Source organism: Drosophila ananassae, chromosome 3R (genome assembly GCF_017639315.1).
Source record: "Drosophila ananassae strain 14024-0371.13 chromosome 3R, ASM1763931v2, whole genome shotgun sequence".
NCBI lineage: Eukaryota > Metazoa > Arthropoda > Insecta > Diptera > Drosophilidae > Drosophila > Drosophila ananassae.
In genome coordinates, this window is record NC_057930.1 from 23587059 (window position 1) to 23638004 (window position 50946).

A 50946-nucleotide genomic window follows, 5' to 3' on the forward strand; every position below is an offset into this window, starting at 1 on the left:
GGTAATTTGAAACGTGAAACCGCAAAATCCAATTCCCAGACAAGAGTTCTTTGTTTTTTCGTGCTTTTATTTTTATTTTTTTAGTATCAGTCTTTTCCCCTTTTTATTGGCTCGTCTGGGACAAATCCCTTATGTTTCTCCGCCACGAAAATCCACGACACTCGACGAGCAGCTGAAGACTTCGGATTGCTTTCCACACTTCATTGATTTGCCGAGTTGCTTACAAGTGCATTTAGACAATCAATTAATCGACTGCATTGTCCCATGGTGCGATTGAGGAGCCCCTCCTGGCCCGCAGAGCTCTCGATGTCCGCCAGCTTGATTTATGATATCGAGTGTCGGTCGGACATGGTCCGCACATATTTGAAATGCCTGGGTCCCCCCCATGTAATATCATTAAATTGGTCTGGGGGAAGTCCTACAAGTGAGGGATCTACAAGCTCGCCCGTGTGTAAACTTTATTTGGATGTAATACGAATTTAACAGCCGATTACAGCTATATAATAGGAGACGTGGTCCTTTGCAGGGCTTCCTGGTAAATGGGATTCACTTGTTTGTTGCTGATGAAGGGCTAATGGTAGAGCTCATAATTCGATTAAATTAAACCCCACTCACTTATTGCCAGTACATTAAAATTTAATTAACTAACTCCCAGCTATGTACATCCCTGGCAACTATCATTGCCATTGCAGTTAAAACAATGCCATTCGTAAATCACTTTTATAGCATGCATAAAATCTGACTGTTTCGCTCTCATTTCCATCTCGAATTTCCAGATCCCTCCGACACCACAGCACCCCTAATACATTAAATGCAACATTTATTACTTCATCTGGCAAAGAGCTCATGGTGCTACAGCAAAAATTGCATATTACACCTGCCCTAGGTGTTTAAAGTTGGCAGATGAAACGAAATTATTCGAATGGGGGTTACCTGGGTGGTAGGGTTTTGGATTGTAAGTTCTTGAGTTTCTAACTCAAGATCGTACACTTGTAACTGTAGCTCCAGATAGTATAATTATTGTAACATATACATAGTATAGGTATTATTCCTACTAACCTTTTATCCTATATACCCCTAACAAAAACTCATACCTCTTGATAAAAACTTTTCATTTTATATGTTGTTTGTGTCAATGCAACTGGTGGCTCAGGTGAGTCGGTCGTTTGTGAGTTTCGAGTGGGTTTTGGGCGTCTGCCACCTGGTGGCCGCCCGGCCAAGCAAAACACCATAAAAGTTCGCAACGGTAAATTTCGTACCGTCAGCGGTTCACCCCAATACCCTCCTGGGTTTCTGGGGGAAGTCGCCTTTCCTACCCCTCGGGGGGAAAGTCGAGTCGCGTTGCCATTGAAACCGCAGAAACCATTTTTGCATTTGGTAACACATTTCATGGGGCCCATTGTATGGCCATTTTTGCTTTTGTTGCTTCCGGGGCATATTTACCTTTCGGCTGCCGGAGGATGAGGTCTGGGATGAGCTTGGAATGAGGTGATATGCTCCAGACAGCCCCTTTTTATTTTCTATATCTTCCCTTTTTTTTATCCTGCTCCGAAGAGGAGCGGGAGCTCTGAACAAATTTGCAGAAAGCGAAAAACTTTTGCACAATTCACTTAACTTTCTGGGCAGCCGCCGCAAGTTTCTCGCAACGGAATCAGGAGTCTTTGCCCAGGATAACTGCTGCCAGAGGAAGGCCGGGAAGGAGCTACACAATAGATCATTTTTCAGAGTGCAGGTGGAATCTACATAAAGTTCAGACAAAAGTTGGAATGAGACAGCGACGATGTGGAAGCGTGCAAATATTTTCAACTCGAATGCATTTTGGCAAAAACTCATTTCTCTTTTATTCCATTTGCACTTGTTTGGGCTTTAACCCATTAACATTCCGCCAGCAAATTCAATTCTGAACTCGGAATTTGATTCCGATCAAAGGCTAATAATTAAAATCGGAGTTTGCAATAAGCGGAGGCGAGGTCAGTAAGTCCCGAAAGGGAAAGTTTCTATTTTCGTAATTAATCAGGTTTTCTCAACCAATTGAGTAGAAATTTGGTATTTTTCAGGATTTGTTTGTGTTTTCATAGGCCACATTAAGCTCATTAGAGCCAAACTATTTTTCCGGAATAATTTAAAACTATTGATGTCAGTTTTAGGTCATCGTGGATATGCGGAATAACTAGTATGACTTTAGGAAAATATTGTAATTTCGTTTAATCCAGAAACATATGAGACCTAATGTTCTAAATAATGTGACTATTTATCAAACACTTGAACAAATCATGGACCGGAAAATGAAAATGTCAATCTCGAGGGCTTAAAATTGGAGCAGCTGCCCCTTGAGAACTTGCCACAAAAGACTTCTGCGACAAATCATGAGCTTCATTAGGCCCGAGGCAATTAAGCATTTTAAAATGCGACTTCTGCGGCAAGTCTTTTTCGTTTTTTTTTTGTGGGGGATTGAACTTCATTAGAGGACAAACCGAAAATAAAAGACAAAATTATTATTAATGCCTTTCCCACTTGTTCCCCCGCCAAGAGTGCATCGCATTATTACAATTAAACTCATCAACCGCGTCGGTCTCGACGGCAATTAACAGACCGGCGGTTGCACTTGACTCCGGAGTCCGGAGTGCAGAGCGGAGAATGTGATTCGGAGGACGGAGTCGCGCTATGGGAGGGTGTGGATATAAAAAATAATGCTGGTGGCTCTCCGCTAATGCTAAGTGCTGCTCGAAAGAAAGTTCCATCTATTTTCAAGTCGCTTATCAACGAAACTCTAAAAATAATTTCCCCACAATTTGGGGGGCGGACGGCCAACCGCCGTGCTAAAGTCTCATAAAGTAGCGGCTCAGGCGACAATTTATGGGAGGTCAGAGATCAGCCCCAAATAATTTATAAAGTATACCGCGAATAGCTTCCTAGCTGGCCAGCCCTTTGGAGGAGCCCTTGTGGTGGTGCTCGGTAGGTCGTTGCATGTTGCATGTTGCTGGCAGGACAGGATATTCAAGACATATGCATGGGGCGAGCACTGGGTAGCCAGTGTAGCCGTGTCAGCGGAAAACGCCGGCAAAGCTGAGCCGGAACTCAACGGTTCCGGTGGCATAAGATTAGCCAGTAAAATATTGTATATTTTGCATGCTCCACAGCAGAAGGGCGAGTCCAGCTGAGTGCCATATCCAAAAAACGAGTTTAAAATTTCAACCAGACAGTGAGGATTGTAATTGGTATTTTTAAATATTTCTAAAATATAGAAAATTTAAAAAAAAAAAGTAGTTTAAAATGTAGGTGTATCTAAATTCTTAAAAACTTTGATGCATAAACTATAAAGCCTCTTTAAAGTTTTTACAAATGAAGGTCTCCTTTTCAGTCGACAATTCCATTCAGTTTAATTTCCCTTTGCTCTTGCACTTCATTGGCAGCCACTCGACAATCTTTGTTAACGAATCTCAACTGTGGCACTCCTTTTGGCAACTGCGAGTGGCAGTGGCAGCAGTGGCTGCGCCACTGGATGTGGCAAATATACGGGGCGACAATACAGTCAACAATTACGAATATGAATTTTTGAAAGCGACAGCAGCAGCGCGACTTTCATCTCTTTGGGAGAAAAGAGAATAAGGATTCCTAGCTTCATGGCAAGGGGTAAGGCTAACAGGTGGGAGGAGGTGGCCCACTGGTCAGCACAGCTGCTACTTCTGGCTATCTGTGTCTGTCCCTCTGCCGTCGCCATCGCCATCGCCATTGCCACTGCGACTTCCGTTTCCGTGCAGTTTCCGGACTCTTCATTTTTTTTTTGCCTGTGTCGGGGCAGCAGCTGCGTTGACTTTGAAGTGCAGGAAACTGAGAACTAACGGGGGGAAACTGCACTCCCCAGGGAGAAGTTCGGGTCAGGGTTGGGGGGTAAACCCTGACCAATGTCAATTGAGTGAAATTTACATACACACAGAGAAAAAAAGAGAGCAAACCCGGAGGGGGAAAAACGTGGAAATTCCTTGCTGTTTGTGCGTGTGGCGCTTGAAAATTTATGGCAAGTTTACGGCCTACATTCCCTCGCCTTGCCGCATAAAATGTGGCACATTCCCAGACGGGCAACACGGAAAAGGGACAGGGCTACAGGGATAGTGAAATAGATAGAGATGGAGGGAGAGTGCTGCTGGGAAGGTCATTCAACTGGATGGCCGGCGGCAACCTACTTCCGGCTTGCCGGACGCCATTTTGTTGCTGACGCGAATTTAAACAATAAATTTTATAATTAAATTGGCGCAAAAACAGGAATTACAAACGGCTATGGAATGCAGGGCGATGGCGGTTCAGCAAAGCCGAAAGTTAATTGAAACGTTGTGTAAATAAATATTTAATCTTTATTATGCAATAAATTTAAATACATTTATGGCTCCTCCAACGCCGCTCGTGTGGACGAGCGCCGAACGTCGTAACTTTTATTTATATTTACATTAAATAATTAATAATTACATCAACTTTTATGTAATTGCTTATTACGAACGGCCATTGTTTTAATGTAAATAATGAGCAAATAATGAGTTCGGCACAAGTGCCGGCCACTCTGGAGATGGAAACCGATTAAGCTGGTTTTCGAATCATTTTAAATAGCCATCTAATATCGCATCGGAAAAATATAATAGTTTCCCCGGAATAGTCAGAAAAATTGTATATTTTTCACTTAAATGGCCTCGAATATGCTTAATTTAATACGCTTTAAATTAAATCGATTTCCTGCCATTTGATTTTACTCTTCAGCCATATTTACTGGAATGGGTTTTATTTTTAATCTTTCTGATGCGTGAGTCATGATTCGAACAGTTTAAAGCAAATCCGAGAGACAGCACTGCAAATTGGATTAATCATATGGGATTTTTGAATCGCAGACACCCTCTTCACATGCAGCACACTGGCGGCACCTCCATAAGTTTTCGACTTGCTTCCCAGCCAGTTGCTTTTAACTAACTGGAGGCGAGTGGCGCCACTTGAGTGTTTAATATGCAACGTCTGCCGCTTCGGTTTCGACTTTGGCGCGTTTCTCGCTGTCAGAGATGTCGGGACGTCACCGTCCTCCATCCCTCCATCCCATCTCAAGGCTCATCCTGCTCCGTTCGCTGTTCTCCACATCGTAATCATCGCCAGAGCCGGCTGCATCGTTACTTTGAGCTGCCTTTTGAGTGTCGGGAGCGCGTGTCAAAGCACAAACAAAGCGCCAAGCGTCCAAGTCACACCCATCGCTCAGAATCTTGAAAAAAATCCTCCAACGCCCCACTGCCACTCCACACTCCTCACTTCTCACTCTGTAAATATGCAAATATAGTTATGAAAAGAATAATCAAAAAATGCTACACATAGAGAAAACGATTGTGTGATTTTATAAACAATATGTTAAGGTCACTGAATTCTCACCACAATCAAGAATTCATGGATACTTTCTTTGTTTAATTTATATAAACATTAAAAGTAAGCTCCCTATTTTTTTTAAATTTTTCTTGATTCTTGATCTTATATATTTTATTTTTCAACTGCAAAATACAGCCAATTCGTAGTCTATCTTTAATACCCTTTAAAGACCATTAATTCCTTAAATTATTCTTAATATTCTTGCATAATTATATCATTATAATAGTCCAACAGAAAGGAAAAATTTGTTCTTAGTAATCTTTATTAATATTTAAAAAAAATCTTTTAAATTACCTAAAATTTTCTATTTAAGACTTAAGAAATATTTTAAAAAATAGTAAGGAAGTACCCTCTAAAAATATGTTAAATATACCCAGTTTCTCGCAAGATCCTCGGGAACTAAGGCTTGGATTAAGAAAAAGGGAGAGCCTGGAGAAGTGGCATACTTATCAGCCATGCAGCCATCCAGTTCTGGTAATCCTTTGATGCCTCTGCCGGCTGAGATACTTGACATAATTCCAAAGTGTTTGCCGCTTTAATGCGTTATGTTAATTAGTTTGTGGATTGTTTGCCGACGCCTTCTGCTTGCCATTGCTGTTGCTGTTGCTGCTGCTGTTGCTACTGCACTCCAGTGTCATTCACACTCACTCTCAACATTCCCGACCCGTTAATGGGTCAATAGTTTCTGATAACCAACAGGCAACCCGGCTCCTGGCAAGAGTCCTTTTGCATAATTCATGGCTCCACCTAAAACGAGAACCGAACTCTGGGCTGAACCGAAAACACAAAAACAAAAACTTTTTGTTTTGGCCCAAAAGTCATTTCAGTGGAAATTTGATTTCACGCGCGGCACTAACAGCACCAGTTGGCACACACCAAACAATGAGACACCCGAATAGGTTGCTGGTCCTACGAGCACGGGCCAGAAGGGTAAGTGGGGGCACGAAAGTGAAGCTTACAGGCCAGGGCCCCAAAACTCCGAGGCAGGCACATAAAAACGTATTAAGCATATTATCTAGGCAGGCACAGACGCCTGCCAGACGACAATCGAGCGCACGGTCGCATTGGTTTTGCCGGTTCTTGACATCATCCGAAATCTGAAATGGAAGCTCCAAAAACAGGTTGGCAGGAGATACTCCCAGGAGCAGGGACAGGAGCAGGACCAGGATCAGGGGCTAGGCGGCAGGTTGCAGTTGGCAGGGCAGGAGCCAACCTCGTCTAATGAAACTTCAGATTTTTGGCTTTGTTTTCGTTATGGAAATGAGGTAGTCAGACCAGCCAGACACTGCACTAGGATAAAGCACTGAAAGAAAAGTTTTATCATATTTTAAGGACTTAAAACTTGTATAGATTTAAAAGAAATTATGGTAAAAATCTGTCTAAAAGTGTAAAGTATATAATACAACCTCATATCAATTTTGAATAACTTTTCTATTTCAATATTTTTTCTCAGTCTGTCAACCAAGACACAGTTATGGCCATATGCCAGCAACACACACGTGAGCATAGATTTCCTTTGGTCTCTGGGTTGGGGCCTTGAAACAATGTTGTCAACAACAGAGGACCGAAAAACGCAGACAGAAATGAAAGGGCAACAGTGCGTATGAGTGTCATCATCGGTAATGATTTTGGCCAAATCTGGAATGGAGCCAGTTTGTTTAAGCCGATTTAAGCTTTATCGAGGTAATTATTTATGTAAATTTTACTTATGATTTTGTTATCACATGAATCACCGTAATTATCTGCTATAAGCCAGTTAACATAATCTTACTCAAATGGCATTACAATTACTGGGCTTTAACGAATTTCGGAAGTATGTATACGAAATAAATTGCTTAATTAAATAAATATTTCAGACAGGAAATCGTACTGCCTGGCCGAATAATAAATCAAGTTTTTTGTTTTATTTTATACGGCCCAGCAATTAATCTATTTCGTCGTTTGCAAATTACGGATTGGATTCCGAGCTGCGCTTGGATCATTAATTGATTTCGAATACAATACGTATAGTATGTCCTGTGTAGTCGACGTAAGTGGATATTGAAATCGAATATCCTGGCTTCGATGAGAGGTGCGAAACAAACCCAAAGTAAACCTAATTAGCGACAGATTAAATCGGATTAATTTTCATTTAACGCATGAATCAAAAACAGGCTGACAGCCACTGCCAGAAGCACGAATGTCCTTTCTCTTCCTACTTTTTTTGCTGGTGCCCTTCCACCCCCAAACTCCCCGCCCTCTGCCTCTTTCTGGCGTGCTCCCCTGGGTCGCTTTTTGTTTACGCATCTCATTTTTTCCACTGCTTTCAAGAAGGGTATATCGGTTTTGTGGATATCCTTGTGACATAATTTTGTTATCTGATTATACTGGGTATCCTGTAGTCCGGGAATCATATTTTTCCAATTTTTTTTTTTGCCATTGCACAGCTATGTTTTCTCCCGTTTTGAACTCCGCACTACCCAGCCCACAATAATGGGTGGGAAAAACCTGTTGGCCCAGCTGACGAGGGTGTTTCTGTATGGTATTGGTAGTCGGCTTCCTACGGGTTTGGGGCTTGTTTCAAGGGGCCATCGAGTGCGGCTTTAAACACGCCGAAAAACACACAAACATATGAAATATGCATGGAAAATTGAATTTCTCTCGACCCCATCGTATGCCACCCACCACCCGCTTGAATTTTTTGGTATATGGCGCGAAAAAGCAAACATTGAACGGTGCGAACAATTTGATTTATGCGCATTTGCCGCAATTTGTTGTGTAAATAGAAAAGAAGTCAGCATTTTAATTAATTTTCTGGGCATCCTTCGCAGCACTCACCCCCAATGATTCTGCTGTTGTTGTTTCTTTCCTTTCTTGGTATCGTCGTTTCCTTTTTCTGACTGCCCCAATTAGATGGCAAAAAATTGCAGCAATTTTCCACATTTGAGGCAAAGCCTGGACCAGGCACTTTTTCCATCTCAGCTCCTCGACTTCACTTCGGGCTGAGAACTCAGTTCAGTTCAGTTGGCTCACCCGGCCCTCGCTCCATCTCCACCCACTTTATTGACCAAACTAATTGCTAACAAAGTGTCAACAGTTTGTGGGCGCCTTGGCCAGGGCAGAGCTTTTGGGAAAGGAGAACGAAGTAAACTGACGCTGCCTTAATTGCAAACGTTTATGATTTAGTTAAATAACAATTAGATGCAGTTGCTCATGCTGGAGGACCGGACAGCAATCGACACTAAGGACTCTGGGAGACAAAAAATGGAGAAACGGATGCGGAAGTGCAGTGTCATCGAAAGAAGCTTCCTCTTGGAAGTCAGTTGCACAACAAAATGTTTTAAATTTTTTTCCCTCTGACTTGTTTAAGGCTAAGATTTAAGGCTATGAAACATCATAAAAAAGAGTAGCTGTGAAGTCCTTTATCCTATAATATTCAATATCTAACAACTGCCTTTCATAAATGTGGATATCTACTTGGTTCGTTGACTTGTTCTCCAGACAGAAATATATTTGCCAGCATTCCGGTTTACCTTTTTGTGGAGCACTCACTCCCCTCCTCACAGCCATTAGAGACTTTTGATTTCCAATCATTGCTGAATCCCTTTGCTTGTCCCCCCCCCTGAAAGTCCTTACCTGATGCCTAATCCGCTGCCTCATGTTTATGCATGGGAACTACTCGGAAAATGCATATACCAGATGCCTGGCCAGGAGAAGGCCTGGGCCACACAGCTCAGACAGCTTCAATTTGCCACAAAAACACATTGGCAACATTTTAATGAATGTTGCAGCCGCTGCACTGCCGCAGACAAACAATGGGAAAAGGGCTCCGAGTCGGCTTTCAAAATGCTCGACAAACATTGGCCCGAGCGATAAAAGTAAGTAGAAAGGATGTGGAAAAGGCGCCCGCCACCGCTGCTTCTCGCTCGCTTGCTCGGTGGATGCAATTTGTGCAAATATTGTGGTAAGAGCCGGGACGGGTGGGACAGGGAAACAGGGTTAAAACAGATCCAACTGCAGGACTCGGTATGGAGAATACACTGAGGACTTTCACTTGCGTCTTGGGGTTAAGTTTCTTAGAAGGTAGTATATAAAGTTTTTAAGATATGCCTTCAAACCATGTCTATATCTTTATCAATTTGTATTTGATTCTTTAGGGGTACACCTTAAAAGATTTTTATTTTAATTCACTATAGATCTGAATCATTATCTTATAGCAAACCTTTTTATATATATTTAATATTTTTTCTATGGAACCTCTTGTAAAAATCTATTGAAAAACAATATCCAAATCTTTGTAAATAAGTAGCAGATTTTATTGTGAAATATCTTAAAGGTTTTTCCATTTTTATTCTTTGTGAATATTTATAAAACCCAAAATATATAAGTATGATATTTATCTTTCAGTGTCCTCCTAGGCATAGGCATTTTTGCATGCGGCGCATGGCTGCATTTTTTGGGCTTACCAGCTGGAATAAGAGTTTGTAGCTGAAAGTTTGTGGGGCGCTCGGGGGAAGGAAGGTAAGGATAAAAGGTGGTACTGCACTCCATGTAGGCGAGACCACGGGGTCTCAGGGGTCTGAGGAGAAGACTGAGGCCGAGTCAACGGCATGATAAACGTGCTGCCAATAAATTACACTGCGTCAAGGCAACGAATCCTGGCTCCTAGCTCCTGGCTTCTGGTTCCAGCATACGAGGCGCATCGCCGGAACATCCTGGGCGCATTGGAGCTGCTGCACATTTTTGCTGCCGTACCATTTAAAATTTAGTACAATTTTCTTTTGGCTTTCACGTGCGCACTCCGTTCATACGGTAAACAATTTGAATGCTTTGGCAGGCAGGACACGTAGGAGAGGAGCAGCCAGGACATTGCCAGCCAGGAGCCAGGAGGAAACGCTTTACGAGGGTAAGCCAGTAACTATGGGATGTCTCTCTTTTCCTTCACTATTTCTCAAGCAAACAATGATAGTTGGCGATGGCTGAGTGACACGAATACTTTTTGGAAATAATTTTAATCAAAAGATATAAGTAAGATTTCCATTGAATATATTTCAAAGACTAACTAAAAGTAAGTAACTAAACAAAGAACAAAAATATATAAATACCAATATACCTTTGATTTTAACGCTTCTCTAAATCGCATTCAATATTTATGCATCTATAACCAGCCAGAAATAAAAAATTATCAAAATAAATATTGGAGTTCCGTCCTTTGGCCGGTGGGCGGTGATTGATTGCCGAGTTGGATTAATCAAGGGCGAATGAATATTTTAAAAATCCCTTCACGTACTTTTTTAATATTGATAGCTCAACAGTTTGCCACGCTGTCTGGATATAGAATGGCTAAAACCGGGCACTCATCTCTGCCCGTAAGCGGGTTTCCTGCCACATCCTTGCCCTGTTCAAGTGCAGCAACAGGACAATCGTGGCGTAAAAAGTTTGCTCTCTGTTCCTGTGACCCTAACTATGCTTACTCAATCCGCTGCCCCGCCCTCGTGCCAGCCATTTGCAATGCAAACACTGCCGGATAAAAAAGGGGAGCTGCTTCGTCTCACTCACCCACGTCGCAGGACCCCAAGGACTTGGCGCCCCCTCGATGTGAGCCGAGCACGCATCTTGCATTGTGTAATATGCTCTGCGATTTATGTTTGTCCTAAGCCGGAGGAAGCCCCGAAGAGGGGGCAGCTGCTCGCATATTGAGCACCCAGACCATATCCAAAAGGAACATAAATTGAAATGTTCTTGGCAAACAGCAAAAAAAATATTGAAATCATATTTGGGGCAAGTGCATGAGCTTGGAACAGACACACTTGACTTTCGGCAACGAATGCCTTGTCGGGGGAATTCAGGATTCAAGTGCTTCTGCCTTTCGCACACAAATCACACAACTCCGAAAGGACTAACAAACGTGAGAAGTTGAACAAAAAAGTGGGAAGAAAGTTTGAGCGACTACAAGACACCTACTATATGCCATTGTTATGCTAATCTTACAATTAAAACTTGGTCAAGAAACTTTTTAATAATAGTCCCTGAAACTTTAAGGATCTCTTACACTCTCTCCTTAACTAATTTATTTGGCTATACAAAATAACTAGAATTATATTAGTGAACAAAGAAATAGTGAATATACCCTTGAAACTATACCAACACGAACTAAAAAAACAAACATCGAACAAATCGAAGGAATATGAAGAACACAAACTTTCTTTTGTGTTTACCCTTATGGAAGTACTCATAAGGATTGAAAGCTCCAGCATTCAGATCCAATCGCGTTTTGACTGCCAGAACAATAGAGCTTAATAGATGAATCAAGACTCGCATTTTCGGGGAGTACATGAAGCCAATTCAATTGTCAGGCAACCGCAAATAAAATGGTTTTATGTGCATTTTAGCTGCTTTTATTTCACTTCCCAACTCCCCTGCTACTGCCTCTGCTCCAGCTCCTGCTCCCTCTTCACTTTATGGCTTAATACAATTTTTATGTTTTGGCCATTTTGAAGAGTCAACTGTGGCGTCTAAAGACCACACCACGAATTTTTTGGGGAAAACGCGCCCAATAAAAAGCCAAAACATTTGCGCAAAATTCGGGGCATTATTTTTTTGGAGGGGTGGTGGCGGAAAAACTGGATGCCTGAGAATTGGCTGCGTCACCTGCCGACTTGCCCCACAACTCCTCTCTCCACCTGTTTATGCGAGGACATAAAACGGTTTTATGTTCGGGTCCTGGCCAAGTTTAATGCTAATCGTCATCGTCATATGTCGTAAGTGGTCGTAAAGGCACATCAACTTCATTCTTATGATTAGCGCTATTTAAGAGAGGTAACGATACAGTCCTCGGGCCTGAAGGAAAGTTTCCGGAAGCATACAATTTCCATAAAAAAAAATTAGTTGTAAGCGATTTTCGATTAGGCTGCCATTCAAGATAAGCGGTCGTAACACTTTAAGGGTTAGGAAATTAAGAAAACATGGCTTAAATGTAAACTCCATCTAATTGAAGTTAGTAATCAGTGATTACTAATCACAATCTTGAATTGCCAATAAACAAGATTCGAAATTAGTAAATGCCGTAACAATAATTTGCAGTTCGCTGCAAAATAATACAAGTCATAGTCATCCGAGCATCTTGGTTAACTAACTGAAACTCGCTCAGGGCCTGTGGCAACAGGAAATTAGTAAAGCCAGGATTTGCAAGGAGCCAGGTTGCCTGGGAGTTCGGGGTGAGAGGCTGAGGTCGGTAAACAAGGGCATTAGTGTTCATTAATTGTGCAAACATAAATTTATATATATCTGTGCATAAATATAATATAGTATGGTATGGTATGGGGGTGTACGAATATTTTGGACTGTATGTATAATTAGAGTTGTGAGGGCGACCACCTGGCGTATACGTAATCTTGTTTATTGCATCAGCCGACCCGACCCGACCCGACCATTGCACATTGGATTTTGAATGTTGGATGTTGGATTTTCGGCATTCAAACAGCACAAACTATTTTCCAATGCCAAACATAAATTAGGCTTTAACAACCTATTAACTGATTTGGTTTGGGGCTTCGAGGGTATAATGAGACTTTGCTCCTGTCCGTTCCAGCCGCAAATCCTATTCGCAACGCCGGCTGACATCCAAGGAAACGTTGAGATAGCCTAATGCTGTGCATATTTATACGAAAATTATTGATGATTGTGTATTGGACTCTTGAATTTATGGTTCAATTTGAGCTTCAAGTTTCTAATCGCCAGCTTGATTGGAGTTTGTATAATGAAGGTATTTGCCGGATTGGCATTAATATGGGCTATGAATTTAAACAATGATTGGTAGGGTTTTTGTAAATTGGTTTTCCAGGCAGCCTCAAGGAATAATACGTCCTATGCTCCGACTTACAGGCTGTTTCAGAACTGATGACAGTCCCCTCCTTCTGTCTTGCCCAAGTCAAATGAATTAATGACCTCACATGTTGGCATATGGCTCCTGCTCACCTTCATTACTCCTTGAACTTATCAATATGCATGACGAAGATTTTGACAAGATTTTTAGGGGTCGTCATTTGCATTTTACATACTTAATTGTTTTCCCATTACGGCCTGCTGACTGGCTGCCAGAGCTTCATTAGCACCAGGGCCAGGACACACACATGCCCGTCCGCCTGCCTGCCTGCCTGCCCCGCCGAGGAAGTCACAACGATTAATGTCAACTTGCTTAATAGCATTCCTTTTGCCTCATCACGGAAAGCGGCTCAACCGAACTTAAAGCCTCCCCCGGCCCGCCTGGCCCCCCTTTTGGCCGCAAAACAGGCGGCAGTAATTTCCTGATCCCGCCCCTCTTCCAACGTTTTGGTCCAAAATGCAGGCTCAACATGTCATGTCACTTTTGCTCGCCCCGGCTCGGAAGGGGAGTGGAAGCTGCGGTTGTTCGCGTGATGAATTACACACTCGCCGAAGGACACGATGATGAAGTGCCTGTCATTCGAAGCCTGAAAGAATGCCCAGCAGCCGGCTGTCCTTCTGTCCGCCTGTCCGCTAGTCCGACGGTCTGTCAGCTTGTCAGTTCGTCAAGCTACGCTTGGCAGCTTGGCTCGAATTGTTGTAAGCCATTTGCATAGAGCATCTTCCGCATAATTTATCGACACTTGAGCAAAACTTTAATTACTCCCCAGCTCGGGGGCCCAAACATTTTTCGTCTAGTAATGTGCCCGAGGGGGCAACGCAAAGGCGAGGAAGTTGGGGCTCTTCCACTATGTGAATTTCTGCATATGGAAATGGGGAAATGGAATATGGACTGATGTGGTATGAGGAAAATTCTCCAAAAAGCTCGAGTCCTTTGTCTGCGTAATTCAATGCGTGTTTCGAGCATATCCTTTGGCCATAGCGTACATATTGCAACGGATTTGAGGATGAGGTTCCTTGGGGTAGTTATCCTTTTATACTATCTCTCTCTGTCACTGCCTCTATCTCTATCTCTTTCTATATCCTTCTCGCTCTCGGCTAATGGCCTTTAATTGAGCGCTGGGAAATCTTTCAAGTGTTTGCGGCTGTTTGAGAATTTTTGGGAAATTCGATATTGTAAATAAAGTGGCCCTAAATGCTCAACTTGGCCATTTTCACACAATCCTGGTTGTGCCTGGGGATTTTATGTTCCAATGTTGGGATTCATGGCTCACAGTATGTTTGCTGAGTGGCAGGATGCACGTGGCAAGTGTTCGATTCTCTGGGACATCCATATTATTATAGCTAAGTGGGAGAAAGTCTCGGTTTTCCAAACGGCCTAATCACTTAAGCTCTTCAACACATTATCGAATGAGTCCTTTTTCTTTCTTAAATCTTGTCCCATAATAGACCCTAATTAATAACTCATTGAAATAGTTGCTGAAATACAATTTACTTTTAAAATAAAACCACAAAACAACGTAAAACATAGACTAGGTGAGGATGCAATCGCACATCCGCTGGCAGATCCTTTGGCAGAGATTATCAACGTACTCGAGGAGCTGTTTATTTGAGGTTCCTTTGAGAAGTTTCTGGAGCTCCTGGACGGCACCCAGGCACTCGCAGTGCTCGTAGAGGCGGGTGTTCCCGCAGAAGAAGTCCTCGCACTGAATGGGGTCACATTTGCGAAGCGGCGCGCGATACTTCTCGTCAATGCGGCATGCCATGTAGTTCCTGTGGCACATTTGACGATAGTAGTTGCGTAGTTGGCGCCTTTTCTCCGCTCGCCGCATTTCCCGGATGAAGGGCGCCTCGGGTTCCTTGCGGCGGCGCTCCATGAAGGTGCAGATCTCGCACTTGCACTCTGGAGGTGGACATGGTGGACATGATTTCTTGTCTTTTTCCCGGCAGGGAGAATCCGACTTCTTTTCCTTGGAATGGCCCCTCTTCTTGTGCGGTTTTTTGGTGGGCTGATCCTTTGTTATCTGTGGTTCATCTTCTGGCGGCGGCTGTTCCATTTGGACTTTAGAAGGTGTCCTAGAAGCCCGGTGCGAAGGAAGTCTGACCGGTTTATAATCTTCAACCTCTTCATCTAAAGGTGGTGCATCCACTATTGTGTCTTCTTCCTTATATCCTTTTTTGGGGGGCTCATCCCTTGGGGTCTTGTATTTCTTATCCCTTCTCACATATTCAAATTTCGATTTTATGCTTTCGCCGTCTTTATCCTTTTTCGGATCTTTCTCTTTATTTATCTCAATGAGGATTCCATCACCTTTATTCTTGATTGCGTCGTTTGGCACCTTTGAATCACCTTCCTCTTTACGCTTTTTGGCATCCTTCTTGCCTCTGTCGCCTTTATCACCTTTATCGTCTTTATCACTTTTATCTGTTTTATCGCCTGTATCGCCTTTATCACCTTTATCGCGTTTGTGGCCTCTATCGCCTCTATCCTTTTCTTGTCCTCCGTCTCCTTCTCCATGACTACTGATGTAGCTGTTGCTATGTCGTAGTACGGATCCTCTTCCTGGTCCGCTGGCACGTCCTACTTTGTAGTCACTTTCCTCGCCATCTCCATCTCCGCCTCCGGCACCTCCGGTACCACCAGCTCCGCCTCCAGTGCCACCTGCACCTCCATCTTTCCCCCGCTGCTTCTTCGGCTTGCAGCAAGCCTCGTAGACCTTGCAGAGCGGATCCCCTTTTGGCTCAAAGCAGCCCACGAGCCGACTGTACAGCTCATCGTAGTTCTTGGGCTCGGCTGGGTCGGGCTGGTCGAAGGCCTCTGCATCCCGCACATCAGTCTTAGCACTCGGCACACAACAAGGAGGACAGTACCAGAATTTGGTCCGTCGTCGAGCGATCGGCGCCACAGGACGTTGCCGATTGAGGTTGTGGAGTGGCTTCTGTTGGGAACCAAAAGGATTCTTGCGATCCGGATTAACCCAGCAGTACATGCTGTTGATCGCCTTTTGTGGAGATAGTTGCTGCTGGACATGCGGCATCCGTTGCAATTCCAGTTGCAACGCCCAGCGATTGAGGATCAGGGCTGGGCACGGTTGCGACGGAAAAGGTTTAGTGGACTGGACGCGACGCAGTTGGGGTGGGAGATGGGGCTTGGTTGGACGCTGTCTGGGTATCCCGCTCACCTTTTCCAGGGCCTGTGCCAGCACCTGGTTGAACTTCAACGATTCGGGCTGTTGGGTGGGCGAACCGACGCCATAGAAGCCCAGCGTGTCCTTATGCGGGCTCTGCTGCCAGACTTGCAGGACGTCGTCGTGCTCCATGTCGAAGGGTCGCCCGCGGCCATCAGTCGAACGGTTGTTGGTCAACCTTCTGGGTGCCATACTTTCTTGGCATCTGGACTCAGGAGTTCGGATCAAAGGGTATGTCTCGGAGCGCCGAACCTGAAAGGTGTCACCATTCCCATTCCTTTGCACCACACAGGGGTAGGGGGCAGGTGGCAAGGGGAGTCTTTGGGCGGCAGGTGGAGGATAGCCGGTGCCCAGGCACTCGGGACTCCGCCACTGCCGCGACCGTCTGCCACCCGCGTTCATGTACGATTGTCTCCGACTGCACCACGCAGAATTTACCTTTATTCATAAAGTTTTTTTTTATTGCCAAAAAAAAATTTTGTTAGCCTAGATGGGGCCCGAACTAGTAGTCGTTGAAAACTCTGTAGAAGTGAGGGTAATCCAACTGACGAATCAAGTAGAGGCTCCATGATAAACAATCCTTTGAAATCTATTCTTCAGGACAAGAAACTAATACGTCCCATAACAAAAAAGCATAAATTCTGGAAAATATATTTTTCCTTTATGATGAAGTTAAAAGATTGAGCAAATTGAAACATAAATTCCTTAAGCCTCTTATTTTGAGAAATACTATGTTTGAAGCTTCTGCTGTCTGACTTGTGGAGCTCAATTAGTTTCCCAACCATATAATCTGATTTATTTGGGTCATTCGGTCGGTCCGGTTAAAATGGAGTTACTGCAATGGATTAGCATGTCACTCTCAGAATTTGCTTAGCCATGGGATCAAAAATGTTTTCGCATCCATCAAAATGAACTCCAATTAAAGTTTGCACACTTTAATTTGCTGGCCCAGTTTCCAGTCATCCGCAGTGTTTTCCCCAATCGAGCTGGAGTCTTTTCCCCTTACAATTTCCTGCCCATTGCCACATAAATTCGCACACGAAAGAGCCTGACATGGCTGTGCTATTTATGGAGCAGTTCCTGTTCAACCAAAAAAGGGCAAAAATACGAGAAGCACAGAAAAAGCCAAAGTCAGCTGCTTTTAGTGTTAGCATCCTAGAATACTAGAATGCTGGTTTCTGGTTGCTGGTTACTGGTAACTGGTCTGGTTTTGGGGTCGTGGGGATACATTACATATGTGGGGATGAACATACACACTCACAGCTTATATAGAGAAACATAAATCCTAAATTGTCTTTTGTCGCATAAATATTTTACTTGAGAGAATCAGGGAGAGAGAGTGCGAGGCAACGGCCTACCAGGACGAGCAAGGACATAGACAATGGCCTAGCTGGAATAGGACATGAAATGACATTATTTCTTATTATTAGAACAGCGCAAATAAATGAGTCTCGGAAGGCGGAGAGGAAGTGCAAATAGGCGACTACCACTCCGATGACGGCGGACTGGGGCATTTTGTTTGTCCTGGCAGGACCGCAATTCCCACATGTCTGTCTTCATAAATGCTTTATCTCCGGCCAACACTCACGGCTGTGGCGGAGACGGGGGCTCTGTCTGTGGCTGTGTGTTGGCTTTTGTAATTATGTGCATATAATAAAGTTGACCCAAATATAAATAAGCTACGACTTTAGCGCTGTTAAATAAAATCCAATGCCTGGGAAAATAAATGAGGGAATGGAGAATGGGGCTATGACGCTATGTGGGGGGTTCTGGCCATAAGCACAATAGTCATATTGTGTTGATGTTGTTCCTGGACGGGCAGTTCATTAAATGATAAGCCATCGACATCTGGCCGAACAATTGGGGATCAGGCGATGCAATCCCAATTCCAAAAACAATCACTGGTAATTGGGCCACAACTGGATGGAGTGGGGCGCGGGGATTAAATGAAATTTAAATTTAAACTGTTGAAGGACATGCGTCTGCATGCCCACACATATGTGCGTAATCATAATTGATGGCGGAGTTGAGTGAGTTGCCCAAAGGAATGTTGCCCAGAAATATCTGCATAGAGACGTGTCCCTCTTTGCAAATTTATTGCCCAATATATTAGACAACCCTTCGCACATTTGCCAGAGCTTCAGCCTGTGCAGCTGAAATAAATTCATAAATTCAGGACGAATATGGCAGACAACGAATATGCTCACACTCCATCTTTCTGGCTGATTCTTTTCTGCTGAATGTGCTTGAGCGTTATCCATTAAATGCGATGAATCAACTCTTGGCCACCATAAACAATCTTTGACTCACTTGCTCCTCGCCGGTGCTCATAAAACGTCATACGGCTGAAGGCGGATGGCGGATGGCAGAGCGGAAATTTATGTTCGCCATTTTACCGCGGACTTGTTTGTATTTGTCTCGCAATGAGCGCTCTGCACACACATGTGTGTGTCTGTGTGTGCCCCCTTCTGCTAGTTGGTGTGCGTGTGCATATATTTGGCTTCCTGTTGACGTGCAAGATGGCCGACAAAAGAGCAAAGAGCCGCTAAAAGTCACTACAAAATTTGTCTTCTGAAAGATTAATTGCTTAGACAAATAATGCAATTGGAATTTTGCGTTTTTCTACCTCTACACTTTCTATAATACTTTTGGATTTCTATATCTGTTATATCTAAGCTATAGGAACATTCCCATATGTTTTAGATTGGAGGACCTCCATGATCAGTCATCCAGTGGAGAGGCTTCCGAACTGGCCAGAAATAAAGGCCAAATCGAAGGACAGTGTGCAAAATAAATGTTAGCCGGCATGTTATAAATGTAAGGTTGAAATAATGGGCAAAGTGATCGATTCGATACGTTAACTTTATTATTCGATATTGCCAAATGATATTTTCCAGATATTTTTTTTTTAATTTTACTTATTTCATTAATTTGTAAAATAGAGATTTTCGAAAACTTTTTTGGCTCATGCTAGTTACTTATACAGGATTTAAATATTCCTGGATCATGCATTTTTTGTGTACTTTCGTATATTGGATTACTAATATTTTATTTTTTCTGGAGGTGGAATCGTCCTGACATGTGACGTTGGGTTGCACCTATTTCCCATAGGATTTCGGCCTAAATTAAACTAAATTTCTTATGAGGTCTTCGTAAACTTCATAGCTTAACTTACAGATTGTATCTGCCTCGCATATTAGGAATAGGGCTAACATCAATATTGTACATAAAAGACTTCGTGGCCCGTCCATAATAAATTATGGGAAAATCGAAACTAAAACTGAATTTAACAACTTAACATTTTTCCTTTATATATTGTTAATTCGCCTTTACTAATCTTGCCTATTGTGGAACTAATATGCATTTAATATAGTTTCATAATGTGGGTTTCTAAGGCCAGATGACAGTTCTAAAAGAGGCAAGATCTGTTACTGCCACAATTCGTTAATCTGATACGAATCGACGGAGATATGGACCTGGCAAATTATCATTTAATTCAGTTTCTCGACTTCCAGAGTCTTTATACATAAAATATTTTCAAATACAAGTTTTCTGGGAAAAAAATAATATTAAATATCCATATCCATTAAAATTATTAATATTTAATTTATAATACGTTATTCTTATATTTTCTTAAGCTTCATAATTCCTCCTATGAAAAATGTATAAAGGCTTTTCGAATAACTAACATACTTGTAGAAGAATATGCGATGCATAATCCTTTTTAATCCTTATAAAGCTTCATTCTGCAATCTTGGCAAACTAAAAATCGCAAAGTTATTTGAATTTTAGCCGGATTCTTTCACTGATTTCAAGTGTCCTTGTCTTTAGCCTTTGTCATTGCTCGATTTGACAAAAATGTGGCCAATAAAAATTTCAAACCGAAAGTAAAAAGCACAAAAAATAAAAGTGCCAAAAGAAAAAATTCTGGCTCAGCAAGATGACGAAAATATCGGAAAGAAAAAAAGTAAAGAAGACAAGATAATTGATTGTTTGATTCAATTGCAAAGTCAATTGCCTTTTTTTACTTTGGATCTGGAACAAAATGGTCTTTGGATGATTGCGTGAGGATAACGTCAAAGGAAACGCACCGAGCACTGAAAATTGGTTACAAATTCTGATTAGAAGCGCCAGTAAAACAGCCAGAGGTAAAACATGGCTAAAAAACAAAAAACCCCAAAAAGAGACAAATTCAGTCAAAAGACAAATTGGGCTCTGGCTTCCGGATGGGTGTGGCAGTTGAACAAATTGAATTGTTTTCGGTTTGAGGGCATTGATAAGACAAAGCAATCAGTCAGCCAGTCAGCCAGTCAGCTTCAAAACTGGCCAGAAGTGAAGGCAAAAGCGAAGGGCAATGTGCAAAATAAATGTTGGCAGGCATCGAAGGTTGAAATAATTGGCAAAGTGATCGATTCGATGCGTAAGATTAATTATACACTACTGTCAAAATACAGCATTCCAGATATATTGTTCAGTTTTTATTATATCATTGTCGCTTATGGTAATTATATAGTTTTCTTTGATTAAGTATTTGCCATACTTTGGTATTTTATAGAATCTCCTTAATCTGCCTAAGTGCAAAAAAGTTCTCTCATTTTCTTACAGTCAGGAGACCCATATGCAAATGCTGGATCATCAGCATTGCTGGATCATTGCAGTCAGGGGCACCGTATGCCAACCAGGGAAATCCTTTTTGGTCCTCACATTTTGACTTTGGGTAGCAACATATGGTTGTTCTCCCCTAGGATTTTTGCCAAATTTTTAAAAAAATTATCAATAATTTATTACAAAATAAAGATAATTTAACTTACAAAGGGTTGCCTCGCATGTTAGGATAAATGCAAACATAGAAAAGATTAAAAATATGGTTGGTTTGAGGGCCATGACTTTTTTATTCAGGAACTAAAAGAAAACGGAACATAACAAGTCTTTATTATTTATATATTTTATTTATTTATATATATAGTTTATTTATATATATTATTTTTAAGTCTCCTTTAAGTAATATTCATATGATGGAACTAATTTGACCCCTATGCATTGTCATACTCGTAATCATAATCGTAATCAGTTTTCGAAGCTGCCTCATCGACTTCCTTTTTAACAAGTCTGATGCAACACCATTGGTTCTTCTTACAGTCAGGTGACTTGAAGTGTAGTCCTTTAAGACTCCATGGTCCAGAACAAAGACCTACTCTTGACAGGCAAGAGTCGCCAAAGATATCGTCTTCAATTGGGTGCCTACCTAGAATTTTTATTTAAATTATAGTTAAAAGAAATTCGAAATATGTCAACTAACAGAGTGCCCTGCAGACTATATGTACGGTGAAAATTAAAGCCGCCGAAAAAAATAAAACGGAAAGATGCATAGTTAATTTTCTGAGATTTGAAACAAGACTAATTTAAGTATGTTCATAAAAGGTTCTTCTTCACATCAAAATATAGGTTTGTATTATTTGGCTCATTGGTACAGTCAAGGGACTCAAATATGAGGCTCGGAAATTGCAAGGGTCGGTGGAAGATTCTTTTGGACGACAAGCATCGCAAACCAATTGAGAAATAGTGGAATGCAGACCTAAAAGTTATTGAAAATGCCTTTTACAATTTTTTTAAAAGCTTAATCTTTACTACCTTTTTTCAATTATATTCTTTAATTTTTTTATTTAGCCATAAGGAGTAAAACGCGATCCAGTATCATCACGATAAAATATTGATGCTATGCATGGGCATTTTAATATATTATAAAGTCGTATCTAATAGATTATCGATGCTTTTTTTCCTTTTAAGATGGTTAATACAACATTATTTGCCCCTTTTTGAATGTGGCTGTTGGATAAGAAGATGATATTCTTCACATTAACTAATGTAAAAAGTTGCAGTAATAGAAATAGTCTTTACAGTCTGGAGACTTAAATGTAAGGCTTGGAAATTTTAAAGGATCTGCGCAGGATTTAATTTTGGTTTAAGGTTCATGTCTCACTGCATGAGATGATAAAATACAAAAAAATATAACAAAATCTCAAAATGGGCTTTTTCCTAGGTTTTTATGACGTTTCTAATGGATTATCGATGTCATATTCTTTCCTTCTAAGAAGGTTAATACAACAAATTTTCTCTTCTGATTTTCTATAAGAGTTTATTTTTATAAAGACTCAAAAATTTTTATTTATGTTTTTATTAAAGTAAACGAGGTTCGCTAATTTTTAAACTGGGTTGGATAAAGTTTGGTCTTTATATATGTCTCTACAAAAAAACACAAACTTTAAAAGAGTTCAGATTCATTCTAGGTATTCTAGTTCATTCTAGGTCTTCTAGGTGGTGGTCTAGGTATTCTAGGTATATGAGGTACATGAGGGCGTTGTTTTATAACGCATTTGAAATGAATAGAAATATGGCCTGAAAATCAGTGAATTTTAAATAAAAAACTTCAATTTTTATAGTAATAAAATACTCACAATTGAAGAGGCAGTCTATGTCGTTAAACATCAATAAGAACAATAAGAATATTGTTTTGAGGTCCATGTCTTATTAAGGAGTGAGCAAAACTTCAACTGTATTTAAATAAAAGTGAACTTGGCCATTTAACTAGATTTTTAAGACGTTTCTAATGGATTATCGATGCCCCTTTCTATTCTTTTAAGAAGTTGTGTTTTCTATAAGAATGAATTTTTAAAAAAAGAAATAAAAAGAAATAGTTACTTAATTTTTTTTTTTTATGGTTTCTCATAATGATAAGTATATATTATCATTATTTTGTAAGACGCCATTAATAATATTTAATTTTGTGAAACTAAAATAGTTAGATATGCATTAAATTAAACTGCTCAATGTGGTAAGAAAGTGGCATAACTGGGTTATGTTTGATAACAAGACAACAAAGTTCGCCATCTTTACAGTCAGGGGAATCGTATGCGTCCAGACATTTTGACTGTGGTATTAATTCCGCCTAAATTTTCAAAATATTCTTAATAATTCATTACAAAATAAAGAAAATTCGTTTTACTCTGGTTTGCGTCGCATGTTAGGATAAATTCAAACATAAAAAAGATAAAATAAATGGTTGGTTTGAGGGCCATGACTTTTTTATTCAGGAACTAAAAGAAAACGGAACGTAACAAGTCTTTGTTATTTATATATATTATTTATTTATATATATAGTTTATTTATATATATTATTTTTAAGTCTTTATGTTTTATTATGTTCCTATTAAAGTAAGCGAGGTTCGCTAAATTTTAAACTGGGTTGGATAAAGTTTGGTCTTTATTATATGTCTCTACAAAAAACACAAACTTTAAAAGTGCTAAGATTCATTAAGGTCTTCTAGGTATTCTAGGTATTTTAGGTATTTGAGGGCGTTTTATAACGCATTTGAAATTAAAGTAAATATCGCCTGAAAATCAGTGAATTTTAAATAAAAAAATTCAATTTTTATAGTAATAAAATACTTACAATTGAAGAGGCAGTCTATGTCTTTAAACATCAATAAGAACAATAAGAATATTGTTTTGAGGTCCATGTCTTATTAAGGAGTGAGAAAAACTTCAACTGCATTTAAATAAAAGTCAACTTGACCATTTAACTAGATTTTTAAGACGTTTCTAATGGATTATCGATGCTGTTTTCTATTCTTTTAAGACCTTGGGTTTTCTATAAGAATGAATTTTTAAAAAGAAATCGAAACAAATAGTTATTTAATTGTTATTTTTTCTGTGGTTTCTCATAATACTAAGTATATTTTCATTATTTTTTTATGTCGCCATTAATAATATTTTATTTTGCGAAACTAAAATAGTTAGATATGCATTAAATTAAACTGCTCAACTGATCTTAAACTGATCTTTACAGTCAGGGGAATCGTATGCCCATAAGGGAAATTGTTTTGGGTCCAGACATTTTGACTGCGGGTAGCAAGCCAAGGGTTCTGGTTTTCCATTGGCATTGTCATACTCGTAATCATGATCGTAATCAGTTTTCGAAGCTGCCTCAACGACTTCCTTTTTAAGAAGTCTGATGCAACACCAATGGTCCTTACAGTCAGGTTACTTGAAGTATAGTCCTTTAAGCTAATATAGAAAGTTTCAGCAATAGAGATTGTCTTTACAGTCTGGGGACTTAAATGTAAGGCTTGAATATTCTAAAGGATCTGCGCAGGCTGCGCAGAGACAAGAAAAATAATTTTGGTTTAAGGGGCATGTCTCACTGTCTGAGATGATAAAATACAAAGCAATATAACAAAAAGTTAAAATGGGCTTTTTTACTAGGTTTTTATGACGTTTCTAATGGATTATCGATGAATTATTCTTTCCTTTTAAGAAGGTTAATACAACATAATTTGCCCTTTTTCTACTCTGTTTTTCGCGAATTGCATTTGAAATGAAAAGGGGAATAGCCTGAAAATCAGGGAATTTTAAATAAAAACTTTAATTTTTATAGTAATGAAATACTTACATTTGAAGCTGCAGTCTATGACTTTAAACATCAATAAGAACAAAAAGAATATTGTTTTGAGGCTCATGTCTTATTAAGGAGTGAGCAAAACTTCAACTGTATTTAAATAAAAGTCAACTTGGCCATTTAACTAGATTTTTAAGACGTTTCTAATGGATTAGCGATGCTGTTTTCTATTCTTTTAAGAATTTGGGTTTTCTATAAGAATGAATTTATTAAAAAAAATCGAAACAAATTGTTATTTAATTGTTTTTTTCTATGGTTTCTCATAATACTAAGTATATTTTTTCATTATTTTTTTAAGTCGCCATTAATAATATTTAATTTTGTGAAACTAAAATTGTTAGATATGCATTAAATTAAACTGCTCAATGTGGTAAGAAAGTGGCATAACAGGGTTATGTTTGATAACAAGACAACAAAGTTCGCCATGTTTACAGTCAGGGGAATCGTATAAAAAAGATAAAATAAATGGTTGGTTTGAGGGCCATGACATTTTTATTCAGGAACTAAAAGAAAACTGAATATAACAAGTCGCAGTTTATTTATATATATTATTTTTAAGTCTCCCTTAAGTAATATTCATATGATGGAACTAATTTGACCCCTATGCATTGTCATACTCGTAATCATAATCGTAATCAGTTTTCGAAGCATCCTCATCGACTTCCTTTTTAACAAGTCTGATGAAACACCTTTGGTTCTTCTTACAGTCAGGTGACTTGAAGTGTAGTCCTTTAAGATTCCATGGTCCAGAACAAAGACTTACTCTTGACAGGCAAGAGTCGCCAAAGATATCGTCTTCAGTTGGGTGCCTACCTAGAATTTTTATTTAAATTATAGTTAAAAGAAATTCGAAATATGTCAACTAACAGAGTGCACTGCAGAGTATTAGTACGGAGAAAAATAAAGCCGCCGATAAAAATAAAACGGAAAGATGCATAGTTAATTTTCTGAGATTTGAAACAAGACTAATTTAAATATGCTCATAAAAGGTTCTTCTTCACATCAAAATATAGGTTTGTATTATTTGGCTCATCGGTACAGTCAAGGGACTGAAATATGAGGATCGGAAATTGCAAGGGTCGGCGAAAGATTCTTTTGGACGACATGCATCGCAAATCAATTGAGAAATAGTGGGATGCAGACCTAAAAGTTATTGAAATTGCCTTTCTATTAAAGTAAGTAAGCGAGGTTCGCTAATTTTTAAACTAGGTTGGATAAAGTTTAGTCTTTATTATATCTCTCTAAAAAAAACACAAACTTTAAGAGTATTAAGATTCATTGTCTTTTAGGTATTTTAGGTATTTTGAGGCGTTTTCGCGAAATGCATTTGAAATGAAAAGGAGAATAGCCTGAAAATCAGTGAATTTTAAATAAAAAACTTTAATTTTTATAGTAATAAAATACTTACAATTGAAACCGCAGTCTATGACTTTAAACATCAATAAGAACAATAAAACTATTGTTTTGAGGCCCATATCTTATTAAGGAGTGAGAAAAACTTCAACTGCATTTAAATAAAAGTGAACTTGGCCATTTAACTATATTTTTAAGACGTTTCTAATGGATTATCGATGCCTTTTTCTATTCTTTTAAGAAGTTGAGTACAGAATTGTTCTCCGTTGTCAAATCGGGGTTTCTATAAGATTGAATTTTTAAAATGAAATGAAAACAAATTGTTTTTTAAATGTTTTATTTTTCTATGGTTTCTCATAATACTAAGTATATTTTTTCATTATACCAAAGTATATTATTAAAATATGAGGTACGTTAGCTTACTTCGAAAGTAGTTGGACTAGAACATCTCTGTTCTATTATTTGTGTCTCTATATAAACCCCAAACCATAAGGAAATGCGGTGTTTAGGGAAGTGCCTTTGTTTTGCTTGCATTTGAAAAAATAACCTGAGATTCAGTGAATTATTGAACAAATTCCATTTTTATAGTAATAAAAACTTACAATTGAAGCTGCAGTTTATGACATTAATCGTCAATGACAAGAATAAGAAAATTGTTCTAAGGTCCATGTCTTATTGAGGAGGTATAAAAATTCTTCTAAATAAAGCTAAATATCAATTTATGCTTTTAATAAGATTTTTATAATGTTTCGAATCGATTAGCAAGTCGAATTGATTCCCATTATATTAAGAAGGTAAATACAATCTTATTTTTACGTGTAAACTTACATCTTTTACGAAACCAAACTGAAAACAAAACCAACAGCTGTATTGATGTTTTATTTGTAGTTTCCCATAGGGCAAATATGATTACTTATAAGAGTGCCATGACGCCAGAAAAAATTGTCGAGTTACAGAACATGTTAGCTAGTTTGAGTTTGAGTTAGTGTTTAGTGTTTATGGGCTCGCATTTGACATGAAAGAACGTAACGGCATAGCCTACAAAATATTTAATTAAAAATAAAACAAATCTTATTTTTAGAAATACTTACAAAGCTTTTTGCAGTGGATGACTTTAAGCATCAATGAAAAAAATAATAATATAGTTTTAAGGTCCATATCTCGTTGACTAAGATACAAACAAAAACTGAATATACAACTGAAACTGAATAACAAAAAGACGTAGTGATTATGAACACTTTTAAAATGGATTATATATGCTTTTATATAATTTCATACTGATTTAAATTTGTGGCTTTATTCTCATTCAAGTTTCCATGGGATAGAAAGTGTATTTAAGGGTTTTGCAGGAATTCTCAAAAATAAAAACATCAAAAACTTAGTTTATAATGAGATTTTGTCTACGATTTTTTTATTATATGAGCTTGAAAGTTACAAGTGTTAGAACGAGATTCCAAGATTTCTATTTATTCTCAAAATTAAAAATATAACAGACTAGACAGATTTTTTGAACTTTAAATAACTACATGTATCAGACTCTCTCTTGGCAATCAATCCAACATTTACCTTGTGAACGAAACCAAACTGAAACCGCATTTGCATTACATTTCATCATTTTGCCAATTTTCGGTTTTCAATCAATTTGCCGCAAAAAGTATTCGTTCATTCGCAATTTTGCATTTGCCAATTACAGTATAGCTGATTGGATTGTTGCCAATATTTTTGTGATTGTTTTTCGCCTCATTTTTTGCGTCCTCGCTATCAGTACTCGTTGTAGAACTCATCCTGATCGCATGTATGTAAAAATGTCTGCCCATTCCTGCCCCCGGAATTCCAGAGCAACTCAATTAAATCGAGCTCCAATCATATTCACCTGCATCCGTTTCCGTTTCATGCTTCACGTTGTTGCATCCACCCCACGGCTGTATGGATTCCAGGATGCCAGCATTCCTGGACTCCTGGATTGTTGCATGGGAATGTATCTTTAAAATTCGAATTCATATTACGGATTACAAATTCGCAGCATGTTTGTCATTCCACATGCCACAGTGTGGTTGTTGCAGTAACATTTTCGGTTTGCATTTGTTGTTTTTCGATTGCTTGGACATTCATCCCTCCCAGGGTTTTTGTTTTTTTTTGTTTATTTGCTGTTCCCAGCCATTTTTAATTGCATGGCTTTGTTGTTGGTTTTGGTGGTATTATATATATATATATATCCTTTCGCTCGACGTCCTGCTGACTGATGTTTGTGTGCGCGGCAATGTCCTTTATTTGATTTCAGTTTCATTTCGAAAATTTGTAATGCGCCTCATGTAGCGACAGGACCTGTTCCGTGCCTGTTCCGCTGTCTGACTGCCGAAGGATAATGAAACTATGCGCTGTCGCCATTTCGTTTGTTTTACACACCCACCCTCCCCCGACAGTCGCCCAGTCTCCCAGTTCTCCCACGGTCGCTCAAAGTATATCCTCGCTTTAAACAACCCAACAAGTCCCCCCAATGGCACTATCCACTTTACGTGGTTTTTCAGTTTTTCCAGTTTTGGCCACGTTGTCATCGTCATGGGGCGAAGAAAGTTCCTGGGTCGGGCTTAGCCGGGTCCCACTGCTGCGGTCCGTCTGTGGCATTTCAATTTCAATTTTAATGCTAGCTACGGAAAGTCGCAAATAAAACGAACGAAATCATTATTCCTCACTATTTACTCAAGGTGTACTCCCCAGGGTAGGATTCTACGGTGAGACGATGGTCGACGGCGGTCAAAAAAGGAGTGGGGTGGTAAGAGCATCAAGGGATTATCGGAGCATTGAGAGATTTTTCATGTCTAATTCGGTTTAGCAATTTGTTTGCCGAAGCACTGGCAACAGTGGCATCAAATTCTAAATTAAGTTACACAAACCGAGATTTTAAACAGAATTTAGAGGAAACTTTTTATTACCAGTGTTCGAAGTACTTAAGGGCCTTAATGGAGCTTCCGATTCTTAACCAATCTATGCCGTATTATTACTAAATACCAAAAACTAATTTAGCTTTCATCAAACTAAATTATTCGACACGCCTTTTGGAATAAAGCCAGGCCTCATTTATAAAAATGTCACAACAAAATATGCTATTATTGCCGAGGCGGTACATTGATGACAACCATAGGGGGCTTTACCAGGCATTTTTGGGAAAATAAAGGGTAATGATCCATGGGACAGTGATCGAGCGTTGCGAGCGACCTCAAGCTGCGATCGAAATTGAAGAGAAAATATTTTTCTATTTAATGAGGCGTTGAGCGATGAATATCGATGAACAAAGAAGTTATATGGAATTAATTTTTATATCGTATTAATTTAGGCAAGTGTCAGAGGTTATTTGGAAATATTGCGCATACACTTGAAATTTTCGCCGTTCTGGGAATTGACAATTCGATTAAGTTTGTCACAATTGGCGAAGTGAGTGGGGCAATTATCAGAATATTAAATCGGGTTTTATCATTCGCCAACTATCAGCGTATTAAAATGTCAATTATGTCTGACATTTCTTCCTGTTCCTGCACCACCCATCCTGCTGTCCTGTTCAAAAATATTGCCTTCAGGTGGATTTGAATTAATGCTCGGCATTCGGTTTCTGATTTATTTGTTTGATTTTATTTTTATTTATTTTTGTGAATCACGCTGTTTGCTCCGTATTGGTTTTGTTTAGTAGTGGAAAACAAACACAAAATTAATGACATTTTCCACCGTAGAATATCTCTCCGAAAAATCAAATATTATTTGCTACTTTGAAACTGATTTAACATTTGCCATGCAACCTGTGATTATATCTCCGTGATGCGAATACAAAAAAAAAGTTGAAAAAAATAATTTTGTGCGAAAATCAACAGCCATTGTGAGTGACCGCAAAATCAATTTCAATTGTCAACAAAGTCAAAACAGGATGAAAATAATACAAAAAGCAAAGCCAGCCTCGGCACAAAAAATAGAACAGAAAAACAGAAACCAAACCGAGCAGGAAAAATCATAATATAACTTTTAGCAACATGCCAGGACAACAATAAGAACAGAACTTTGCCGTCGGCAGTCGAACGGCCAAGGAAGTTGGCCAAAAGAAAAAATAAACAAGAAAGGAAAGCTAACTTCGGGCGGAGCCGAAGTTTATATACCCTTGCAGCTGAGTCGCAGTCCGCTAGGTGGCGCCACCCATCTTATATTATTAGATATATAGCGGATCGTATATAGTTGGCCGATCCTTATGAAACTTGGAAAATCGAATTTTTTTGCCAAAAGAGGAATCCATTGAAACTCCCATCCTTCTAACTTGAAAAACAACGAAGTTATAGCATTTCCGATCAATCAGTTATATGACAGCTATAGGATATAGACGGCCGATCCTGATGACATTTAGCAGATCATATAAGTTGGCCCAAATTAGAATGCACAGAAAGTCCCATCCTTCTAACTTGAAAAACAACGAAGTTATAGCATTTCCGATCAATCAGTTATATGGCAGCTATAGGATATAGTTGGCCGATCCTTATGAAATTCGACAAATCAGATTGTTTTTCCCAAAATAGAATCTCTACCAAATCCCATCTTTCTAACTTAAAAAACACCAAAGTTATGCCAATTTCGATCGTTCTATGACAGCTATAGGATATAGTCGGCCGATCCTTACGAAATTTTGTACATAAGATATTCTGGTCAAATATAATATGTGTAGAAACTCCCAACTCTCTAACTTAAAAAACACCAAAGTTATGGCATTTCCGATCAATCAGTTATATGGCAGCTATAGGATATAGTCGACCGATCCCGGCCGTTCCGACTTATATACTGCCTGCAAAGGAAAGAAGGGTGTGTGTAAAGTTTCAACTCGATAGCTTTAAAACTGAGAGACTAGTTTGCGTAGAAACAGACAGACGGACAGACGGACAGACGGACCGACGGACAGACGGACAGACGGACAGACGGACAGACGGACAGACGGACATGCTCATATCGACTCAGGAGGTGATCCTGATCAGGAATATATATACTTTATAGGGTCGGAGATGTCTCCTTCACTGCGTTGCACACTTTTGACCAAAATTATAATACCCTCTGCAAGGGTATAATAAATTCGAGAAAAACTTTGCCACTCTTTTTTGCGACTTAAGAATCGGCTAGCTGAGCTCTGGCCAAGGACTCTCCGGAGCTGAAATGAGTATTGGATGGCGGTGGCCACCGGCAAGGACAGGTTGGGCAGGTCCTGGGCGGGGGCAGTGCGTGCCTTAAAGTTTTTGCGGTTTTTTTTTAGACCAGACAGGAACGCAGACGGAAACGGAGATGGAGCTGTAGACCGAGTCGTGCTGGGCAACTAATGAAGCTGTTCTGGCCAAAGTTTAAGGCCAACCGAGGAACTGCCACCTGAATCTTAAGGAATCCCCATTTCAAATACTTTAAGCAGCCAGATTTTATCAAATTGTTTTAGTTTTTTTTTAATTAATTGGTATTTGTTTAAGCTGAAAATGTTTTTGACTGCAACCAGATTGTTTTATTTAATTATTCCGGCGCTTGATATCTAATTAAAAATTAAATAAATAGCAAACATTTGGGAGTTTTGTATTAAATGTTTTGCAAATAAATGTAAATGTTTTCATTGCAATTTTAAAACTAAAAATATCACCTGAATAAGACATTTGAAAAGTAATTGTTTCGCATATTTTTCCGTAATAATATTTTATATAATAAACGGAGTACTCTGAATGGAATGAAAATTGTGACCCAAACATCCGGTGCAAAATATTTATTTGTGCAACAGGAAGAAAGTTTCGTGAAGTAGGGAAAGGAGGAGGAGGGGCCGGCTCTAGCGGAGTTTTAGTCTAGTTTTCTCTAGCGGAAATTGATTTCGCTTTGAGCGGAGCATAAGGAGCAACAAAGGCATTCTGGCAGCACTGGTGGCACCTACCCAAAAAAGGGCCAAAGGACACAACGCACATTTCCTGCGACAAATTTGCCAGGCGATGGCAGGATGCGGACAAAGTGGATACGGAATGGAGTGGAGTTCGGGAGGCAAAGAGGCACAGAGGCAAGTGCTCCTCTTAAACGAACTTTGACTTCTTGTTTGGCACTCAATTTATGGGTCTATCGAGTTTGCTTACTTCTATTTTGTGTGCTGCCTCTGTGTTGTGTGTTGTGCCTTTCGGAAAGTTAACTAAAAGCCAACATAAACAAGGCTTTCATTTCGATTTTTAATAGCGGCACATTGTATTTATTTTCCGATCAATATATCGAGCGGTTGTATAAAATTTTGGTAAAAATGGTAAATGGAAAATAAATAGCAAAAAATATTGGACAGAACGTACATTTCACGTACATTTTCGCAATCGTCGGACAGCCTTTCATTCTGTATTAAAATTTATGCGCAGGTCAAGTCCACACATTCCCGCATACGTTCATATCTGAAGCTCATGTCCTGCAGCCAGGACATGCTACTGCTGTTGCTGCTGCTGCTGCTGTTGCTGTTTTTGCTGTCCAAATATTTATATTCATTGTGTCAGAGTGTTAAAGCGATAAAATGCAGTGTAAATACAAAGCAGCTAACCCAATTTCCCCCCACTAGCCACCACACCACCACCGTCCCAAAAATCCCACATCCTTTGAGCTCCTTTTTGTATGATTAGTTGGGGACGATGGCTAGGGGGTATTAGGGGGTTAGAGGGCCAATGCCACGCCCCCGGGTTTCGGGCTGTTGACCACAGCAACCATTCGAATTATTCATGCATTTAATTTTTGTGTAATTTGCAGCAGGATTTCGTGTAACTAGCAGAGCAAAACCAACGAAACCAAAACGTTTCGTCCTTACAAGGATTTCTTCCTCAATCTGGCAAAATTTGTTCCATTTTGGGTGGTCGCTTGTGTTCTCGGGAATTGCGAGGAGCAGTGAGGTGCCAGGGAAGTGAAAGTGTTTGTGGGCCTGGCCAAAAAGGCAGAAGGAAATGGTTTGCCTTTTGTATCAACTGTTCGGTTTGGCTCCCAAGGAGCATAAGGATATCTGTGAGAATTTAAACCAATATTGATAGGAATTTCGTTACATGTGGTTATGCTGGTATTCGCTAAGTGAAATATTATGTCAGGTTGACAACGTATTCTCTCATCCGAACACATTTTCAAAGTTTGGTCAATTATAGTGTTTTTGGAGAACAACTCTGGCAAAAAAAGGGCCAAACGGTAAGCTTCAATATCAATAAAAACTAAAGCGCTAAGCCTGCCCTATTACTTTAAAGGACCCACCTACCACTTCCAAAACCCTTGGAAATTAGCCCTAAGTCGTCTTAATTTGTTTTGCATTTCGTGACTCTTACCGAGCATCTGCCATGCCATCCCCATGCCAGAGTTAATCAAGAACACTGCTACAGCAAATAGCTTAATTTGTAAGCCTTTCGATGGCACGACAGCTACGTGGAGGTGAAGTTAATTAAACCAACCACGATTAAAGCAGCAAAAGTCACACAGCTATAATGAGAGCTGAAGGACGGGGCTTCCAAACTGGGGCTTCCAAATCCGAATCAGGGTGAGAATCAGAAACCAGAACCAAAATCTGCCAAAGCTCTTCTCACATTAATTATTTTTGCATCACAAATATTGAGAACGCTCTGCTCGTCCCGAGAAGAGTTGGCCGCAGTTATAAAATTTTCCATGGTTTTCCGCAGATTACACACTGGAAAAAAGGGACTTTACTTGGGATATTAACTATATATGGTGACAATAAGATCATAGACCTCTGTACAAAACCATATTTTGTTGGACTAATTTTCCAATAGCTTTCCTTTCCTCTAAATTACACCCTTTTTTTCTCCAGTGTACTATGCAAGCAAGAACTGGGTAACTAACAGCAGTAAGTACCTGCTGCCTGTATTACAAGTAATTTCCTTAATGATGTTGCACCGCTGTGGCATTATCTTGTTTGTTGCTCTGCCCGCCCAGTCCCGTATGATAATTTATGCAAAATATATATGGGTAGATAGACCGAAATATCGTCCCCCTCGACATCCACCGCATATGCATGATATGCATAAAGTTCTACCCGTTCCATCTTCGTCTCCCAGTTGCATGCCAAACTTTCCCAGCCCACTCGACTCCGTTCACCTCAGTTGGTTGGTGCTTTTGGCCTGGCCAGAACGGTGCTCCCTGCTCTGGTTTGGTTTGGCTTCAACCTGGTCCCGGCCTGGTCGGGCTTGTTTCTGGTGTCTGTGTGGTCCAATTTACACGATTTCACTTCGGCAACTCCCAGTTGGAGTTGATTCTAATGCCACGGACATCGGACCCCTCCCATGTTTATGGTTAGCTAGTTGGTAACTTCTCGGCACAGTGAATTAACTAATGGCCAAGTTCGCAGCCTGGACTGGCAAGCTGAGAAGGCATCCATAGCCGGCTATTCTGCAGTCAGACATCCACCTCACAGCTCTGGTAATTAATTTGCTAAGCACACAGTTGATGTTTGAAAAATTAGCACATTCGCCAGGGGGATAGTTATCGAGATGGAGCGTTTTCGAACCAATTAGGCCATCGGTTTTTATGGCTAATACTCAAGAAACTAGTTAACTCTAAAATGTTTATTTTTTAGATATATATTAAATAAAAACTATACTAAAATTGGGCCGGGGAATATATGAAAAGATTTCAGATTTGATTCGCCACTATGGATTGGCTCCAATCATATAAATTATAATATTCATATAAAGATTATTGTATAGTGGCCAAATTATATCCGATCCTTATGCGGAATACTTTAAACGATTTGTAGATCGATTTCCTTTCAATCTGCATCAAAATCTAGGAACGAATTATTTTTCAGATTTTTCATCAAAATTTCTGGAGCATCCCCATCAAGATGCACAAAATCGCATGGAGCCACAATATGGCCCACAGCGATGGCTATATCTTTGCCAATACTCATTCGATTCTTGATCGGAATATCTTAAACGATTTGAACAGCGATTCCCTTTCAATTTTCATCAAAATCTTGGAACGAAATATTTTGTAGATTTTTCATCAAAATTTTTGGAGCATCTCCATCAAGATGCACAAAAACGCATGGAGCCCCAATATGGTCCACAGCGATGGCTATATGTTTACCAATACTGATCCGATTCTTAAGCGGAATACCTTAAAAAATGTGTACATCGATTCTCAAACACTCTTCATCAAAATCTAAGAAAAAAATATTTTGTACATTTTTGTTTAATTTTCTCAACCCCTTTAAAATGCATGGAAGGAGAATATGCCTTCCCAGTGATGGCCATATCTTGGATAATTGGAACGGAATACCTCAAAGGATCTGACGTTGTTTTAATGGACTTCCCCTTTGTGTTGAAATAAAATTAATTTGCATTAAGAAATATTATGATTCCTTGCCACAAATTAACCGACCACGAAAGTCTCAGTCTTTTCTTAGTTTTCTTATCCCTTCCCGGGCGAATTACTCAAGTTCCTGGCCCTCGAGGACTCGGCGCTCTCACGCATCCATTATCGCTGAGCGTTTACAAGTGTTTAACGTCTAATTAAGTGGCTGCCGTGGCAGTGGATGTGCTCACTGTAGCTGTAGTTGGCCCAGAAGTGCGAGTAGTTGTAGTTGGCGCCGCCGAAGTTTGTTTGCCTTGGCACTTTGGCCGAGCAGCCGAGGAGCAGCTCGAGCAACGCGTTTTTAATTAGGTTTTTGACACTTGCATTTGGCGGCCAGAGGAGGAAAGGGGAGTGGCAGCATTCGATGGATAAGATGCTCTGGATTTGAAGTGCTATTATTGCTAATGCAGTTTGAAGAGATTGAGAGCCGAAGCTGGAAATGTTATCATTAGTCGAATGATTCGCAATTGAAAAATATTTTCCCAAGAGTCTGGCTGATTCTGACAGATTCGAATGGGGAATAACTTTTAACTTAAATCTATTAACTCTCAAAAACCAGCTAATTAACAACTCCCTCCTTCAAATATCTCCTGGAACTCTAGAGGCTTTTATTTAGATCAAAAATCACTGAACCACATGATTTTGATATTCAGCTTTTGTAAGAACACCTTTGACTTTGTGGCCAAACTCTTCAGATCTCTGGATGGGCACTTCATCTCGAAACTCTTAACCCAAATCGACCCCCTACCCTCACAAGGATTCACAAAGACCAGAGCAAACTTTTCTGAATTTTATCCTTTGTGTTTTGGCTCATGGCCTTTGACAATTTTTGCTTTTGGTGTTTGCCGGCAAGTTGCATAAAATAAATTAAAAACTGCTTTTGGCTGCGTTTACACGCTTGCCCTTGCCCGCTTTGCAAAAGCTTCGCAAATGAGCGGGAGTCAGCCGAAAACTCTCCAGAAGCTCCTTTTGGGAATTGCCTTTGATGTGCAGTTGGCAGGATAACCCCGGGAGCAGGACTCTTTGGCATATTTCATAAATATAAACACGGTCGACAGGTGAAAGGAGCCGTCTTCTCGCCTCCGACATCAGAGGCGTCAAAGTGAAGTGCCACGGTGGCTATGGACTGGGGCTAGACGGGGTTAGACTTCTGGTTGTGTCAACAAAGGGTTAAAATATGCGGTTGCCTGTCATTGCATTTAATTTCCGGCAGCCGGATGATGGTAATGGCATCGCCATCGACACATCCCGAACAGAAACATTCGCAGGCGGCTAAAATTGAAATTCCTTCGGCCTTAAAAACTGGGTCACACAGAACTGTCGAAAACCGAAAATTGAGCCGAAAAAAAACTACCAGCCAAGAAAGCTCCATCTTTGGCTTGGTATTTATGTGACATTTTTATAGCGAACATTTGCTCCTCAGTCGGACCCCGACTGCTCTGGAACAGTGCCCCGAGAACCCCCTATAGAATATCAATAGACGACTGGGGAATAGGAATTCGTTTCTTTTTTTTCCGGAGTCGCCCCCCACTTCACCGGCTTCCTGTCGGGGGGCCTCGACATCTCCCTGACATTTTTATGTTTTATTGTTTGGAGTTTGTCTTTCATTCTTTCGTTTTTCGGATCCCGGCGGCTCTCGAAATATTTGAATATTAAAGTGATTTAGTGGCAAGCTGAAAAATGGTGAAAAATCATTGGAAAGGTGAAAATACAAGCCCGGGCACCCTCCAGATAATAACACGCTCCTCCACGCTCCACCTCGCTCCATGTAATCCATAAAACGTTTTAATTAATGACAACAATATGTGGCGTTGCAGCGGCAACGTTTAAAGAACCGACCCCTGACAGGGCTGGTTGGGGTAAGAGATTGACTTTTGTCTGCGATTTAGATGGTGTCTCCCCGGCATATTGTGTGTTTTTTCTCCAAAATTATTCGAACGGAACATGGAACAGGCGTTCGAATGCTTGTCGGTGTCGTTTTCGGGGCTGTCGTCGTCGTCGTCGGCGTTTATAATATCTATGAGTTATGTACGACATTGCGGGGGCGTTGAAATGGTAAACCGAATTGAGCATAAACTGGAAGACTTCTTGATGGGGCGCGACACTTCCGAGAGCCGGGCAATTAAGTTGTAGAGTCAGACTAAGGTAGAATAATTAAGAGCCGGCAAAAGATAATTGAAAAGTGTAAATTCTGTAAGCAAACAAATACATGAAGATATTTTACAATTATTTGTTAGCAAACACAACCAAGTTGACAACTTTAATTTTGATTTTTCACCTCCTGAAGCCTGGAGACACAGCAGCTCAACGTCAAATGACAAGAAATTCTCAATTTATTTAAGCATATAATTCCTTTTAAATTTAAAAGTTTCCTGCATATTTCATTTTCCTCTGGCTCGGCTCGAATAACAGACAATCTTGTTGTTTATTTCAATTTTGAGCTATTTGCCCGGCATCCGAATGAAAAGCGTGACAAATTGACATATCGATTTGCATGTTTCGCATACCTAACCATCCCTGACCCAAGGAATCGCCCCCAGGACGAAGACTGAATTCAATGTCCTGGTGACATGACAGGCCTGAGAAGGGTTGCATTCAGTTTCTTTTTCAGTTGGAAGCCGATCAATTTCAATCAATCAACTTCTGCAGAGCAGTCCCTCCCCTTTGAACGAAAAAAAAATATAAAAATCCTTTGGAAGGAGAGTGGCCACTTAGGCGGCACAATCCCCAATTCATATTCTGGAAAGTGTAGACGCGAAAGTAAAGGATCTCGGCAAAGTTTACACAAATAATTTGTGTGTTTATTTTAACGGCTATAGGAGGACGCTTTCAGGACAAAAAGCCCTTATGCCTGGATATCCTTGGACTTCGTTGGCTCCTATTTCAGCAGAGGGCAGCTGCGCTGGTTCTCACGCGGCACTTAACGGAGGGGCTGCCGAATCGAGGAACCGAGGGACTCGAGAACACCCCGTCAGGGACTCCTGATTATGCAAAGGAGCGTGGCGCGCATCAGGCAATAGAGTGCTCAGAGAGCAGCTCTTGTAATGCGGCCATCCGGCGTATGCGTAATGCCCATGTTAAAGCCTCCAATTCGAACGCCCCTTTCTGGGGCTCTACTTAAATGGGCAGCCAATTAGCAGCATTCGGGCATGGCCAAGTGGCAAACATAATTTTGCGTCTAACCGCAGGCGAATCGTACCGAATGTATGGAATGGAATGGAATGGAATGGATATCTGCTGTCCCAGAAATGTATCCCGCCATCGGCTTGTGGTTGCCACCCACCCATCTATCCTCTTATCCGCCCACTACTTCAGCCATGCCAACCACTTGGCCCCCCCAGGCTCTGCGTGACCTCGCTCCACTCATCGATATCAAGTTATTAATGGTTAATGAAAAGATAGCGAGTATGGACGAGCGTAGGAAAAAGTTATCAGTGGCTCAAGTGGCAGCTTAATTTGCTAAACAATTTCTGTTTGCATGGATGAACTCTAAAAAGTGAGGTCGCTACTTCAAGTACCCTATAGATTCCCTTTATTAGCTTTTAATAACAAGCTTACTTAATCATGGCATGACTAGTCCACAAATAAGTCAAGTATTTATTGCTAGATGACAGACATTACCTCGTGAATTATGAGTCCAACCACTAAGAAGATTTTCCATCTTAGAGTATTTTCAAGCAAGTTACAAGTCAGTGACATAAGTTGCTTGGCAGCCGCTGAAATCAGCTTCCGGCCACCCAGCCATTCCGCTTCCAACCATTAAATTCCCATGACCCCCGACCCACGGAGCCCCTCAGGAAGAAACTCCAGTAGTTCTTAGCCTGGGATCCCAGCCGTCTTTCAACCGCTTTTCTGCTCGTTTTGCCACGGGATTTAAATGCAAATTTTCTGTCGACATCGACGCACTAAATGCGACTTGCAAATTAATGAAATGAACCTTTAACTTGAGTTTAACTTGGCGCCTTTTTAGCGCCGGCGAGATAAGGCGCCGCCACCAGTGGCAGTGGAAGTGGCAGATGGGCCGAGAGGAGTGAAAGAGGGCCAACAGCAATTGGGGCATAAACAGGCAACAGCCAACACCAACTAGGCGCCCAAGTTTAAACAAAGTTGATTATGCATGCATTAGGTTTCCACAACAGTACAGAATTTTTGGCAACGCTCATTTCACAGCCACGCCCACAACCCGCCTGAAATCCTGCAGGGGGTGTCGCCTCCATCTCCCCCCAACCCGCCTCAAAGGACCGCAGAATTTTGACTTTTGCATTTTGTTGCGCAATTTCAGGGCGAAAGTTCAAGTTGTCTGTTCTGGTCTTTTCAGTACCAGTTCTGGGGTTTTGTTGCTGGCTTGTTTCTGTGGCAGTGGCAAGTTGAGTTAAGAGTGGAAAGCGGTAAGGGGGAGGTGCCGGAGTGGGTCCGGGGCCGGGCCAAAGGGCAGGGTGCAAGAGGCACCCGGATAAGTTTCCGGTCTAATATGCGTTAGTCCCTGATAATATAAGGAGGAGAAAATGCTTTATGGTCATGAAGTGCGAAAGTGGAAAATATGAAAAACATTTTGTACCCTTGAATGGCACAAGTTATGGCCAATGGCCATTGGTTATGGCCATTTGCTTAAAATGTTTAGTATACAACGAATTATAGTCGGGGCCGGCCTGTCGCCGGGAGGCGGAGGAATAACTTATCGCAGTAGAGCTTTTCGGGGGCGGATTTATGAAAGAGGATTGCATAATATACATCTAATTGGAACGGAAGCCCCAGAAAGATAAAGAGTCAGGAAAATGTGTATATTTTAAGGGCATTAGGAAAGGATAAGAGGTAGGGACTCCTTGTGGCTGAAAAAACCAAGAAGGTGGGATATTAAAACCCAGAATTAAAGTAAGATAAAACTCCCACTTATGAGCTAATGGAACAAAATTTTAAAGCCCATCCTTTAATCCAAACTAAGCCGCAAGAGTTAATTGTATTGTCCTTGCGGGAGGAACTCTACTTAATCGAGGTCATAGCTAACGGCAACTGTCCTGGCAACTGAGCTTGGGTCCTCGGGCTTTTCGGGCTCTATTAGCAGCTTCAATTTAGAATGCTGCCAGCGAGAAATAATTGCTTTGGCACACGCGCCTCAACCACCCACGCCGGCCCCTCCAAAATCCATCCATCCACTCCAACACCCCACCCATTGTGACCTCAAACACTGGGGGGTGTGACCCGAAAAAAAGTTGCTCCGCTGCCAAATGTATAAATGGCGAAGCATTTAAAATTTGCGCAACTTTTGCGCTCCGATGCTTTAACTTTTGACACCTACGAGGGGCAAATAACCCGACCCAAAATACAGAATCCCAGACCGGAACTGATGGCAGCCCTCCGGCTGGAGGTCGTCCCATCCCAGCCGCTGGTCCTTCGTCCCTACGCCCTCACCCTCTCCTACGCCCGTGGCCCCGCAGTCCGCAGGAAGCAATGAATTCATTCATTTGTTTACTCGTTCAAGTGGCAACTTCATTTTGTAAACACTTTCGTTTACATACAACTTTTTGCTGTGTAAAAAACAAAAAAAAGGCGATGAAATAAAACCTGCAATCGGGAAAAAGGATGGGTCCTAGAAGAGAAGCCCCAGGACGAAAGGGGGGACCGTGTAAGGCAGACCACAAGTTACATATCCCTTAACACACAAAGTCGACCGTCGGACACTAGAAAAACCGAGGGGGTACCGGGGGATTAGAAGGACCCACAACTCACAGCGAAGGCAACGCCATTGATGCTCCACAGTGTCCTCAAGGATAAAGAAAAGGGTTAGGTCTATTTTTTTTATGAATAAAAAACTAAAAAACTATAGAATGCTAGGATATCAAAGATTAAAATAGAAAATATTAAGTTTTTATCCATTATCTCATACAATAAAAAGGATTAATTTCATGACACTGTATCCTGTCGAGATTCGTTGCCTTTTGCGGTTCCCCTGTCTGCTTTAGAATGCCGCTCCCTTTTCGCAACCACACCCATGGCCTTGCCGGCCCCACCCCTTTGGCGAGGACCCCCCTTGTAGTTGCGTGGCGTTTCACAGCTTCGCTCGGCAGCTTTTGGGGCAAAGTTTCGTGTTTTACTTTTAGTTTGTGGCTTCTCTGGTTTTATCTTCAACTTAATAAAATGCCGTCAACAGTTTTAAATGCAAATTTTGCATTTGCAACGCGTGCGCACGCAGTCCCCCCGGCCCAGAGTGCCCTATCTGCTCCATAGAATACATATATATGGTATATAGGATTCCCTACTTAGTGCAAATGAGACTGGCAAATGATTATGCGCTTTACTGGCGTATCCTTAAAGGCCACAGGAGCGGGTGCTTTGCTTGCATCACTGCTCGTGACACTGGATCTCTGCAATCCAGAATGTGTCCCCCAGGCGACTTTAAGAAATTTTATCAATTTCCCTCTGCAAGTTTCTGTGCAGTTGGGAAAGTTTTAGAAGACGTTCCGGAGGGGGGGCTCTATAGTTTAGAACTGGCTGGCTGGCATCTCTTACCCTTAATATATGGTCTTAGTTTAACCATTAGTTGTTGCTCTTGCCATTGTTTGCTGGTTTTGGTTGCCAGAAGGTCAACCGGAGCTCTTAAGTTGGGCGGAATGTGCCCTTTATACTCTTAGTAGTCCCCGGCTGGATGAGAATTAGAGAAATGTTCACAGTTTGTGCCAGTTAATGAGCTGGAAATGTAAACTTCCAAATGTTTTAACTGTTGCGTTGTGGTTTGTTGTGGAACTTTTAAGGGACTTTCAAATGCAGCGAGTCCCTGTCCAAATAAATAATTGAGATTTTTGGAGGAGATTTGAGTTTTTCAACTGAGATGTCTGTGGACATGTGGATAAGTAATATCATCTCGAATAAAGTTCAGACTTCTCTCTAAGACTGACGAAATCCTGGCAATCATCCTTGCTTCATTTTGCTGAACAATCCAATTATATTGAAAGAGCCATAAAAACAACAATGTAAATTCCTCAAAAGTGTCAAAGCAATCAACGGAAAAAAATGCTGAAAAAGTTTCCCGAAAACTTTTGTGGCACGTACAGATACACAGAGAGGAAAACAGGGTCACAATAAGGAAAAGCCCACTCGGAACAAACACTTCTAATTAGTTGAAAAAGCCAGAAGACAGAAAAAAGGACGCAGGCAGCGGGGCATCTGCCAACAAATTTATGATAATAATTCACAACAAACGAGGAGCTGCAGGAAATGTGATTTAAATATAAACAATAACAACGGAAAACAGTACAAAATATACTGGCATATAAAGTAATTAAAAAGTTTTCGACGCATTTATGGCTTTTGTGTATTTATTCTTAAATCTTTTTGTTTTTCTACTTTTTCGAGTTCAAAACAGAGACCAGAGAATAACAAATAAAAGTTCAAAAGCCCGAGAGTGAAATTCAATTACGAGAAATGATTTTTTCATTCAAGTTTCCCTTTCTTTTTTTTTGGTTTAGTAAAGGGTAGGTTAAATAATAATCAACCAGAGATATGAAGGGAGCTTCATTCCCGGTTTAATTGGCAGCCATCAGAGAGGGTTAATTCGAGAATGGAAGGGGGAAATGAAGAAAACAAAGATCAGAAGAGCATCTGGGAAATTAGGTCACCTGTTCACACACACATACCATACCCACCTTTGAGGATAATTATCCAGACCTCATGTCGTATACTTAATCTGGCTAAAAGCGCACTTAAAAATCATTCACGTTAGCATTCGCATTTGCATTAGCCGTTAGCTCGCTTCTTGGCCACTTTGTAGTTGCAGCCAACTAACGAATCTATAAAACAAAAGGGGAACATGGCAAAAATATAATGGCTGGATGGAAGAACCAACAAAGAACAAAAATATGGCACATAAAAAGCGGAACTGTGTTAGTCGTGCAAAAATCTCTTAGCTCTCTAACCAACGGGCCCGGGACGGGAAACAACTACTAAAATAAAATATACCCAACAACAACAATATACTGAAAAACAATGTAAAAAATGTTCCTTCTGAAAACGAGCTAAAAACGAGCTAAAAGCAGCATTTCCGCTTGGCTTGACTTCCACGGCTCCATCCATGGCCAGGACGCAGAAATGATGCTGATGATGTTGCTAGGTCTGGTATGGTCTGGTCTGAGCCTGGTCTGGTCCATTGTGGCCCCGACAATTGCCAACTGCAAGTAACTCAAACAAAGGAGTGCTCGGAAAAGCACGGCAGAAACCAGGCAGAGCCCTTTGCTGTTGCTTGTTGCATTTAAAAGCCCCGTCAAATGGGGTTTACTTTACGGATAATAAGTTAATTCGCTTGTAAATAACTTGGCCAAAGAATCTGTCGAGGTAAGCGTACTTCAGAAGGCCGAAGCTGATGAGTGAAAGTGCTTTCAAGTATTGGCTATTGTTTTGAGGGAACGTCATGTGCGGGGACTGGTCTTAAAATCTCCATTATTATAAGCCCCTAGGAGAGCTTGTGGCAAATCAGACAGAATTGCCAGAATCCATTTGCATTCCAAATGAAAAGCGCTCAAAGAACTTATTTTACTGCGGCCGAGTGGTGTGAAAATTGTTGCCACAACCACACAAATCCTCATTACCTCATAAAAGGCTTGCCTTTGATATCCGAAACCCTTTTTTCGGTCCTCCGTCCTGCTTCGTCCTGCATCTGCATAACTAACGAATGCAGCTCGTCCTCGGGCTCTGCTCGCCTTCTAATTTGTATCCCAAAAGCATAATTCAAAATTCAAATTGCAGCACCATTAATGCATTTGGCCAAGTGCTTAGTTAAAAGCGAAACCGGGCACTTCCCATCAACACCCCTCCCGGAGAACAACTATGGCCGTAACAATTTTCAATGAAAAATTTCGCATAATTTCGCCCCGAATGTTTATTTATGAAATTTTGTCGCGACAAACACCAACAAAAACAACAATCAAAGCTGAAAAAAAACAGAAATTTTCCTAAAATTCTGTTGAATTTGTTATCGCGCCATTTCTAGCTATTAACGCTTAGGAAGCAGAGGACACCGGAGTGTCGGAGGTGTTTTAGCCGAAAACAAATGCAAATTAACAAACTGTTTAAATAGCAGATGCCCCAGCATTATAGCCCCAGCTCCCATACTGTCCAGTACTCTCCGTCGTGATGATGTTGGGCCGGCTAATTGAATTCCAGCGAAATGTATTTCCGAAAATTGCAGCACACTTTTTTGTTTGAACTGAAAAAGCGGTTGAATCGTTTTAAAGTCCGAATACTTGTTGCTAATTAATTGAATTATTGTGACAGTCCATTTTCTGCATAGGAGAATAAACAAATTTAAATATATATATAAAATCTATTAAAAATAAAATTCCAATTATATGGGACTTTAATATTAAATTCATAAACGGAAACCCAGTCTGGGCTGAGGGAGTGAGTGTGGCATACATTGCCGCATAAATTATTTAACATAAAATGGGGCCGAGCACAAAGTTTTGCAATTTGCATGCCACGCCTACCCGCCCTCACACACACACGCACACACACACAAACATATACACCATACCATACCACACCACACAGTTCTGTAGATGCGCATAAATATAATGAAATTAAATTAAATGCATACGTTGCGCATACGCCACGTTAACTGTTGCTCCTAAAGGAAAGCTTCCACCTCAAAGGGAGTAGAGTGGGTTGCAGGTGGGTGGTCTGGTTTGTTGGGGGCAAGGTCTGAGGCAAGCAGTAAACGTGTTAACGACCTCCCTGGCAAAAAGTTGCAGCCAGCTTGCCGGCTTGCTGGCTTGCCTTTTTGCTTTTGGCTTCTCGCATTTTTGGTTGCGTTGCAATTTCATAAAAATTAAATAGAAACACATTGCAGCGTCGCCAGGAAGGAAGCCGAACGGAACTGAACGACGTTGGGCGTGCGTCTCCATGGGCGTGGTTCTGCGGGTTCTTCCTGGTTTCTGGTTTCTGGCTGCATGCCGTCTCACCTACCTGCTTGCTGGTTGCTGCTCTCTACCAGCCAGAAATTATGTACTTAATAACAGCTTCAACAACTTTGCTTTATGCGATGGCATTTATGAAAATGCAAAACCCCTTTTCAGCTGCTCTTTGTGCCAAGGCACTTGAAAAGTGCCAGTTTTCCATTGCGCCCACGTGAGCCAGGTACTTCCCCAGCGTTGGGGGGGCTAGAGCGGAATAAGTTTATGCATTGTGCCGGGTCGTTGGGTTGTGGCGCCGCCCCAGGGACACAGTACATCATGTGGAGAGCTCTGCCAGCTCCACCAGCTAGTTATTGAATTTTAAGTGGCTGATGTGAAAGTAACTGGGTAACTAATATTTAACCAATTTAAGTTGGTACTTCAGAGAGTCGGAAAAAACATAATATTAAGACTTAAATTTATTCGAAAGAGTTCCCAGCACACATTCAAGGCATACTTGTTTGGCAACTCCTCAATCCAACTCATTTGCAATTAATATCAAATTACGAGCCAACATTCCCAGCCAACATTCCTCCATGCAATGCGCCTAATGAGTTCAAAAGCCGTTCGCAATGACTCATGGCCAGGACTCGCAGTGCAACCGGCAAAGAATCCCCCATATGAAGACATTCATTTGCATTAATTGATGTCAAATTGTTTCGCCCGAATGCCAAGAACTTTGGCCCCACCCCCACTCCTGGCAGTCCTTGTGGGTTAGCCCCAAACCGACCAAGACATTTAAGCCAAGAAACAGTCAGACAGACGGGCAGATGGGACAAAGGCGAGGATGCCGGATGTTTCCCCTCGAACAGCTCACGTCCCGGAGCCCAATGAGCCGCAAACTCATTGGAAATTATTGGTACATCAGGCGATTAGAGCAGCCAGCCATTCAGCCAGCCGGGCGGCCATGGCCAGCAGCAAATGGCCAACTATTCGATTGCTCATCTGCAGGATGCTAATGCTAAATGCTTGCCACATTAACTCGATTGGCCGCCGTCCAAGGCTCAATTGTTGGACGCATAATTACCGGGCGATGGACGTGAGTTCGAGACGTAGAAATTAAACTAAAGACGAGACAATTGGCCAAAGGACTCCCTCCCCGTCAATGTCTTTATCCAGAACAAAACCATAACCCTTTCCCAATTCTTTGGGCAAAGAAGGGAGCGAGACAATCCAACGATTTCCTTCGGATTTCCGGCAGACAAATTCAGAGTTTGGTTCGTTGGTTGTTTTGGCCCCAAAAACTTTTGGACTTTTTCGCCCCGTCCTGGTCTATACGGCTCAAAGGACCCCGTCCATCCATCCATCCATCTGGTGTGCTGAGTGTCTGGCTGGAATTTTCTTGTTTACGAGCAAATAGTTGTTGTTATTTTAAGTTTTATTTTGCTGTTCCAGTGGCTCTCGAGCAGCCATAAACTTTGAGGTCCTTCTTGAGGTCCCCGCCCCTTCTCATCGTTCGAAAAGCGGAAATTAAGTTTTCAGAGAAGGACTCAGCCGTCGACTTCTTAGCCAGGCGATAAGTGCGATTTTTGACGATTTCGTTTCGTTTTCGTACTGATGAAGGGCCAGGATACATATATCTTACTTTTTTGCTCCCTCCTCCCCTCCCCAATCCCTGGCCATTTCTTGTGGCATTTATTGTGCAAACAACGCGCCAAAGAGGAAAAAGTTGTGGGCTGCTTGAGACATCAACTTGGTCATTCTCCACGGAACGAATACTACCAGAGAACTACCAGAAGTTCCAACTCCGATTGAGTCCTGCTCCCTCCCCTGAATCTCCTGCGGCTTTTGTTTTTACCCGGCCCGGCTCGGCCATCTTTGTGTAACTTTAATGAGTCGAGCGCATTGCGACTGAACTTGAAGCAACTTTGAAGTCCGAAAACTGTACAAATGGCAACAGAAAACACAATTTGTAGAGCAGCTCCTCCTCCTGTTTTTGTTCCTGATTCTGCTCCTGCAGCTGGGAAGTGAGCAGGAATCAGAGCCTGAGAAGTTCTGAGCCGGCAACAGGCTTTTGAGTGCCCTGTGGTTGCCCCTTAATTAATCAAGGAGAATCTCAGTACAAAGGTGTCGGTGCAGGAGCTCACTCTAATGAAGTAAAATCCATTTAAATTTCTATTTCAGAGACTGGGGCTTATGGGAGAATGTTTTACTTTTATTTAGGATTACTGTTTTTAGGTTAGAGCTTAAAAAAATAAATAATTTATTAAGCTATTACTTTATTGCACACATAAGTGTGGCGTACAAACTTTTATAGCATACTCATTATAGCATTAAGCTATTCAGGGACTAAGGTCCTTTCGACTGCTTTAAGGCCAATCTAAGCTGCTGAAGCTCAAGCCAAGCTATCCTAACTCATCCCGCAAGAAGCTTTAATGTCCTGCCTTCCTTTTGATTGTGGCCATTTACATTTGGTTAATGTGAGGCGCTCAATGGCGGCGCTAATGGAGTTACCAATGAGAATGCCAAATGAAGACCTTATCGCTTTATGCGGCGCTTCCAGTCCGCCCGGCATCTGTCCATTAAAACGATGCCGAGCCGGGACCCGAGATGGGCCATTAATTACGGCACGCCTCGGTGGCCAAAGAGAGGGGAACCGCCAGAAATGACGCCGGGGCATCTACAAATTGGCCTCCCGGCAGCTGCGGCGGCATTCCCACGTCTGCAATTGCATTAAATGCGCAAATATTTTTCCGTTTTCCAGCTGCCGATTTTTATTCAATTTAACAATTTTATTTGATTTTGTCGCCGCTCTTTTTTGTCGATTTTTTTGTTTTTATTCGATTTGTTCCAGGCCTTTTTTCTGGCGCTAGTTCTGCGTCAGCAGATTGTGTGATTTGTGAGGCAGATGGGCGGCAAAAAAGTGGGGGGTGGCCAGGATGCATAGAGATAGAGTTACGGGATACGGCTACATCGGCAAACGTTGTCAATGGCTACACGCGTGAACAAGAATTTGGCAGCTGATTTGTTGATAGACGGAACATCTATCCGGCATACCACCCACAGGAGCAGAGTCCCCCAATCCGTCTAGTCCCCAGTCCACGTCCATTGTCAACGCCATTTACGCGCTTCACTGGGCGCTGGGGCTGCTCAGAAACAAAAAAAAAAAACCAGGTTCGAGCCTAGGGAACGAAAACTTTCACACAAAGCACAAAATTCTATCTGCCAACGGCCTGAGCATGCAAAAAGCAATGGCAACAGGAAACTAAATGCAGGACGACTGCCCAAACATGTGAATCCTGGAAAGCAGTCCAGGGTAAGAGCTAAGAATTGTATCGACTACAAGTTACTTCCTAGCAGGTTTTCTTAAAAATATTTGAAATTTAAGAAGTAGTCCTTGACTACCATTGTATTCCTCTTATATCATGTTGAAAATAAATACTTTTTCTATAAGTACAGGGTACTAACCAAAAAGGAAGTCCTATCCCTGCCCTTGGCAGGCAAATCGCATTCGTTACGTATTTTATGATATTTTTCCTTCGGCTAAGAGCTGGCTGGTAACGCCACCGAACAGAAGAAATGATTTTATTTTGCTGACTGCCGTCGTAACTGAAATTGCCTAATGCTAACTGCGGATGCCACTGTCGAGAGCAGAAGACGGCAGCGGATGCCACAAGCCGAGTGGGAAATTTGAAGGGGACCGTAGGAAATGGCTGGAAAGTTACGGATATGAGAGGAAGCACCAAACGCCTTTTTTTCTGAATCTTCGTTATAAAATCAAAACTAGAATATTTGTATAAATAAGAGCTTACACAAGAATTTGTGATTGATAGGGAATATATCTATGAGTCCTTTAAGGTTAGTCCCCATACAGGACTCTCTATCCAAGCCACACTTTCCTCAAGTTTTTGGCCAAATGGGTTTCTCTTTTATGTTTTATGAGCCACAATAATGTAAAACAGAAAGACCAGCGAATAAGCAGGGAAATAATTCTGGATTTCCAATTTCTTGAGCCAGTTTGCATAGCTCCTGGGCTCTGGAGGCAGGCAATTTTATGTCCTGCAAGGACACACACAACTTTGACGCTTTTTTTAGCAGCGTAAATTCAATTTGTTTTGGGAATATCAAAATGTTTTTGGTTGGGCTTGGTTTTGGGTCTGGTTTTTTGGTATTTTGGGTTTTTGTTTAGGAACTGGGCTTACTGGTTTGGGGTTTTTTGGGCTCTTTGGCTGGTTGCTGTTCTTGTTGCTGTTTTTGCCAACATTGGTGTCCTAAACGGTCAAATTCAAATTGAATTTATTCGCTGCGAATTTCCGTTGCACACAAAGCCAAATATGCAGCCCGGCACGGACACGGCTCGGGACGATGGCATCCATTTTGCATATACAATTCCAATAAAGAGGGGACAGGAAGTGCTTTCTGGCTGCGAGAATATTTTGGTTTGATTTTATTTGGATTGCTTTGACGGTTTCAAGCGGTGCACCCGACTGCCCGTTCGAATTAAATCATCATCATCATGGTCCTGTTCGAATGGGTGTATATTGTGAATTTATAATGCGCTTAATGTGAGTTATAATTCAATTTTCCGAGACCAGACCCAAATATGTGAACAGTTTGTGATTTAAAAGGTTCTTCCTACAATTGAATAAAAGTGCAATTTGTTTCAGGCATGAAACTCATAAAGACTTCAGGATCACTGAGTTTTTCAATTAGAAATAAACCCATTCTTAGACACGCACTTGAATCCAATTCAGCCGACAAGTCATAAACACTTCATCCATCAGTCAGGGCGCGTCATATAATATTTCTAGATTCCGGAGAACCCCTTCTATGCGTTTTTAAGGCTCGCGTCTTTATGGGCCATGAAAACAGACAAGAACATCTGCTACTCCGGTCTTGTAGAGCTGTAAAAACCTATTAGGAGTCTAAAAATTATTTACGATTTGCAGTCGCATAATTTACGAGTGTGTCGAACCGAACCAGAAATGAACTACCAAGCGTTTTATGGTCCGGACTTCAAACTTAAACTACGTTCACAAAAAAAACAGAAAACGACGCGACTAATTGAAATATATTTTTATACTTTTATGTGCCACAAGCACGTTTCGTCCTCCAGCCCCCAGCTCCTGCGCTTCTTCGCCCCTCAAGGATCACGAGGCAAGGACATCGAGGGTTCGGGTAATGTGTCGCCAGAGGGTGACTAACGTCGAAGTCCTTTGCACTGCGGCTTGTTATTTTTTGTTACCTCACCATATGGCAGTTGACTTTTACGATATAGTACTACGGCTATGGCTCATCCTTGCCCAGGTCCCCCACTGGAAAAATAAAACATCAAGCCCCATCTGCCACCCCCTTCATTTCGCATAAAACTTGTCCTCGAACACTTTCCTTCTCGTCTAATTTATGCGTCTCGTCCTTTCCCAATTTGTAAGGAAGCACTGGCACGGGT

At 41.1% G+C, this 50946-nt stretch overlaps 1 protein-coding gene and 2 long non-coding RNA genes across 9 annotated transcripts; all 3 read right to left on the reverse strand.

Moving 5' to 3' along the window:
* Positions 1-14730: 14730 nt before the first annotated feature.
* On the reverse strand, positions 14731-16979 carry LOC6498016. Its single transcript, XM_001961859.4, has one exon. It carries the CDS (start codon positions 16845-16847, stop codon positions 14790-14792), a length of 2058 nt encoding a protein of 685 aa, XP_001961895.1. The 5' UTR covers positions 16848-16979; the 3' UTR covers positions 14731-14789.
* Positions 16980-21313: 4334 nt separating this feature from the next.
* On the reverse strand, positions 21314-27506 carry LOC116654473. 7 transcript variants are annotated; one of them, XR_004310082.2, is made up of 7 exons: positions 27345-27506; positions 27167-27291; positions 26856-27099; positions 26677-26800; positions 26309-26536; positions 25768-26249; positions 25335-25713 (listed from the first exon to the last, which is right to left on the reverse strand). It is a non-coding gene; the product is annotated as an uncharacterized LOC116654473 (long non-coding RNA). The 7 variants fall into 7 exon arrangements; XR_006507406.1 differs by having other exon boundaries at positions 25338-25713; positions 26856-26950; positions 27082-27291; XR_006507405.1 differs by having other exon boundaries at positions 25340-25709; positions 26856-27291.
* LOC26515458 lies at positions 23506-25019 on the reverse strand. Its single transcript, XR_004310079.2, has 3 exons — positions 24895-25019; positions 23896-24836; positions 23506-23836 (listed from the first exon to the last, which is right to left on the reverse strand). It is a non-coding gene; the product is annotated as an uncharacterized LOC26515458 (long non-coding RNA).
* Positions 27507-50946: the final 23440 nt, after the last annotated feature.

Bases quoted from the DNA above. Each gene is read 5' to 3' on its own strand.
- LOC6498016 (XM_001961859.4), bottom strand. From the start codon at position 16,847: ATGAACGCGGGTGGCAGACGGTCGCGGCAGTGGCGGAGTCCCGAGTGC.